We start from the raw sequence: 51631 nt of genomic DNA, 5'->3' as shown, positions 1-51631 counted from the left end.
CGATAAAGCCAATATAGTGGAAGGCCGGCTAAGGCCTATATCGGTCATTGCAGTGCTCTACCTTTATCATATCTACCGTCGGTAACGGTAAACATCGACCGTCGGTAATTGCAGTTTTCTACTTTTACAACATCGACCGTCGGTAATAGTAGACTTAAAATTTTTTTACTCTACGTCGATAATATTTTGTATTTAGGTTCCTGACGGTCAATATTATTAAAGTACAAACTCTCATTAAAAACGCTCGAGGTTTTAAAAATAGAACCCTACTATTACCGACCGTCGATGTTTACCGTTACCGACGGTAGATATGATAAAGGTAGAGCACTGCAATTACCGATATAGGCCTTAGCCGGCCTGCCACTATATTGGCTTTATCGATTATTTTTTCCAGGTCGATGAGCCACTATAGTGGCTCACTCGAGTAGCTTACTTATTCACTGTTTGAATTAAATAATCGTCTTAATAGTCATTCATATTGAAGTGAAATGTTAAAGTTTAAGTATATATATATATATATATACGTACAATATATTTTTAAGAAAAATTATAATTTAATCATACGCTTTAATAATTGTAGAATTCACTTTTGTGTATTTATTTTGAACAATATTACAATAGCATTTAACAAAAGACTTTCTATACTTATACATTTATTAATTATAAGTGTGTCTCTCTTCACTGTGTACCAAGCAGTAAAATTAAGTAGAATAATTATATTTTAAAAAAATATAATATATTCTTGGCACACCAAATATATATTACAAATTATAAATGTATGTGTCTAATCAATTTTTATTGGATGAAATGAATGTGATATAATTAATGGTATTGAAATGCATCACCTGTCTGTATTGATAAAAAATCTTTTGTTGTGTTCAACTTATCATGATTAAAATATTGCAATTAAATTATTTAGTTAAAATTGAAAAACTACTACCCATGTATAATAAATAGTACAAAACATTTATATATATATATATTATAATTTGCAAAATTTAATATTATAGGCTATTGAATAATTTTTTGATATTTTTCAAATATACAAAATTCTGATCAGTTTCAGCTCTATATTTACAATTTTCGTGCGCTTGCTTTTATTAAAAAACATGCAGTATTTGATAAACTCCGGGATTATTTGAATGTGTCTCTATAACTATGCTTGTATAAGTCAATATGTGTGTACTATAAATAAAATTAATACAATGTACAATAACAATTAGAGAGAGAAAGAGAAATTCTTTTTCTAAATTATATATACTATTTAAATACTATGTATATGTATATATATATGTACATACATATATATATTTTTATCAATCCTGCAATTTATCAGATATTACATACATGTTTAATAAAGTTGTTATTTCTAATGTGAAATGTAATAGGATTTGGATTGTAGTATTTGAAATATTTGCAAATGCTTCTTTCTGATACAGACAAATTCATACGATAGTTGGACAATTAATTGTGTCAGTCAAATACCAAGATAGCTGCAAAATGTAAATGCTGCACAGATGCATAAGATTATCAGAAACATTCCGAACCAGAATGGTATTGTGTCTGAAATGCATAAAATTTATGTAAACAAAAAAAAAATTATTAATTTTATTTCTTATTGAAACTAGAATTAAAAAATGATAAGAATTATTTTTATCTACTTACGTCTAAACGGTATACTGTGTATACAAATTCTGTTATCTATAGAAATGCTAATTACAGAAGTTTCTGTATTACTAGTGATAGGTGGTCCATCTAATTTTGTTGGTAAGAATTCTAAACCAGTTACAAACATATTGTGTGCGCCCGGTACGTGTAATACTCTTCTTAAGCTGAAAGCAATGTATATGTCTACGCTACCGGAGAACATTGTTCCAACGGCTACAAATTTGCCATCGTCTGAGACTGCTAAAGCAGATAAAGTTTCCTTATAAGTAATAGATTTAATAATATTGCTAGACTCCGTATCCCACAATTGAAGAAAACTTGGATCCTTTGCCATAGTTGCATTGGAAAGAAGAAACAATTGATTTAATGATATATCCACTTCTGATATTCTAAATCGACATCTTTTGTACATATATTTAGCATTATTAGGAGAATTCCACGTAAGTTCTTTATTTAATGATCCACTTGCGATGTCCCATAAAATTGCTTTCCCATCTTTAGCTATGGTTATCAATGAGTTACCATCTGGACTGAAGTCTATATCATCTATTTCTTTTTGATGAGCTTTTAAGTCATGCAATTTCTGCAGTTGCGGAAATTTCCATATTCTTATGCAACCATCCGTACCACCGGTAGCCATTAATTTTCCATTAGAACTTATACGAACTATTCTTTGCAGCGATTCATCTTCGCTATTTATTCAATAAAAGAATCGAACATAAGATATTAAAATAATAATATAAAAATATGATAAGATAAACAATAACACAGAAATAAATTACCTAAAATCTGTTTGAACGCTGTCAACTGGTTTGATTACTAACTGTAATCTTTTATTTTTAATATTAGAATTGTCATCTTTAATTTCTTCTATTTTCCCCTTCGTTGACTTTCTTTCTTCTTCCATTTTTTCATTTGCTTTTCTATTTCTAACACTATCCTTGGTTACATTGGTAACTTTCTTAATAATCTCACCATTCTCTAGGTTGACTATTTTAGTGTTAACGTTGTACAACTGACAATGATTTTCTTGACCAGCTAGTATCCAGGATCTTTTTGCATTATTGTAAGTAGCGCAGTTCATTACCACGATAGGACCAGTTTCGTGTCTTGTAACTTCTTCAGCAATAAATTGCACTCCATCATGTAGAAGTTCAAATATTTCCTACCAATAATTTCTAATTAATATTCAATATAATTAATATAAAAATCTAAGAATATAAAAAAGTGTATCTCACAAATCCATTGGCTACTCCAGTTTTTGAAGAACCACCACCACCTCCAACAAGTATATGTCTACTAGTCAACATTTGCAGTGTGTAAAGTGGAAAATTAACCCTAGCTAAGAGGCCACCTTTGTTTCTTCTTGAAGGCATTATGCATTTATTTTGTTTTTTAAGTAGATTGATATTTCCTTGTTTTTCCTTCTTTATACAATTTCACTCATTGATTATATAACTATTTATTAAAAATTTACAATATTACCAATGCTATAAGTTCCACGTTTCATAGATGTGTTCCATTGCAAATTTTATAAGGATCTTAACCTTGTACAAATCACTGTCTTAAATATAACCTTTAAAAGCAATTTTAAATATAAATTAAAACAAAAAATTATGCACAATAAACTATAAATAAATTACGATTAAATATAAATAAAAAGTGTTTATAATGAGTTTTCTATTAGGAAATAATTGACAAAATATTGATATGAACACGTACTCAATCTTTCGCGTGGTAGTTCTATTATTTCACCGCTAGGTCGCGGTACTTAACAATTCTCTTTAATGGAAAAAAAATGATTTAATAATTAATTAATTAACTCTATAATTGTTTATTTTTTTAATTAAAAATTATGGAACACAATGTTACGTTTATAAATATACACATTTTGTATTAAATTATAATTAAGAAAATTCCAATTTTTCGAATGAGTTATTATCGGGTTTAGTAAAAATATTTATTTGTCTGTCACGAGTATTAATTCCTGTAAAATCTGTCAATGTCGTTGCGTTTGTTAAAGAAATATCAGCGTCTGATTCCATTAAAGAATATTTTTGAAATTGCGAAATTTGTGAACATCTAAAAGAAACTATCGGTGACATTACCGACATGGTTTCCATAGACGCGGAATCTTTCTTATCGACAATATTTGGAGGGTCGAATTTGAAAAGTGTTGGTACACTTTTTATAGAAGTATTTAAATCCGTCTGCTTTTTTAACAATTCATCCGAAGTAAAAAATAATTTTGAAGTGGTATTCATCATAGTTGTTATTTGGTTACTAGTTTCATTAATTTTAAATGGACTCGAGTGTGGTGATTGGGTAACAAAGCTCGGATTTTGATTAAGTGTTTTTAAATCGGTATCTTTTATGAACCATGATTGCGCTCCAAATGAATTTTGTTGATTTTCATCGACCAGATCTCTAAATTGTTTATTTAAATTTCGTCTCGAGTTAACTTCTTCTGTTTCATTAGTTTCCATCCTAACAGTTGTATTCATGTCAAAATAAGTTGCTGTAGTATCGTTCAATTGATTTTTAGAAGACATTTCTATATCATGCCAATTTAAATGAGCCGGTTGAGTGGGTTGAGCCGGTTGAGCCAATTGAGTCGATTCGAAACTTTCCAAAGCTTCGCACAAAGCTTTTTCTTCCTGTTGCATTTTTTTAAATTCAGCAGTATATTCAAGCTCGTGTATAAGTCCGACGATATTCCTACGATTGAATTCGTTATTTTCTATGAGTTTATACATTGCCGCGACACGATCGTAACACGTCTTCTCCCATGAATTTGGTTCGGTAAAATAATCGTCTCTCTAAAATTAATACAAATCATTTTATTAATATCGCATTAAAAAATGATTTCGATTTTATTTACTTTCTTACCTTCATCTTAGTAACTTCTTTTTGTGCATATTCTCGAGCTTTGCTAGTGATGGAAACAGGAAGACCTGATACTTCGGCTAATGCAATACCATAATTGTCTATGGGAGTTACACCTACCATTAATTTATGCGTGTATACTAATCGTGCTTCGTTTAAACCTTCCGTAAATTTAGTTTCAGTCTTGAAGCAATGGCTGTAAAAAAATAATAACAATTTGGTTAGTATATATACAAATAAATAAATAATAACTTACTTTGTAACGTTGTAATATATTTCAGCTAATTTGGTGAGATAACGAAAATGTGTAGCGCTGAAAGTAAACGCTGTGGTAATCAAAAGTCGTTCGCATATCGCCCATGTAATAGAAGAACCTTCTTCGACAGTTGTACCTCTGCAAAGTTCGTCTAAGATCACTAATGATTTAGATGTAATTGATTGTAATATGTATTGTGCTTCTTTCATCTGAAAATAAAAAAAAATAATAATAAAATATTTATATATTTTTATATACTTTACACATTTTATATAATTTATATTAATTATAACAAAAATTTCATTAATAATTTACCTCAACAACAAATGTTGAAGCATTGCATTCTATGTCATCACGAAAGCATATTCTACAAAATATACGATCAGTAATTCGAAATTCTGCTTTTCTTGCTGGAACATAGCAACCAATCTAAAAAATAAATTAATTTTATTATTTAATTAATATATAAAGTATTTAATATATATATATAATTCTATTATTTGTATTATATTGATAACAAGTTTTAGTATACCTGTGCCATGATATGTAATAAAACAATTTGTTTTAAGTAAATAGATTTACCACTCATGTTTGGGCCAATTATTGTATGATAATTGTAAGGTATCGATGCATGCTGAAATAGAATTAAATAATTTATCATATCAATCAGGAAATATTTTTAATAACAAATTTATACTACCACATCGTTCGGTACAGGTCGTTCTATCCCAAATACTGCCATTATAGGATGTAACGAATCTATTAGTTCTAATCTTGGTCCAAATATCGGTTTTACGTATTCAGGAGATGAACTTATATGAGCTAAAGAAATAACTAAATCTAATTCTGCAACGTCAGCGCTTAGTTGATAAAGGCAACCAATGTGTTCGCGAATGTTCACGAGTAAATCATTCAAAATCCTGTAAATTTTATTTTCATGTTATATTAATTTAATATTAACTGAATCGATATATCTTCCTAAGTTAAATATACAATTGTTTTATTTATAAATTATTTTTTGTTATACCCCAAAAAAACATTACTTACGCGTTGCTCATTATGTGAAGGTCTTCACAAGCAATTTTACATTGATGACTCAATACCAATAATTTGTTTGTCGTCATAGAATAGGTGTTCTTATTTTTTTGTACCTATTTACAAAAAAAAAGAAAAATGGAAAATAAATAAAAATAGTTAAAAATTATTATTTATAGTTAACTTACTTGAACGAATTCCGATGGTAAATCGGATTGCTTGAAATTCGTTTGTGGAGATATTTCTGCTAATATATAAAATCCTAAGGATGAATTGCATTCCAATGATAAATTCAATTTATATTGTATCGCTAAGTTTTCTACGAGATCTAAAAATTATTACAAAGTTAAACATGTGTTAAATAAAAAAGAAAACGATATAGCAAATGTTTCAAAAAGCAAATCTTAAATTAAATTAAAATTAAATTTAAAAAACTGACTTTTCATATCACTTATGAGTTCACAATATGTTTGTCGAGCAATATCCAATAAATCATTAATTCCTGGCTTAATTGCAAAACATCGTTGCATGTTTGATGACGTATATCCAATTAGGGATCTTGCATCAGGATGTATTATTTGTAGAATTTTATTTTTCATTATTTCAAATTGTGAATTCTCCAAGTTCTAAGAATATATAATCAATCAATTGAAAAATTCATTTATAATAATAATAATCGAATTAATGATTAATAAAATTATTAATAAAAAAATTAATACTTTTCGAATTTTAACAAAAAATGAAGCACGACCACTTTCAAGCGCTTCTCGTAATTCTGGTATTATTTCAAGAGAATTTTTTAATAAAAGAACATAATTTAAATTTCTTTCTGCATTTTGTGCGGTATTGTTTTGTAAAGTCATCATAGAAAGACTCAGAAGACGATCAGCACCATATAATCTTCTTACAAAAGGCTACAAAATAAATTACAATACAATAACAAATAATTACAATTATTATCACGATTATTTTAATAAAAATAAATACCTGAACAATATTGCATAATAAACGATTAGAAACCAACTCAGTAATGCTATTTTGACGTTCTATAATTATTTCTTCATTGCAAAGAGGTTGTAAAATAGATGCTCTTAAAAGTCTTCTACCCATTGGGGTAACGCAATGATCCATTGAACTTAAAAGGCTAGCATTTTGTTGACCACATTGTGACACAACTAATTCTAAACTTTGTGCACTTTCTATGTCTATAATAAAATAGAAAAATAAATTATAATATGTGTATTTATAAATGTTGAATGTACCAATATTTTACTTCTTTATTGCAATCACCTATAACTGTGGTATTGGGTGAACCTTGAAACTCAATTCTGATTGATTTTGGTGCATAAACGATATGCTGAATAAATTCGATATACTTTAACAAAGCTGAGGCTGCTGCTAACGCGTAATATCTATAATATTAATATTAAATATTTGTAATAAATGTGACATTGAATATAAGAAATGAATGAAGAATGAAAGAGAGCATAATGAGGCTTCCTGAGAAATGGAAGAAGGTAATAGAGCAGAACTGTTCATATATAATACAGTAAATTAATTTTAAACAATAAATGTCGCCTATTGATTTCGCATAAAAAAAAAAAGGAAGGAACTTATGGGACAACTTAATACTTCCTATCATTACTTTTGCTTTAAAAATAATTCCACAGTCGAATATTCTTTGGCACAATGTGTTTTTACACGATCCAAACCGACAGATTCATTAAAATGAATTCTTGATACTGCAGTGATACATAAATTAGGAAATTTTTCTCTGATAGACAAATACAATTTATTTCTATTTTTCGTTTCGTTGCACATCGTATCTGGCATCAAAATCTAAAATTTATATTAATCTTATAAATATTCTATTATTTGAAATAAATCATTTTTTTTGTATCCTGCTATTAGATTAATTATTTACCTCAATTGGATTAAATATATAAATCTTTGTCAAAGTATTTATGTATGTTTGATAATCACTCATTTGACAAAGAATTAAATGCGAATGGTGAACATCTATTGCAGCTATTCCTACTTCTCCTCTTGCTTCTCCACGACCAGATGTTACAGCTAAATAAAATTAATTACATTTAATTAAATTTAATTTACATATTTAAAAAAATTCAATTGTAGAATTTATAAATACGCCTGATAATAGGCAACATTTTATACATCTTGAATTTTTTAGTTCAACGATTTGATCGCTAGATGGAGGTAATTATAGATTCTACAGAAATCTGCAATATCGACTTTACCAATTAAAAAAAAATATGAAATATAAAATACGAAATTAAATTAAATATATCATCAATAAATATTATACTTTCGTGTATATTTTATTTATAACAATATTAAAATTACCGAGTATGATGCAAGATTCCGTTGATGTATAGCTTCCTGGTGTTCTTGTAGTATTTGATCTATATATTAAATAATTATTTAAAAAATTTTTTTCTATTAAAAAATAAAAACATAACAACAAAATTATTGATTACCCTACACTTCCTCTACGAGTTGAACTTGGAAGAAATGAAGATGTGGATGCACTTTTTAAATTTCGATGCACATTCGTTCTTACAGTATTTGAATTTGTAGGGCATAGTTCGACCAATGGTTTTCTAATTCCAAAATCAAAGCCTATTGAAATTATTAATAAAAAATAAATTATCATAGAAAAAATCTTATTTCTATTGTTTTATCAGCACAAAAAGAAAATAAATTAATTGCATACGATATTTAGGTAAAACATTGATTATCATTTCTCCTGCTTTTCCTCGTCCTCTTCCTCTAACTTTTCCTCTCACAGGAGCCGCATTATCGTTGCGTATAACATTCATGTTAATTAATTACTCTTTTAACAAAAATTTAAATATTATTTAATTATTTATAGATAATCGGCGTTATTATAATTACAAAATTAGAATTTTCAATGCATTCGTTCGAACGTACGACAATTTTTCGTTCAATCGGTGGCCATATTAGATTGCCACATTTAGCGGGATATTTAAATTTGAAATAAAGTGCAGACAAAATTAAATTTTATTGCACTCCCACACAGATACAAGTATTTTATTAATTTATTTATAGATAATTGGCGTTATTATAATTACAAGATAAGTATTATCAAGGCATTCGTTCGAACGTACGACGATTTTTCGTTTTCGATATGCGGCCAGGTTCGATCGTCATATTTGGCGGGACAATATTTGAATTTGAATTTGAATGAATATAAAAATTAACTTTAAAAAAGATTATCTTAGTCTCATAGGAAGAATTTTTTATTTACAAATTCAATGCCTCCTTTTTTTTCATTTTTTTTTAAATCCGTCCAACGTTACAGAGTTCCGCACAGAACAACAGACTTAAGCGATAATTAATAAATAAACACAATCACAATTACTATTGTTTTGTAATAAATATTATACCGTCGGCCCTCGAAATTTCTTTAAATTACATTCGTATTTACACACGATTCCTAAGTGCTATTTCAACATTAGATATTCCACGTTTATTCAATGGAATTCGATAGGGACAGTTTGAGAAACTCGTATTTTGCTCTTTGATGTGATTTTTTTTTTTAAAATGCAGGGCAAGAATTGTAAGAAGTTTTCGTTTATAAGATCTACTTTTAGTAGAAGATATTTAACGCTTGAACCCACTCAAATGATTTTCGAGTAAATTAGAGTACTCATTCTGGTCCCCAGTTACTCGTCGCTCGCTTTAAATCACATCTGTTAAAACTCATATTTTCGTTTATTTATTTATCAGAGATTTAATAATCGTATTCAATGTGATTGATTAAGAAAATGCATCAAAGACTTTGTTCTCTATTTTCTTTTCTTCCTTGTCTTCGTCGTCGTCTATTTGGAAATACAATTAAGCATCATATTGATTGCCAGATCTGCTCATATATATATATATAATATAATCCCTCTAAGGGAATATTTAAAGTGCAAAAAATGCTGGCAAGATGTAAATATATCTTGACCACTTTTATTACCTCGAAAATATATATATATATATGTACGTATATGTTTATATTACGTGAAAGCTTAACGTGAAAACTAACGTTAAGAAAACGCGATAGTATCTTCTCTTACATTGGTCTTTTAGAATGCAACTGCGATATAAATGTTTTCTTTTTTTTCTATGACGAATGTGATTTAAACATTTAACAGTATATTTCAAAATTCATTGCAAGCTTTCCTATTTCTTTTTTTTTAATTCCAAAGCATATGCGATATAATTTTTTTAAGATTTCCATAAGATTAAATTGCATTTTAACTTAAAATTAGATTATTAACACATTTCTCTTTATTTTCGCATAGCATTTTCGTCGATCAGATTTCTTTCTTTTTTTAATATATATATATGTTTTTTGAACAAACGTTTTTATCATACATGATTCTCTTTCTCGGTATATATATATAAACTTAAGCCTTTACTAGACTATAAAATACCATAACAGCAGTCTCGCACTTATTGTTAGATTTAAAATAATCTTGATTACAAACTATGTAATACGCGTCGAAAATATAGTATAACGATTTTGTATATAATATGTGTATAATAATAGATAGATAGATAGACGCGTAATCATTTTTATTATCACATGGTGTATACTTTATGTATATATATATGTATGTGTGTGTGTGTGTGTGTGAAGAAGATATAGAAAAATTAACTAATTTTTTAATTATTTTTTTTATTTGCTTTGTAAGCAAGCTTAATTATTATTTTTTTTGTTTTAATTTTAAAGGGAAGGGCATATGAGATAGAATCTTCGAAGATTTACGAATTTTCATACTTTCACACTCTATCATTTGAACCCTTATTTATATATATAGATTTAGTGCACGTGTATGTATGTGTGTGTACATATAATAATATGTACAAAAATGATGATTATTATCATTACAATTTTTTTTTTCAACACAGAGACAAATGCATAAAAATTCAGCTAATTAATTATGCTAACTCGTTACAACTTTACAAGGACCTTGTGACACAAAGCCAACGCTATGCGAGAAACTCACAAATATGCAAATTGGTTATTAAAATATAAATTTTAAGGGTTGATTTACGTCACGATATAAAACTATTCTACCGTTCGTGCGGGCCGCTTATTATTTTATTATTATAATTAATATTATTATTATATATATATATTTTCTATATACAAAAATTTACTCAAATCACAATTCACAAATATGATGTGTGTGGATAATTGACATGATATATAAATACCAAAAAGCAAGATTCTTTCTTTGCTTTCTTTAATATATATCTTGGAAACATTATATTAGTTATTCTTTGTATTCTCCTTCTACTAAAAAATCAAATAAATTTCTTCATACCAATGATGCTCATTGCATTAATACTCAATGCAGTTTTAATACAATATACAGCAAAACAAATGGTATTTAATGTACAATGCATCCCTGACACAACCCTGACCGTAACGAGTATGTGTATCAGATATACACAGCATTTAGTGCTATTTGTTTTGCCACATACTGTATAATATAATATAATAATAATAGTGTTTAACACAATATATAATTTATATAACATAATATAATACGATAATAGCATAAAATGATTTGGTCAGCTTATTAGCATTTTTTGTTGCTTCTTTCATTCATTCGCAAAAGCTGATACATATGTAAAACCAAAGTTTAAAAATTCAAATATAAGAATTAATAAAAACATGATTAAAAATGTTCTTTTTGGTTTCGTATCCATGATCCAACGCAATAATTAAAATAATAAAAGAAAAATATTATTTTTTTTGTATAAAGAACTGATTAATAAGAATTCTTTGGCACGGATGTATAATTTTTGTTTCTTTTTTTATAATATATGCATCGCATACCTACGATTCGATGAATTTGATAGCTTTTTTCAAATATATATATATATATATTTTTTTTTTGAAGAAATAGATAACTATTCTGAGTGTGTTTTAATACGAAGATACACAATGTCTGATATCGAATTTGATATGGCTCGTTTAGCAATTCATTGTTACACATGGGGGCGGGCATTATCGTTATCAATCGAAAGCGAAATGTGGCAGGCATTTAATTATAATTTCATTTGAAATACAGGGCATCCTAATAGTCGCTTTACCGAATTGAAAAATTAGAAATCATTTTTTTGGGCAGGTATTTGGAGCAGTAATATATTCTATTAAACAACACCGTAATTGGTCATTCATATTTTCAAATGATAAACAAAATATCCTAATTCTATTAAAAAGAAAACAATATTTGTTTTATATGTTTTCTCGGTTGAAGCGACTCTTAGTGGAACATCATGTGGATTTCGAAAAAGTACCTAAACGTGACTTTCAAGAGGTACTTTGAAAACTTTCGATGCTAAATTGGCGTCTGGCAAGGATTGTGGTCTCGCATTGGTAACATTGAAAACAACGTTACTGGGGCCACGAAAACTAACTTCGATTAAAAAACTAGTATCAGCTGGTACGTTAACACGATTGGTACTCAAATCCGGTGAGCTAGTTCTTAATTGACTTTTCTTTGGCTTGTAATCATTTTTAATAACCCTTTCAGCTTCCGATTGTAATTTATTATCAAGCCAATGAACTTTGTCAAAATCCTTCGTACCACCAACGGTGTGTCTTCTTTTTAATGATCTTTCCGGCATCCCATTTTTTCTCTTCAATTTCGTAGCACTATCCTTTCGAACGGATTGTCGTCTTTTACTTATATTACATTCAGTTTTTTCGGTCTTAGTCAACGATTCAGATCGTTTCAATTTGCTATTAGGTGATTCCGATCTGTCCGAATGTTTGTTCAAACTTTCCGAACGTTTTAATTTACTATTCGTCGGGGATGCCAATCTTTCTGAATGTTTGTTCAAGCTTTCGGATCTTTTTAATTTGGAGAACGTATTTTCCGATCTTTTGTTCAAAGATTCGGATCTTTTTAGTCGTGATCTTTCCTCGTTGTTCGTTAATATCTCGAATTTTTCTAATTTGTTCGAATAATTCGTGTCGAGTTCGTGTACTTTTTTATCATCCGTTTTATTTTCCGATTCGGTTGATTTGCGAATATTCGACGATCCACATCCACCACCTTCCTTCGTAGTTGCATTATCCGATTCTTCTTTCTTTTTATCTTCATCTTTTTTAGTTGAATCTGTTATAGTAGCGTTTGTTTCCTTTACATGATTAAGAACATTTTTCGTTTCCAATTTGATTGCATTTCGATCGTTGTCCGGTTTAGTCATTGCATCTGGATCGTGTACTTCGGTAACCGTCGAATCTGTATCTTTTTCTAATGCCTCCTAAATGTTATAATATAAATTTATTATTAATCAAAATATTACCTTGATCAATCTCGTGCAAGTTAAATAAAATCAAATGAAAATAAAAACCACTAATTATCATAATCCGAACTGGACGTATTTTAAATATTTGAACTGTTAATATTTAAAATATAATCTTACGTCTTTTGCTCGAAGAAAATGATTTTTATCGATCGATGACTTATGAAGACTAGGATCCCGGTAAACTTTTTCCGTTGGTTGATTCTTTTCCGGTTGGTCCTCGACCTTGATCTTTTTTTGATCATCTGAATTATCTACATTGTCGAGTGGTGCAGTTTCTACGGATGTTTGAACGATTTGACTTGATGGATTCACGAGTGACCTCCATTTACGATCGAAGGTTGTCGTAAGGCTGGTCAATAAGTCGCTACCTGAAAAGAAACAAATTCATTTCAATGAATATCAATAAGAACAATTTTTAACAACATTTCTTATTTTTGTATTTTAGTGAAAAAACATTCAAAGCACCGTTTAGTTATTTTAGAAAAGTATGTGTGAAATGTTGATTTTACATCATAAAAAATTCTGCACGAAATATAAATAATTTAAAATAAATAAAAAATTAATTTTACTGCAAATTATTTAATGAAACAAAAAGAAAAACAAAACAGTCTTCCGTTCGTACCTAGAAATGAATTACCTGTGAAAAATAAATTTACCATCTTTCGAATAATACCGAAAAACAACATAAATAATAAAAGATATGATGATGAACGATGACGAAAAGTATAACAAAAATTAACAATACAAAACGAGAACGTGTAGCGTAAGCGAACAGAAAAAATATTGTACAAAATTGGTGACTGATATATATATATATAAATATATATATTCTCGCATAATGATAATTATTATTTGCTAAATATCGATCATATTTAAAAACGCAACAAGGAGCGGCTATTAGTAATGAAAGAAAAATTATTTATAAATCATAATACCTCACGCATTACAGACGCATCCGCAATTTTACCAATTAAAGCTAACGATTTACGATTAAGCTTCACACTTATGCATAATTATTTATAAAAATGTGACGAATGACAATTACATTTTTATACACAAACATTATAATTTTAACACACACACGTGTTTTTCACATAAAACTAATGCATTGAATTTGAATTATTTAATGCATTTGTCACATTTCGATATATGTTTCAATACTTATTACATAATCGATGATATCGATAATAACAATGCATGTAGTAATAATAATAATAATGATAATAATAATAATAATAATAACAATAACAATAATAATAATAATAATAATAATAATAATAATAATGATAATGATAGTAATATACTAATAAGAAATATTGAAACTAATAGCAAATAGAAATGTTTTTTCTTTGCTATTGATCAAACGAAATACATAATGATTTTATAAGTAATAGTAATAATAATAATAACACGATGACATTAATAATAATAATAATAATAATAATAATAATAAAAATAACAACGACAACAATAATGATGATAAGATGATGATGAAGATGATGGTGATAGTGATGATGATGATGATAAGAATAACAATAATAATGATAACAACAACAACAATAATAATAATAATAATAATAATAATAATAGCACTAAAAGTAGCTGTAATAGTAGTAGCTGCAGCTGTAGTAGTGATAAGTGTAATAACATTAGTGAAATGATTAACAAAAAACAATTGTAAGCATTTGGAAAGGATAATAAACCGCAGCGGGATGTAAACGATATAAATAAATAAAAAATAATAATATTAAAAATAAAATAAAAATATATATTACTGTTCATTTAAACTTATACAATTTAAAAGAATTAAAAAAAAAATATATATATATATATATATATGTATATGACAATTTAAGATTTGGAGTACTAAACTTGTAAGAGAAATTTGTACAACTATATCGAATTTCATTAAAATACAAGCATACAACACATGCCCGCGTACTTGTTTGTCATACATGATTTTGTTTTGCAATTTAATTCCCGAATATTTGAGATTCAAATTAATTGTCGACGAATTGTGATAATTCTCTCGTAAAAAACGTAAAATAATTTAACGATTTCTTTGCACAACGATTATTCGTGTTCTTTAATTTTCCACAACATATCCTCTCCATCGCTAATTACTGAGAGACACATAGTGCGAGAAACACACACATACACGCACGCGCACACCCACGTGAAAAAGAAAAAAAATAAAAAGATTGAAAAAAATAAAAAGGATAGAAATATCGAATACTAGAATTTGTGGTCCGAGGAAAAATAATTTGAAGAGAAACTCTATATGTAAAAAAAAAATATAAAAAGAAAGAAAAGGATCAGGTTGGGGATAAAAAAACAAAAGAAAAAGTAAGATAAGGGTGTTTAAGCAGATTAAAGTTAGAAAACAAAAAAAAAAAGAAAAAAAAACCAGGATAGAATTCGCATGTGTATTGTGTTGGCATGGGTAAAAGATAGAATAAATAAAAAAATAATAAATAAATAAAAATAATAAAGTGTGTCATTAGAAGAAGAATATAAATAAAAGAATAAGAAGAAAGAGAAAAAGAAGAAAAGATAAAAGCCATTCGAATGAGGCAACTGTCAGCAGCAGCTCCTTGGACACCGACGATGCTCTGTGGTGGTCCTCTGATGAATTTACCTCGGAGAAATCTGTTTAAAGTCTTGGAGGGCGCACCGGGCCCTGACCCTGATGACCCTGCTGATCTTGACATCTCTGAAAGGTGCCCTGGTATGAAGGACTGGGTTGCTGCCGCTGCTGCTGTTGCTGCTGCTTGGCTCGATGCTCTTGAGTTTGTTGTTGGCACTGTTGTTGCTGCGGCTGCTGCTGATGCTGTTGCTGTTGAGATTGATGATCTGTAGAGTGATCTGGTACTGTTAACACCGGTTGATGCTGGATCAGCCGATGATGAGAGCGATGTCTTCGTGGTGGTGCCACTGGACCCTGTGGTACCGTGTAGGTGGGACGATATGTAGCACCAAAAACCCGGACTTGTTGTATGCCTATGTACGTTCAACGTATTTCGGATTTGTCATAATCGGAACCGAGTGCGAAGAAGAATTGGCTGCGACAGGCGCGATAAATCATCTCTCCCCACGCATCTTCTTTCTATATTTAATTTTAGGTGTGTTTTTTTTCTTTTTTGTTGCAGTTAAACCCTTCCGCCTCGGTCCGAATTAAACCGATACGTTTTTTGTTTTGGTATTTGACTTTTAATAGTCTCCCTTCACGTGGAAAAGATGATCATCGAAATTGGAAATGGATTTTTCTCACAAACTCGTTCTTTGTCTGTTTGTTTGTTTGTTTTTTAATAATTGTTGTGGAGTGAGTTTGGGAGATAAAATCTTTCTGATTTCAATGATCATAGATTATTGTTATTGAAAGTATAATAAATTAATAATCAATCGTAGAGACTGAGGCGGATAGGCAGAAAGGCAGGAACTTGACAAAATATCAGCACAGGCGTGTAAGCAGCCAGGCAAACAAGCAGGCAGGCAGCAAACGACGTACTTCGATGCTCGTTGCTTCCAAAAGCGCAGTAATAAATGTTTCATTTCAATTTTTAAATACCTATATATAAATGTATATCAATATATATTTTTTAAAATTTATATTCTTGACGAACTATCGATTTTAAACATTTCCAAACCTGCATGCACGTTTATTATACGCTAATCGATTAAAACAGATTAATAAATGAATTTTATCTTGCGCAAAATTTGAACAAAATCATCGACTGTGACTCTTCTAACTAGATTTAATTCTAACTAGATTTTTTAATTCGTTAATTAAACTATTAATTGTTACATATTATATAAAAACTTTGTCTATAAATGTTTTTGTTTGATAAAAATATTGCACATAGGATTATTGCAATGGCAAAAGTTAAATTACAAATCAAGTTATTGGTATTAAATTTGTGTTAATTCTTTTTTTTTGTTTTTGTAAAAGAAACTTGTTATCCTCAAATTATTACGTGTAAATATATTCATTATTATCGTTAACGATTAGAATTATTTATCGATGTATATTATGTAAGATTACAGGTAAGAAAAATGTTTGTAATCAAAGAAATAAATCTATAATACCATGCTTCGATGACATGCTACGCATATTTCGTAACATTGCTGATAACAAAGCAATTTCTAACTCGCGTTACTGTAACTGAATAATTGTATAAAGTATATGTAAAATTAATTTAAAAAAAAAAAATATTTAAAAAAAGAAGAAGAAGAAGAAGAAGATAATAATAATTAGATAGATAAAAATAAATGTGTACGAGATCAAAAACTTGGATAGATGTATAGAAATTTCGTTTGTCTGCTTTGTAAAAAGAAAAAGGTTGCTTTATATAAGAACGTGAAGAAGTAGATAAAAGTACCTAGAAAGCTTTTTGTTAATAGTGAGAATCTTCTGAGTCCAATGTAGAAAACATGATCCGGCTACACTCACCGACCATCAGAAGCGAGATTACAAAGAGAAAAATACAGAAAGAGAATAAATTCATAGATAAACGAGAAAGCGCGCGCATTTAATCATTTAGCCATTAATCACGTCACATTTACTTCTAATTCGTAACAATAATTAATTAATTCATTAATTAATAGTCGATTGTTTCAATTTCTTTAGAAATTTGTCATTGTGTGCAACAATAAAAATCAATATACTCGACTTTTTCCATATTTACAAAAAAAAAAAAAATCACACGAAATTATTTTCTGACATCGAATATCCTATCTTAAAAACAATAATTATGTTTAAAAAATACATTCTGACATTTTCGATAATTTTCTTTTCATAAATTATCACATCATTAACATTTTATACTTTACTTTGGTCATCTGTCTAAAAATCTTATCTTAACAAACATTATTCAAATATATATATATATATCATTAATTAAAGTGTCATTTTGTTTTACATAGTTTAAGAAAATCATTGAACTTACAGGTGTGCACATTAGATCTATATAGATTTAGGATACATCCTGATCAGATAATGTAGTGCCAAAAAATCAAACACGCTAAAGATCCCTATGTATTCCCCAGATGTATTCGCAATAAATCGAAAAAAGTTTCAATACATAGAGATAGAGAGAGAGAGAGAGAGAGAGGGAAAAAAAATTAAAAATAAATAAACAAATAAAGTAATATAAAACAGACAATTCAATACTAACCATCGTCCGAGACATCTCCAGAAATTCCTCTCCTTTGTTGGGACGGCGATGGTGATGAATGTGGAAGGTTGTGTACTTCGTGAAGCGAATCCAAGCTGCCGTAACGAATAGGCGGTAGGCAAATAGATTCTAAAGACGGCTAAAAACAAGAAACGAAAAAAAAGAACAAAAAAAACAAAAAAAAAGATAAATAAATTTCAAAGATATATAAAAATTGTATCAAATATTTTACCAATATGTGTACATTTATTTAAATATATTAATGCATAAGGGAATGCATTGGTCTCACCTCTTGATCTGTTTTAAACTTTTTGATAACACCATTATTTATCTTCTCGCCTAATACATTACTAAGTTGATTAGTAGCTTGTGCTTTCTGACGCGTCGTAGGTTGTTGTTGTACAGCTATCGACAAAGGAGTAGAAGCCATTCTTGTGGTAGATCTTGATCTGGCATGTTTCTCGGATAAATCAGCTAATGATTTTTCAGCCAACCTTTGATTCACATTAGTTAGTCGTCCGGATAGAAAATTCGGTATCACCGTACTGTCAACTATACTATCTAAGAGATCGTCATTTTCCATTTCACGTTTCGCCAATTGCCATTCCTTATCTATTCTTCTTCTTTCCTCTTCTCGCTTCTCTGCTTCGCGTCTCTGCCTATGCTGATCTCTCTGCAACATAGCCTTTGTCTCCTGTTCAAACCTTCGTATTCTTTCTTGGGTTGTTGCACTCAGTCCGGCATACGTTCTTATAGCTACCTCATCGTTACTCTGTTTATTCTCATTGGATGCATTAGATGTCATCGAATTTGTATCCAAGCAACTCAAACCAGCCTCGCTCAAAGGCCTCGACGATGATTCCGAACTCGAGGAAACACCACCCACGTGTTGATTCGAATATTTTGATCGACTAGAAGAGGATGAAGCACTTACTGGGCTATTGTTATTCGTTGACGATGAACGTTCTAACGGTTCCGACGAATTATTAGAATGATTGTGTTGACTTTTGTTCTCGTGCATCAATACTATTTCACTGACTGAACATTGACGTTCGTTGAGTGCCATGCTCTGACGAATCGTCGGTGAACTTTCTGAGCTTTCATGCTTTATTTTAACCTATTTAATTAAATTGTTAATGCGATTATATCTGATCAGAAGGTGTATTATTAATTAAATCATCTATACGTATATTTAAATAATATGTACCTTCTCTTCATCGTGTTCTTCATTCTCTGCTTCATCCTGGCCCTTTCTTCTCCTTTGAATTTTCCTGTTAGCTGCAGATATGATTGAAGATACAATGTCCTTTGCTGATACCATTTCGCGCATGCCTGTTTTATCAAAATAAGAAAAAAGCCAGCAAAATAAATAATAGCACATACAAATAAAGAAAAATAAATCGAAGCATTGCAATTAGCAAAATATAATAATCGACTAATAATTTATTTATGATATTCTAATATGGTTTCTTTTTATTTTTTTTAAATAAAATGAATTCAACTAAATAAAATGAGCGATACAAATTCACACGTATCTAATTTATTAAAACTAATGAAATATTTTAATAAAAAATCGTTGATCTATTAATATACCTTCGACTTTTTGTATATTGTTTAGTAGTAAATTATGATTAGTATGGGATGTTGGTTCAAGCTCACAACCGTCAGCTGGAAGACTTATGTTAACACTAAGTCTACTTAAATCATCGAGATCTTCTTCTGAGAAGAACCAATCAACCTGATAATTATCAATAAGTATATTAATTTGTTTGTCACAAATTCAAATTAAACGTTTGTAAAATAATTGAATATTTTTTAAATACTTACATTGTTTAATAAACTTTCGACTATTTTACATTGGTGAGACATATCAGTGACCATTGTAACCATATTATCTCTTGAACCACTTGCGCGTACTAATGTCGGTCCAAAAACGATAGCTATGTTTTTAGCTTCCATTTTATTGACTTCACTATGTTCTACGATTCTCTTCAAGTGAAACATTAAATATTTGAGCGTTTCAAAATGATGTTCTGGAAGATCTCTTAATAATTTCCTTATTGTAGCCATTCTCCTTTGTGGATCTTCAATTTTATCAGCATCAATGAACATGGGATACAATTCAGCAGTTAATAACGAATCTGGTAATTGTCGGAAGAAAGATTTCAATAAAGAAGATATCACATTCACGTCACTCCATCTTGGATCCTATAAAAAACAATTTATTTATCAAGATGCAACGATTTAATTTATCTTAACATTTTTTAACGAAATATAAAGACATCTGTACCTGTAGATTAATATTCTCAAATCCTTTATTTACACTCTCAGTAAGCTGAGAAATGGCAGCAGTATTTCCTGGCACTCTGTAGATTCCAACAACCTCAAGGCCACGTGCCTCGACTATGCTAGTGCACATTTCAACTATAAGAGGTACAAATTCCGAAAAGGAAGACTACAACAAATTATTAAATAGCAATTAAATAGAATGAAATAGATTTTTGTTGATGACTTTACGAAACGTTTATATTTACCGATGGACAAAGTTCAAGGGGTACTTTAAACGTGGCACCTTCCGGTGGTAATTGTGCAGTAGGCGATGATGGTGAACCAGCTTGTTGACCATGCATTTTTCTAAATTGTTTAGCTACCCTACCCTTCCAAGTTTTAGTTTTTGGAGATGAAAGAGGTTCCATAGTTTGACTTGGTTTCCTTGTTTTATTAACTGGTGATTGTCCAGTCGGTGATCTATTTCTAAATGATGTTAACTTCTTAATACCTTTGTGGCTGGGTAAGGGACTCAGTCTTTGATTAGCATTTTGAACAGAGGCAACACTGGGTGTTGTTGGTCCGGGAGTTTGTGGTACTGCTTGTTGTTTTGAAGTACTAGATGTTACATCCTAAAAATTAAATATTAATAATTATAAATACCATAGAATATTTTTTTTCAAAATATAAAGAAATAAATTTACCAATGGCTTTTCAGTAGCAGCGTATTTATGAAGTGCTCTTAACCAAAGAGCCATAGAAGCTGCATCTTCTGTTTGTAAAAGCACTTCTGCTGTAGGATTAACCACACGTAAAACATGTTTTCGTTTGGTGTAATCCTCAGCAATATCCACCAATGAACACCTTACATCAATATTTTGTACAGTACCTTCAGTATCGTTAACCGATGAAGGGCTCTGTATAATAATACAATAAATTATATTATTGAATAATTATTTGTCACGAGATTATTGGTAAAAGTAATTGAATTGTTTTTAATTTACCTGACTGTGACGATCCTTATAAAAGAATAAAATTGGACCTCGAAGAACACCCCAAATTTGCTTCCAGGAACGATCAGAAGATCGCTGCAATATATACATATATAAATAATATTATTAATAATTTGTTAAACTTATTTTTTGTTAAATAAAAAAATATAAGAACATTTCATTTACCTTGCCATCGAGCACTGTAAATTTAATGTGAAGTGTGCCTTCCCGTTCAACTGGTTCAACCTCCTTCGGAATTTCATTGCCACTATCCGTGGTACTTACAATACTATTACTGAAATAATTAAAAAAAAAAAATAAATACATCATATTTCAATATTAATTTTGTACTTTTACGAACCACAGACAATCAACAGATAAAGTGTTATGTTGTGTAGTCACTGAAAATTTATATACATTGATGAGAAACATTTTTATTAACAGTTATGAATTCGATTTCATGAAAAGATCATTCAATGAAATATGTTATTAAATATTCCATAGAAATTAAAAATTAGATACAGTATCAGTTGTGCATATATATATACAGGATGTAATGAAACTTATCTTTTAAATTATAAAATATGTTGTTAAAACTTTGAGGAAAAAGCTTGGACATCCTGTATATAGAAAATATATACAGCACTTGTTATTAATCACATACGATAAAACACTTGCAAATATATTTATGCGCATTCAAAAAAATGTCGATAATACAAAAAAGCCTTGTCCACATATATAGAGATGCGTTGTCTATTATATAACAAATGACATCACTGAAAACAATCACCTTATATTAATGAACAGTTTTTTAATTACTGCAATAACCCAACATCTGTCTGTATATTTCCCCCTACATTAAGAATATTCAAGCTATATATATTATATCGCTAAGGTTTTATCACTCGCATACGTACATGTATATATATACGATAACTCAAACATAAAAAGTTATTACATGGAAAAAGTAAAAACTAAGCCATCTGATCTGGATAGAATAATGTTAGTCATCCTCTTGAGTCATTTTGAAGTGTAGATATCCTACATAAAGCAAATATTCTAGACACTGATTTACAAAACACATTATACACACATAATGTATCTGTAACAAAACAATAATCCGCAAATAGATATGACCCAAACTATTCAGAGAAGGAGAATGAAGTATGGTAATGCTGTGCTCATTTTTTACTAAATAAAGAAGAAGAACCCACGAGTACAACAAAATTAAGAAAAAGAAATTAGAAAATAATAGTATTATTACAACCTAATCGCTGTTCTCCCTGAGTATGAGAAAAGAAGAAATGTAAAAAGAGTTAAAAGCAATCATAATTAATAAAAAGAAGAAAAGAAGAAATAGAACAAAGAATCATATCGCTTGCATACAAAAAAAATACTATTCTGTAACAATAGATTTGTCTATTACTAAAGGAAAAAAATAATGTCGAACGTATTTACAAAAGCAACAAAATTCTAATGAAATTGTTTCAACGAGTGGATCAACGAAATTAAATCATAAATAGCTTTGGAAATAAATAAATAAATGAATAAATAAATAAGAGAACAAAATTGAAAAAAAAAACAAATAAATACGAGGCTTTCTCTTTTTTCGTTTTTGGGGGTTTTTTTTCAAGGCCTTCTACAAACGATTACACCCTCACCGAAGAGAATGTCGATGAAGATTTGTAGACTGCGTCATATCCTCAAAGATTCGTCTTAATGGTGTTATGTCGCTTGTAAATAACGGTGGTCTCCATCGTCTATGTGCACTGGAAATACATACACATGAACATAACTGAAAACTTAAAACTGTATTTACGCGCGTGGAGGGGATTTAATAAATCAAATAAAAATACAATAAATAATAACTTGCGTTACACAGCATCACCAAAAGGAAAAACAATGATATCTTTTTCTTTAATTATGTCGGTGAATTATTCCAAGCACCCAATACGTGTTTCTCGGCTGTGAATTATACAGTGATTCGAAAAGGGGAAAGGGGGGAAGACAAAAATATGATTTGTTAAGAAACACGCGCGTATATCACAAATATACATTAAAAATGAATAAACGAGAATGATAAAAATGGTGACGAAATAAGCCAGATTTGTTCAGTCCATCTTGTGTTTTTCCAAACATCAACTTCACCTATACTGATTCATTAGCGCTTATCTATTAATTATTAATTATTTTTTCTACTTTAAATTCCTTACATATTGAAATGTCTAAAAATGTGATAATAAAAGAAACAATTTACCTTCTAAGAACGTGAACAGGTTCAGTGTCACTAAGATCTAAATCACTATCAACGTGCATTCGTTCACCCCACGTAGCTTTCAGGTAGGAAACTCTTCTCGTAGCGCGCTCTTCGTCACCTACAACATCAAATTATTGTTTAATACTTCGTATTATTATTTTTAATCATTTATTTTATTAATATAAACCATAAAAAATACTTACTCAACTGTGCGTTTTTCTGTCGTCTTAGGATTACTCCATTGTTTGATGTTTCATCGCAAGGAGCTGTGAAAAAAAAATAATATTGTGAACAACCTACCCATGCGATATTTAGTTGTAATTTTTATATAAAAATCATATGAAAAAATATAGAAAAAGATATTATTTTAATTAACTGACCAAGTTGACTTCTAGGAGACTGTCCATAACTTTGGTTTTTACTATCACCATTATTATTATCATTTCGGTTGTCTTTTTCATCTTCTTCTTGCTCTGTTTGCCACGTGTGTCTTGTATTTCCACGCGATCCGTTTACAGCTTCCCAAGATTCCGCACTATTACTGCGTGCCCTAAGATGAACTGCTTCTATTTCCATCGTCGGTATTTCTGTAAATTATAATCAAATTGTTGTAATGAAATTTGTTTTTGCATTGATTTTTTCGCAGCATTAATTGCATGTACTGCTTGTTAAATCTTTCAGCGAGAGATTAAGTTACATTAAATGTTTTTTTTCGAACAATGCATACAAACTGTTCAGTTTTTTTCATGCTAAAATATTCTAAGCATTGATCATGTCATCCTAAAGTAAAATTGTTTAATTGACATTGCTAGACGATAAACATTTCTTCTTTTTTTCTTCACAATTTACACGTTGAATAAAAATTACAACAAAAAAAGCGACGTATACATATAATAATAATAATTATTTGTTACACAAATAAAAGCTGATCGATTTTTGTACTCAATTTCCTTAAAGCTTATTATTATTTTATCTTTAATCATGCATCCACACATACTAACAATGGCACACTTCGTTTATTGTGACGAGTATAAATTTACTGAAATAAATTTTGCAACGACAACAAAATAAAACATAAAGCAAAGAACAAATATCTTTGTTTTTTTTTTTTTACTTCTTTTCTCTCTAATTTAATCGACCATTTAATTTTACTTTAGGGATACAAATGAATGATCAATTGTCGCGTTCACTTAGTTATACATTTAACATTGAAACAATATGGACGACGTTCAAACAAAATGCACGGTGATCACTATAATAAATCATAAAATGACGACAACAAAAAAAAAGAACACATGAACCGCTTTTCTTATTCTACCTTGAACTTCTTTATAGTTGGCAGGGGGTTCACAATGGATGTACTTGCTGCCTATAGGAAATATTCTGTTTCCGGATAATCCCCTCCCTAAGCCACAATATTTAAATATACTATACTTATATAGTAATGAATAATAATAACCAACGTCAAATAAAATTCACGTATGAATAGATAAATAAATGAATAAATGAATTGATAATTCAATGCTGTCATTGATTAAGGAATTCATTTTAAATGAAAAAAAAAAAAAAAATAATATTCAAACAATACTCACCGGAATCTAACGATTTGCTTTCCCTGTTAGCAGGTATTCTTCTTGGTTCTTGCGATTCTGCTTTGGATTCGAATTCTCTCTTCATGACGGCAACGTTTGGTACACTTCTCTTATTCGACAACCTAGACAGTTCGCTTTTGTATAAATTAGTTCGATCGCTAGTTGGTTCCTCGTCGTCGCTAAGAAGTCTACCGGATTCAAATTGTTTCGCGCGTCTGGAAACAATTTGTAATCCTTGAGGTGGTACCACGAATTTGTCATTATTTTTTTTATCCAGCCCTGGAGAAGATGGTACGGAAAGTGATTCATTCCTAGAATCTTGAGGATGTTGTTGGAGCTGCTGCTGTTGATTTGTTGCAATAGAATTCGATGCGTTCTCATGGATTTTCGACAACGTACTGACAAACACAGATTTATTGTTAGCCTTATACCTATCCTGATCGTTAGTTTTAATCGGCGGATAAACAAAATGATTTTCCTTTCCCAATTGACTCTCATAAAGACTCGAATAAAATCTATCTCTGATACTAATCTGACTGTCAACTAGATTCGAACGATCATCGTTCTGTTCACTTCGCGAATTATTATAATCCGATTCCGAATCAAGATCAATTTTCACCCTTTGAACATTTTGATTAGACGGTTTGGTTAATGACAATTTGCCATTGCTTTTGTTATCCATTCTTCTCGTAGGCGATTGTTGCCTTTGTTGTTGTTCATTGGGTGGCCAAATTTGCCTTTGAAGTTTCTGCGGTCTTGCGTAAAATTCTCTTTGAATAACAGCCGAGTTTGTACCACTACCACCACTACCACCACCACCACCACCACCACTACCACCACCACTACTCTGTTGCAATCTAGATGCATCCTCGGCGACACTCCATCCAATTGGATGACTCGGTCTGCGTAAAAATTCTTCCTTTTGTTCGAAACTCTTACGTAATCTGTTCATGATGACAGAATCGTCGGAACATTCGTTTCCAGTAACAGTCGAATTGGAGTCGAACGAGGACAAACTACCCTTACTGATTGGGGATGAGTCTCTTCTAGAATCCATACTCAATCTCGAACTTGGATCGTTGGATCTAAGTGCGTCTATACTTCCATAACTGGGAACTTCGGATTCGTTAGTTTGACCAGTAGCCCCACTACCTTCACTCGCTCGTCTTGCTATCACACGTCTGCCAGGACGGTATATAGGAACTTGTGGTTCCGCACGGGATATTGGATAACGTAACATCGTTAATTGTTGTTGTTCTTTTTCATACTGTCCACCAGATTCACCCGATCTAACTCTCTCGTAAATAGGATCTTTGATTCTATCGTAAATTTGTTCGCTACTCGGTCTGAAATAACAAAAACCAAAATTTAACGTTATGAATTAATTGAAATAGTTTTACGTACATAGTTAACAAAAGAATTCCACACAAAGCACTAACCTAGAATAAATCGATTCGGGACGCGTTCTATCGTACAAATCGAACCTCTGATCCGGTGATGGCCGGGTATACGATTGGGGAGGCGATTCCATGGCTTCGCGAACTTGTTGTTGGTGCTGTAATTTTCTCGATTGCATTCTATCTTCGACGGGTTCGCAAGGGATATTAGTTTCCTGTAAAAATCTTCTTTGTTGTCCTGCGATAACTGGTATAGACGGTGACATCTTGTTGCCTTGTGATTCCTTGTAAAGAACCTCTTCGCTATCTCTACTTGTAGCAGTTGTACTCAAATTTTCGGAATCCGGAAGCGAGCATATCCATGATTGCCTGGTTGTTCTTGGCGACGGTCCTGGGATCATACTGATAGACCTTCGTTGCTTTTGAGAAACCCTTTCTGGAGAACGTAATCGTGGACGTTGATTCGTCTCAGGATTATGCGCCGTTTCACCAAAATACTATCATCAAACGTTTATACATTACAAATTATTTTATATATAATAGTAAAGAAATATTGTCATTGTTCTTTTGCAAATTGAAAAATATAATTTGCATACCCGTTGCAAAATATCGTCTTCCTTCGAAACAACAAGTAAACGCAACCAAGGACCCGCTTGTTGAATACGTTGCACTACACTGGCGTATTGTTCACCTCGTGTTGCTATTCCATCAACGGAAACAACCCGGTCACCCGTACGAAGCCCTGCTTCTGATGCTGGCGAATTAACTCGCACCTGTTTTACGAAGATCGTGTCCATAGGTTCATCGATCTTTGTCCGCTCGTGTCCTGGCAACATCTGAACAACAATTTCATTTAACCAATCGTAATATCAATTTCAATTTCATTTAAATGTACACGTATCTTTTCCTACAATTTGTTCATTTATTTCTACTTACGCAACAGGACTCGGGCGGATAAACGATAAAATGTCGAAGGGTGAATCCGAACCCATTTTCGCTACGTCTAAGCAGGAGAGTTCTTGGACCACGAAGTGGTAAACTCTCCTTCCGAGTTGCTGCCGATGTTGGTGCTGGTGCTGGTGGGGGTGGTGATGTATGTCGCACCTACAAAATCATTCGTCATATTTTTTTTGAAGTTTTTTTATTAATACAAAGAGAAAATTTCAACAGATATTTTTTGATGCTATCTATTTTCCATATTGTTTTACACTTCTTGGTATATTTATTTTTATGCATATGCGTCTAAGTAAGTAGACGAATTCGATTGAATAGTAGATTCGTAACTACGTCAATCGGTAGGTTTCAAAGACGAAATTAAATACACCAGATGTGTTCTTTATCATTGATATCCCATGTAACTGCGTATTATCGCATGTAAACTATATATATACAGTCTGGCATAATGTATGTCTGTGTGAAGTACGAGGTCGTTAGGTAATCGCAGTAGTAAGTGCATGTTACTCGCACAGGAATGACCTTAATTGTCTGCTTCATTGCCTAGGTTAACTCTCGTTATGTGATTTATCAATATATTATTATGAATAGCCGTTCTAAAGATGAGAAAGAAACCTCACGTTCTTTCTTTCTTTCTCTCTGTCTCTCCACTTGGAAAAAAAGAAAATGTATTTATGGTACAAACGATAAGGTGAAAAAAGAAGGGTGATAAGCATCGTAAATGAATTTTTGTTTCCCTTCTCTAAGAAATCATTTTAAATTAGGATCATTAATTCGAATAGAGAAAATTATTTTGGTTTTTAGCAAGAAGGTATGATAACTTCCTGTGTGCCAAAAATATATGGAGGTTTACGTTGAAAGATGTTAAATGATATTCCAAGTTATATGTTTTTTTATTAAATAATTGCAATGGACTGTTGCTAGAATTTATGTGGCATTTTTTTAAGATATTTTATTTGACAAAAGGCTTAAAATTACATTTTTTTAAACCTTTCTATTCTAATATCATTTAACTCTTTAATGCTATTTAAATTGAACTTTATTGAATAGATTATGTGAACAGAGATTCAACATGGGATTATTCTAATACGGGATATACTGAAGTTTCATGTACCATAAACGTTAATTACAGGATTTTTGAACCGCAAAGATTGGGGGACAAGAGATAGGATTAAGAAAACTTGCCAAGAATTTCGAGTCACATAAAATATCGAGATAAAAGAGGGAGAAGGGAAGAGAGGTTGTTCTCTTCTTTTTTTTTTTCTATCTTTTTCTCTTTGTCTCTCTCTCTCTCTCTCTGCTGACGGAGTTCGAATAAAAGGTGGCAACTTTCCAGGAAACAAAATAGCACCACCCGATTCGAAATAGTTGAACCAATGAGAATTTCCATGGAACTACCTTATTCCTACCATTAGTAATAAACTAAAAAGACAATTTTTCATTTTTAGAAAAAAGAGGGAAAATCCCCGAGTCTAATTGCAAAGAAAAAAAGAAAAGAAGAAAAGCTCATTAATCAATTTTCATCGAATTTCGCAACGCCAAGAAAGATTTCATTCCAAGAATCTCTTTCATTTTATAACTCGAACAAATACTTCGAGAAAGAAACGTTACTTTCACTTAAAATAAAAAAAAATCTTATAAAACTGAGATATTAAATTTTGATCCTAACAATAATTACAACTGTCTTTCTTTTTACTACTTTCATAATTTTTGTCCTAAGAGTACTTACTTTTACTTAGTTACTTACTTACTTACTTGTCTCAACGATGAACTATTACGTCATCGTCGTAGATCGCTAGTTCCACTAAACGCCCACCTTCATTTTGGCAAAGCAGCAGACAGAAGATCATAAATTACTTTTAAAAATCGTCTAAGAAAAATTTGCATTCATCAAAACCTAGAACTAACTTAACGTACCACTCTAATCAATTATTCGAGCTGAGTATTATTTAAATATAAAATTTAGATCGGCTTGTTGTAATCCCAAGAAAGAGAGAGAGAGAGATAGAGAGTTTATTAAAACGGTATAAATAAGGTGCCGTTTTATTTGAATAAACTGTGAACATGTAACGGCACTTAACGATGAATCAACCTGTAATACAACAGATCTCATCCAAGAATTATATTTGTCCCAGTCAAATATTTTTTTATTTATTTTATTGTCGTACTCTGATAACCCAATTGCCCGTTTAGAAAAGAAAATAAATCGAACAGTAACAGCATCAGCATCAGCATCAGCAACAGCAGATCCTGAGCCTACTCAAGTTGAACCACAAACGTCTGCCGTGGTTCACCAACGTGTACCCGTGGTTTTCCGTGTTATCTAATACGTATCACTTTGACAACACAGCTAGCCCCTAATGCACTGAAGTACACCAACAGATGTATCATTGGATATTAAAGAGAACGATGGCTTTCGCCTGATTTCGTTAGACCGCATACCAAAAATAATCCCCAACTAACTTACGTACGAACTTTACCTACGTATTTTACTTTACTTACGTACGTATGCAGACGCGTTTGTAACTCACAATGGCCGGTGTGAGCAGCATACGCTAACTCATTTAGAACAAAACCTGAGTAGCATAAATAACGAACGGTATTTGTCAATTAAAAGAAAGAAAGAAAAGAAAGAAAAGAAAAGAAAAGAAAACAAAAGGTAGAAACAACAAATAGACGTGTGGTGTCTATGAAACTAGGGGTTAGTTTCCGTTAGAATTTTTCATCTACGTCACTAAAAAATCGATATATTAGTATAACACGTCATACCCATATATCTCACCGTGTTACCTTTTCATCGTCATCTCTCTATAGAATAATTCTCAGGAATAAGTAACCGGAGAGATAGAAAAAGAGGACAACCATGAAAAGGAGACACCAGGCGATCAACGGTGTGTCCCGTTTGCACAATTTGCAATCCCCCCATTGGATATATATAAGCGTTAGCATACGGTCACCGTGACACCATTAGCATTGTACCGGTGGTAACGTGCTGGTGCTGGGTGCTGGTACTGCTGTTGGTTCGTCTGTTTCATTGTGACTTTGCTGCTGCTGCTGTTGCTGCTTCTACTCTACGTTGCAGCCGAGCGAAGCCGTCACGCGTCAGATACCACATGCGGGAAACAAAATAGGCACCGGTTTTACTGGAATACGGTAAACACACTCTCGGTATGGTACCTACCTACATAATGCGAAACTTTTGACTTCCTGATTAGAAAAAAGAAGAAGAAGAAGAAACAACAGAAGGGAAATAATGAAAGAAAGAAGGATGGTTAAGTAGGTAACCACTTCCCTAAAAGCGTGACGATAGTTCTAGCAGGAAGCTGCTGTTTCTTAGAAACTAAAATAAAAGTAACAGTTTGCTAACAGTGCTGCCTATTATATTTCCACCATCGAAGTAGTAGTAGTAATCGTGTACCACCAGACTTTCCCAAGAACTACATTTTTCTTCTTTAACATCAAAATATACCACGTTTAATAGAGATAAATGTATTTTATTCGAACGTTTCGTTATAAGCCGCCGCCGCCGCCGCTACTACTTGGTTTGCTTTTATGATCATCCTTGTCCTTCGTATTTTCAGATCGTCTAAGTTAGCTTTCTGTTAACTATCAACGCCTATCGTCGTGTAAACTAAACCTCTTAGTAAGTAAGTACCATACTTTGTTCATTCTCAACGTTAGCGAATTTCTAAATAATATTTTTCATTCCTGTAATACACGGAACGAGTGGAAAATAAAATGATCTGATGATCAAATGATGAAATCAGATGAAAAATGATCACGATGATGATCGGATGATGAAAATCTGAACTTCGAACTCTTGCTTTCTCTTTTTCTTCTTACGAGACGTTTCTTTTTCTTTTTTCTTTTTTTAATCGGGTTATATTTAAGAAGAGATTTTGCTATTAAAAAGTTATTTTTGCGTCTCCTTAACGACGCTCTCTGTATACAATCTAAACGCGTTCTTGGATACTTTCAAAGCAAATCGAATATGTTTATATGGAAAACAGATCCTATGAGCGGGAGTGTCAATAAACACATTTGTGTCTGACAAACGGCAAGGAGGTCGGAATTGGAGGGATATAGTTAACGCGTTGAGGAAAGTGGGTCGTGTCGAGGAAAGAGAGAAAGAGAAAAGGAGAAGGGGGCATAGGGGTACAGGGGGAGGGCTTGGGGAGAGAGAGAATCGATCGACCATATTACAGTCTCGAACAATTCACACCAAAATCATCGACAAACGCGATGGATGTTTTCTAAAAGACGATTTTATTGTATATAAAATTGAAACCATTGAGAAGAGCCTAAGATAAACGAAAATGATGAGGAGCCCCATTTAAAGTGCACCGTTATAACCCTCCCAACACATTTTTAAATTTCCCCCACCATTACCACCACTCCTCTCTCTCTTTCTCTTTATTTCTTTCTTACTTTGCCAGAATAAAAGTGGAAATGGCGTCTGACGGTCTACAAAGATAAATATTTATCGGGGGTTATTATTTTTCTGTAGATATTATATATTAATCCGATAGAAGATTATTCTAAGATAAAATAATATTAAGATATTGTTATCGTTAAAATATCGTGCTCGGAATGAGTAAAAAATAATCGTCGAAATGCTGATTAAATACCGTTACGATTCGAACCGGTGTCCTCCTCCTCCTCCTCCTCCTTTCTTGCTCACGAATTAAAGAGGAATAATAATACTTTCGAAAGTTTAGCGAATATTTCGCGAGGTGATTTGAATCGAAGTAAGAAATGAAGGAAGGGTGTGCAGTACGAATAAGTTGAACCTGGATTTTTGTGCATTAGAAAATATAATAATATAAAAAGGATCTAATGTGTGTACTAAAAAAACTGTGTTGGAAATTTAGAAAAATAAACAAACAAAAAACCTAATTAAAAACTCACAACGATCGAACGATTCTTCTTCTTCGAATTGGGTATAGGAACGATTTCAGAAAGTTTCGAAAAGATTGGGAAGAGGTGGGGGGTTGGGCGAAGAAAAAAAAATAAAAAGGTAAGGAAAAAGGACACCCTTTCAGATGGAATGAGTTGGCTGTTGGTTTCCGCCTTCCTGGCTGCAGACCTCGTCTATTAAAGACTAATCGGCCGTTAACCGATTGCGAACCGGTTCGCGTCGACGATCTACAGAAATTCCAATCTTTCGTTTAAAATTATTACCATCGAGTAGTTTGCAGTACGTCCTCAGTCGTTCCGATACGGTCCTGGATATAAACTGTGCTCTCATAGAAAGAAGATAGTCTTTAAAAATTCAACTGAACAAGATCTCGACCGTTTAATATCCCCATGTCTGATGTTAAACGTAAGATCATCGCGATATGTTAGCAATGACTATACTACTACCCATTACTAATACTACTACTCATCGTTCAATTGTAAATAACACGAAAGGTGAATTAGCTGAACAGTCATCAACACCATTTTTAAATTTAATCTCATCATATACGTGCGTGCGAGAAATAGAAAAAGAAAGAATGAGAAAGAGAGAGAGAAGGTGATTGAATAACAGTATAATAAAAAAAAAAAAAAAAGTAGACAGAATCTACATGTGATTGTGTGATTACGTAAAAAGGTTTAGATTAAAATTTGAGAAAAAAAAAAAAGAAAAAAAATTGCAAAAACAAGATTTACGAGAGAGTGTTATCTTTTATTATCGATTATGAATTGTTACTATCGTTCTCACGTATGGATGTAAAGTTGTGATCGATGATGATATCGATCGATGTCTCGTTTGGTAAATGTCGACAATTTGTTTTTTTTTCTTCGTATTCCTTTTACGAAGATATTCCTTGGTGGTCATAAACGACGACGACCATTTTTATTGACCCATTTTTTCGTCTCACATCAGACGCAATTGAGTTAGGTTACAAATCATCGGTAGATAATTTTTCTCCCCTCCCTTCCTTCTTTCTTTCTTTTTTATTTTTTTAATTAATTCTTTCTGTCTGCGTTTTTTTTCTTCTCTCTTTCTCTCTCTCTCTTCATTCACCCTAAGTTGTTTTATGAGAATCAGGCTTGAGAGGAAACGAGAGGAAGAGAGAAAAGTTACGTAATTTCGCATTACAGACACGTTCTTGCGTAAGTAGCTACGACGCTGATCGACGATCGCGATGGAGGATGACCGAAGACCGGTAGAAACGATTCGCGGTTTCCGTTTTGACATAGAAAAATTATTTGACCAATACGTCTTTTTTTTTTTTCTTTTTTTATCATTTTATAATTATAAGCCTTGATATTTTGCCAATATTCTTTTTTTCCCAAGCGACTATTGGCAGACGACGTTGTTCATTCAACAACACGAGAAGAAATAAATAAATTTGGAAAGATTAGCGTTGCGCATAGCTAAGAACGAATAAAACACAAATATTTTCGTACATTTATTTGATTTTATTTTTTCTATCTATTTATTTATCTATCGATATCACATCTCGACGATTAATACTCGATATTTATTTATAATAATTTTTCGATTACCTTTGACACTTTAATCGTTAAACGTTAAACGATAACTCGAGTGTGTTACGCTAGTAAACAACAGATTATAGATCGTTTTCTCATTCATAAAAAGATTTTCTCAATACACTTTCGAGTTAAATAACGTAAGCGTCGTGTGTATATATTAGCTTGGATAATATAAAAAGAATATTCTTCTTTTAAAAATAATAAATCTTGAAAAAAAGATATATCATTGTGTTCGAACTCACCTAAGAAATTAATCGAGCGTGAAACGCACCGCTGCAATAAACCCTCGGATGATGCCGCAGTACTTTTCCCGAATGAACACACACAACACTCTTCTCCGATAATCAACCCTCGGTTGGTAGATTTTGTAAACTTCGAATAAATAATTCCGACGATCCACCAACAATATTATTAACGAACATTTACATTCCCCTTACTCAACAAACACATATATACACATATATACACATACACACACAGAGATAAAATTCCTTGTCACTATTTTAAAATAAACGTTTCTATTTTTATTTTCCCCTTTTTATTCCAAACAGGTAAAATAATTCCTGCGTTAATAAATACTTGCAATATCATCAACGATTTGATACGATCAAAGTTCGATATTTTTGAGAGAGTACAGGTAGAGTGAAACAAACTCCATAACGAGGATTTCCTTCTCTGGTCACGTTTTTTTCTCTTCTTCTTCTTTCTTATTTACTTACTTACTTGCTTACTCGAGAAAGAGAAAGCGACGGGGAAATAAGTCCGAAATCAAATTTAAGGACACGAGTGACCAACTGTTGTTTGCTTCTGTTTCCTTTTCTTTTTACTTCTTCCTTTCTTTCTTTCGAAGGAAGGAAGGAAACGAACAAACAACGAGAATGGGAAGAGGACAACAACAACAGTATGGTTCGTACGATACCAACGACGATACTGGTGAATCAAAACGGTGTTGTAGGTTCGTTCGTTCTGCTACGTGGTTGCTGCTGGTGCTCTGTTCACTGGTGGTGGGGTTCAAGAAGATGGAAGCAAAGAGGTGGGAGACTGCGTGTACCTAGTGTAGTTGTACCTCTAGCTACCGCCTCCAACTACCTCCACCTTTTCCGCCTCCTCAACCCCCAGCAGTCCAACACCCCACCACAGGTTTGCTTACCGGAAGATGCCGCACCGTACCGTGACGATCTTTATTGAATTATGACTGCCGCCTTATTCGCTAAATACATTTTTATACGTATGCTATTTAATATCAATATTTGGTTTTTTCTTCTTCATCTTCTCTTCTTACTTTTCTTTATATAAATCAACCCCCTTACTTAACACTAGATTTACGGATATTTTGTTCATTATTTTTCTAATGACTTACAAACATTGTTAAATGGAGGATTGAGTAAAGGGGAGGAATTAATATTTACGTATATTTAATTAAGTAATTAAAAACCAACATATGTTTTTAAAAAATAATATTTAAGTTATATATATATATGGTAAACGAATTTTTGTAATGAGTCAAATTAAAAATAAGCTAATCACATATCGTTGTATAGTAGAACAATTTCATTTATCATTGCATTTTTTTAATTGGAACAGTTTCATATTCGAATATCAACCCCCTCTCCTATTCTAATTTATTTTCTATAATATCAAAAATAAAAATTATATTAAATTAATTAAATATTTTTCTCATAGAAAACACAAATATTTCCTATTTGCTATTGATTAATATACAAATATAAACCCTACAAAAAATTAAACTAATCAATTTTAACAGATAGAATAATTCGAAGAATATTCTGTAATATTGTTTGATTATTAAAATTATACATCGGTAGTATAATAATGTTGTTTATTCATTCAAAGCAATTAAAATAAAATCAAGTTATTTGGCTAATAATCAACATAAACAAGCATATAATTATCTTTCAGTCATAGGATGATTGAAAAGAGTATTGCCTAGGCTAGGCTAGATCGAAGATGCGCAGGCGTATCGAATATATGCAGAGACACACATTTAATATATATGTGTGTGTGTGTATAGCATAAATATCGCTTATAAACACTGCTCTCTATTGTAACTCGGGTTCGTGCTTGCTATGGCATTATCAGCAGTATTAAGTGCATCGTAAACTATAGCTGGTCTATTGATGTGTACACGGATGTGTTCACCTAACGTATCTAAGTAGTATATATTATACTTTTACATGTGCATAGATATATATTCAAACGATTCCATTTAACTCTTCCGAGCAAAATTATTTTTAGATAATTAAACCAAAAAAAAACAAAAAAAAATGAATTCGTTTAAATAGAATGGCGTACAAATTAAAGGAAAATTTGTTAGGCATTGATAGGATAAAATAAAAGAACTCTTAAACTGATAAAATTAATCAACCTTGAGAACGTAATAATAGTATAAGAGTGAAGCCCTTAATCCTTAGGTGAGATTTACCATACACGTGCGCCTTCCACTCTAAAACCGCTATACTTGTGTATATATATAGTGTGTATGTATATGTGACAGCTTTGTTTGAAAGTACTACCAACTCTTGCCTATTCATGAGAGACAATGTAGAAAGAGAAAGAGAGATAAAAAGAGAAAGAGAGACGTTTTATCGACAGCTTTGCAAGCTATGGTGCATAAAAGGCAAAGGACGAGCACGTACTCAGCGTATATATAGAATAATAAATATAGTTGTAAATAAATATGTCGAGGTGTAATACGTGCGCTAGCACGCGTATGTGTGTGTGTACGTGTAAATACAAATCAATAAAATAAATCAACTTTAAAATGTTTAAATCGATTTGAAGAAGATCATCCCGTTTTCTTTTCCATTTTGATGTTTTTACTTTCACCCTTTATCTCTCTCTCTCTCTCTCTCTTTCTAAAAGTTCCCTTCTATTTCTGATCTACTAAACGGGGTCAAGGCTATATCGTGACGAATATAACCAACTTCTTTGTTCGGATTTAAACATTCTTGATCATATATATATTTAACGAATTAATTTAAGTATTAAACGAAATATGAAGATTTGGAATTGAAATTGGTCATCGATTATTATTGAACAATGTTAATTCGCAAAAACACCCCCCCTCGTTTTCCACCCCTTCTTTTTCGTCTCAAATTATCGAAACTTTTTAAACGGAAGATAATGTAAATTCGATAAGAGAGACGAGTATTTGTAGTTACAATGTAATGTTAAAGGAAATTACGATGTTTTTTGATGACATTAAGAAAATATTACAATGTAACTACTTCTAATCGGTAATTTCGATCGATAATATATCGTACGATTAGTATCATCGTTAGAAACAATGGCCGGACGTTATATTCTATTCTGTTCTATACTATTCTATTCTATTCTCTTCTTTTACTATTTTCTTCTCTCGCTCGACTATTAAACGGAAGAGTCAGACGAGTAGGCGTAAAGTCAGAAAGATTCGTTTACGTCGAGTTTACTGGAGGAAGAAGAAAAAAAAAGAAAAAAAGAAAGAAAGAAAAAAAAAGGAGAAGAAAACTGCCTGATTGCTCGCTATCGTAACTTAAATAAAGCGAACTATATTTAAATCGCTTATTTAACCAACGAACCTACCCTCTTGAATCAACTTCAGACACCATGGCGTGGCTTCTACATTTTTATACGGGGTCGATTCAAATGTTACCGAATTTTATTATCATGTTCTTTAATATTTATTATTATATTTAATATTTAATATTATATATTAAATTTTAATATTATTATTATTATATATATATTATTATTATATTTAAATATTATTATTATATTTAATATTTATATATATAGGGTTACCTGAAATAAAACATTTCTATATATATATTTCTGATATACGTAAATTATTCACAAATTCGGCACAAATTTTTTCAACAACCAACTGTAGAAGTTTTCGATTATCTAAATCAGAACGAATTTACCAGGTATTCCGATAATTGAATTATAAAAATGATTAAATTTGTAAATTTCGAATGATCACAAATCAGATCAAGGTTTCCCCCTCCCCCCCCAGTCATTATTTGATTCTACTATAATAATTTATGTTGATTATTTCGACAACGAAAAGGAATTATTTTGATTAAATGTTTAAAAAAACATTTGTTCATATTTTATATCGAAAGATCGAATAAATGAAGCTGAAGAAAGCGGATGAAAGGCATAATTTTGTGGCAACCCAGTATGTAGAAAATACTCCGAGTTCCGTTACTTGTTACTGAATACTCCTCACTACAGTCGGAAGTAAAAATAAGTAAGAAATTTCGAGTCGGGTCTTCTCTTCCTGATGCAGAAAGTGGAATGGAGATGTGGAGATGGAAACGGAGACGACGACTCAAGTGTGTCGGGGTTGTCTGTTAAAGAGAAAAAAAAAGAAAAAGAAAAAGAAAGAGAAAGAGGAGGAAGAGAGAGAGAGGGGTCGTTCACCCATCAAGTGGAGACGCCACAACTTTGTTGCTTCCCCTATTTTTTTTCCTATTTATTTGTCGAACTTATTGTCTCAATTTCCTCTTAACCAAATAAAAAAAAACCCTGACTTTGGACCTAATTAATTTCTTCAAATAATCAAATAATCGTTCGTATATTTCTTAATTTGTTAAAAATAAATTTAACGAATTTTATTAATCCCCCATAACAAAAAAAAAAAAGATAATTTTTGTTAAAACAATCGATCATATTATTATAATTTACCGAAATAAATTTAGGATGCAATTTGAGCGCTGATTTGTTGATTCCTCCTACGAAAAAAAAAAAAGAGAAAAAAAAAAAGAAACATTTAACTTGCATTTGAGGTAATAAATATTAGATAAATAATCGATCATATTTTCTAATCCACTAAAATAATATTAATAATATAAAGATCAAACAGGGACAGATAATCGATCACGTTTAGGGGTTAATATAGGTGGAAAGCTTGGAATTATTAAAGTGCAGAGTAGTTATTGATCCTCGAACGTAACGCGGAAGATCAAAGTACGAAGGCTTTAGAAATCTCGCTTTTCTCTTAGTATACCTATACATACATCATATATATATACATACATACATACATATAGAGATACAACATATATATTCGTACAGGGTGGTTCAAATAAAGTGTTACAAGATATTACAGATAATTAAATTGTACGAAAGGGGCTTATCTTTTAAAGTGCAACACATATATCGAAGTCATTTAAATGAACACACTTTAACCCCCAGACTTTTTTTAAAAATAATTATTAAAATAATTCTCATAAAAAAAAAAAGAAATTAAACAATAATTACTTCAACAAGTAATTTAACTTTAACACACATAACTGTTCATATTTATATAATTATTATCCAAATGAAAGTGAATGAATTGTGATAAATTTTTGAGGAAGACAAATCGTAAGAATTTATTTGAACCATCTTATATATATTTTATACATATAATAAAATATGTGAATATATACAGGAATATATATATATATATATCGGAGAAAGTGCGACGATGAACATAATTTTATTCCTTCAGAGGGTGAATCAGTACGAAGCACGAAGTATGAAATGGTGATACAGTATGAGTCACCAGCTCGTCGTAAAAGGGAGGGTCGCTTGTATAACGAACAAAGGGAGCGAAGGAGTAGGTGGATATTCCAAGTAGAGAAAAAGGGTGGTCGGAAGGTGGGCTTGTTGTTCAGGGGTGAGAGAGAGAGAGAGAGAGAGAAAGGGAAAGAAAGAAAAAGAACAACTAACGAGGAAGAGAGGACTCGTTTCTTTTAACGTGACACAATATTATTTCTTGCCTTGGTAATTGATCTATCGGAAATACTAACAACATATATATATATATATATATATATATATATACTTTATCTCGATATTAAAACTATACCAGTTTATATACGTGTAGTATATATATCTATTTATACCCTAACCGGTCAAGTGACCGGTCTTTAACAAAAGTTACCATTTCTTTTTTATTTTTTATTTTTCTTTTTTACTATTCAATACTGATAATTAGATAATAATAATAATAATAATAATAACTTGGCTTTTCAATATGATACTTTAAACAAATTTGTTTCATTTATAATGCAAATATCTTCCCTATTATGATCCCTATTATGATCCAAATGATCTTCCCTATTTATATACCTGTGTTTAATTTTTTTTTAATTGTTAGTTCATCAAATTAAATTAAAAGTGGATTTTTAACAAACTATCGATTTATTATCAACGTTTTATTTAATATTTAAATGAATTATTTATTAATTAGATTATATGTGTTCCTTTCACGAAGTAGTTGTTAAAAACAGAGTCAGTAAAACGTTACTAAAAGAAATATACTTGTATATACGTGGTTCTTTAAAAAGTTTCTTTACTTTTCTTTTCTTTTCTTTTTTTTTTTCTTTTTTTTTTTTTCCCCATTACGTGGAACCTTCCAACGATAAACTTTATCTATAATGCATGCATTAAAAGACTCGTAGTAGTTAGAATTTCCGATAAGTTTCTATTCGTTGCAATTCGTGGTTTACATTCGAGTAATCGTAACAACGCTCGGTGTTGTTGTAAATAAGAACTTTTTACGCAATGTTTCATAAAAATCGATTAAAATAGACAATGAGAAATTGATTAATCGTTTGAACTCACCGCATGAACCTGACCGATAAGCCTTTGTGCGTTCTTTCGATCGTCGGCCATTGCTTCTTCTTCTCCTAGAAAATTATTAACAATTGTATTAGAATATTTCTCTTGGAAACAGTTCAAAAACTTTTCAACCCACACATATGTACATATATATATATATATATTAATTCTTAAGCCTTGGAACAAGAATGGCCATTAAATAAATAATAATAATAATATAAGTACAGTCTGTGTCTGTGCAAAAGAATTATATGCAGTCCAAATAATTTTGATTTATGCAGAATAATATTTTGATTATACTTTTTTAATGATCTATAAAAATAATAATAAAACAAAATACACGAATAAAATAATTTCCTACGTAAAAAATATATATTGAATAAGTTTTTCTTTTCACATTATGATATTTTTATGATTTTTTATTTATTTATATTTCTTTTTCATTATAAGTAAGTAAAGATCATATAACTTAGCATACTAATTCATACACACGTATCTATTCGCCTATACAGAATGCACTTTCTCCTTGCGGTTATGGTACGTGTATATTAGTCAACGAAATCGAGCACTACTTGCAAATCCAAAAAAGCGATTTCTTTAGAGTTTCTCGATCGCCATAAACCAATGATATCGATCACGCTAATTTCGAAAAGTTCCTCTTATTGTCGGTGTGCTCATGCGCTTATGTATTTATTTTATATCCTACACGTGTATACATTATACTCCTATTCCTAGTCGACTGTTTATTATTTCACTATACCTAATACATATAGACAAGTATATAGAAATGGTTTACAACCAATGATCGAGACCACAAATTTTTTCTTTTTTCTCTCTTTTCTATCTCTTCTTTTCTTTTTGAGTTTCTTTTAACTGCACGAAACGTAGCAGCAACATAGTCCATAGATTATCTATCAAGTTTTTACTTTGAAATACAACGGTAAATATGAAAATAAGATAGTAATGATCAATGCAAACTTAAAAAAAGAGGTAATAATAATAATAAATATAATTTCTATTAAATAAATTAAAATAAAATAAAATGAAATGAAATGAAGAGAGAAACTCAAGTGCGTATTCGTGCTTCTTATTCTCGAGACGAAGTGGATGCTGAAAAGACCGGTAGCCAGCTTGTTGCTTATTTAGAAAGCACGAGTAAGAAGAAAAAGGAAGGATAAATAAAAATAAATAACAACGTAAAAAGAGAAATAAGAAGAAGAAGAAGAAGAAGAATAAACTGAAGGTTTCGCGTGCACGCGACTCATACACGAGCAAAGAGTGACCGACCATGAAGACCTCGAGTGTCAGCAATGCAAGCACCGATCGCGACATTTCTCGACCTCGAAATGCCTTGCGATGTTCGAGATATCGAAGGAGGTGTATCCCTTTTATTGTCAGACGAGGACTCTCCTGTCTGACGTGTCACGAGAACTACCTACTCCAAATGAAATGAGATATTCTTTACCTGTTAAAAAAAAAAAAAAAAAACAACAACAGTGATCTAACTAATCTTTGCGATAAAACTATCGATATTAATTTTTGTATAAATTAATTTATACATATGATAAACTGCAATTGAAATGACCGGTTTCTACACAAAAATGAATACTTTTATATACAATTATAATTTTCGAGAATAATTAAATGATACTAATTTAAATAATAATAATTATTATTATTAAGTATATTAAAACACTAAATAAACAAGATAATTCGTTCGTTATATCGTGCAAAATAATAATAACAATAAATAGGAAATAACAAATAAAGAAAAATAATTGTTAAGGCGCCATTAGAAAAGATATAACTATCGAAAGAGGAAACGTTTAATCGGTAAACCACTCTGCTATTTTCAGTACTTATTTACTTCTACCTCGAGTACGTTACTCGACATTCTCGGCAATAATAATCGGTATCGCAGATATTTCGCAAAATTGTATATAAGTTACGTTCGTAATAAAAGGAGTGACGCGGATTTTGATACGCCATGTTTGCCCGAATGTTTTATCGTTCGATCAAAATATTGATAATAAATGCAATGTTCGCGAAACTTGCAGAAAAAAAAAACAGCCATTACATTTTCACGAATATACAAACACATAAGCGCATAATTATGCATATACGGTAAGGTAAGGCGTCGAAAGTATTTCCAATCATTAAAATAAATTACGATCATTTTCGAAGAGCTCAGCATCCATCTTTAAAAATCCTCGTCCTCAATTTTCTCATCAAACTTTCTTTTATTTTATTTCAAGAAAATACTTTGCAATATAAATCTATAATATCAACTTATAATTAAATAAAACACACTCTAAATTTATACTTTTTTCGCTTAGAAATAAAAGAATTATGCAATTTTCCTAACATCGCGAATAATACTTTTCTAACCATCACACCCATTACACGATATACATCGATTTTAAACTTCACCCAGTATCAGTGGTTCTCAATAGATTCATCATTTGCAGATATCGGAATAGATTTTCCACGTTGATCATCATCTATCCGAAGTTAAACTATCTTTGAGCTACGATCGAAAGTTTGATAATCATTAATTTGTTTAAAAAAAGAAATCTATCTATCATATTAATCACGAATAATTATTTTTCGAACAAAAAAAAAAGAAAAATGACGGATCTTTCACATATATAAAAACGAACATTTGGAGGAAGCGCAAATATTTGTACGTGTTAGTTGAAGAGTATCTTACCCTCCTTCCCTCCTCCCACTCCTTATCCATCCCCTCTCATGTGTACACACTATAAATATATATATACACCTTCAATATTCCTCCTACCAACTAATCTTATCAGTTTCGAGCCCGTATCTTCTTCGAACAACATAAACCGAACGAATTGCTCGTCGAAAAGTGCGAGCCGATGACGTTTACGATATCTATCTTTCTTTAAAACGTGCTCGAAGAACCTGTTTCTTTCTCTTTCCCTTACTTTCCTACTAGTACTCTCTTCTTCTTCTTCTTCATCTTCTTTTTCTTTTTCATTTTTTTTTGTTTTTGATTCTTTTTACTCACTCGTTCTATCCCTTTGAACCACGACGACGATCGAGAAGAGTTCGTTCGTACAAACAACAAGATCGGAGTAAACGATAAGTTAGGCTACTTTAACACTTCTATGGTTCGTCCCATAGTAGTACGTCTCTATCTACTTGTGAAATCTTCTAACACGAATGTAAAATCCATTTCAGATTCTAGATGAGATATTGTATTTATTGCTAAGGGGGTTGGTTCAGTACAATTCTCCTAAGGATTTCTATTTAAAATGTATATATACTTTTTAAAATAGTATCAGATTTTAATTTCCCTTCTACAAAAACATCAGCACGCGAAATTTTCTTGAGTGATTTTATGATATTTCCATTGAGTTGGCTTAACAAATTTCTGCTGGTTAGTAATTATATTTTTAAGCATTCATTGAAATATATAAATGTTTTAAAAAGTATAAAAAGAATCTTGCAAAGTAAGAATATAATATCTGTTAAATTTATAGATCACATATACACAGATATATAATATAAATAATATATAAATACACATTTTATCTTAGTATATGTTTTTCTTTTACTTTTGATTTAATTTATAGGTTATATGATATAGGAATATAAAGAATTTTGTAATTAAAAGAAAACTAATTATAAATCTAGTATTAAAACAGTATTAGAATTACTATAATTTATATAAAGTGATATTTAATCTAATTTGTAAAACCAAATCCATTTATTAAGCCAACAGGATGTAAATTAATAAATATATCTATTTATATAAATAAATAAAAAAATATATAGAAACAATAGGTTAGGAATATAAATGAATAAAATTAATTAGAAATATATAATGTACAGAAATTATAGGTTAAAAATATAAATGAATACTCTAATAAAGGAATCAAAAAAAAAAAATATATAAAAATTATAGAATAAGAATATGAAAGAACAAAAAACAGATAAATTAAAAATATCAACGCCTCCGAAGAATCGATGCTCCGTTATTTGTATATCGAATTAACTTCGAAATGCGTCTAACAATTTCGTTACAACAATATTTCAGCAAAAACACTATGCATCCATCTGTAATAAAGTGTCTTTTAAATCTAAAATCGTAAACGTATGGTTTAAAACTAACCCCATAAGTATAATACGTAACTATTCATTTTATTTCAATATTCCATGTACGATTCAATAAATAATATACATTCGAATGAAATAAATGTTACAAACACATACAAAAATGACTGTCACGTCAATCAAACAAACAAACAAACAAACAAACAAAATGTAAAAAAAGAATGTAAAGTATGCATACCTCGAGCAAATTAACCTCGTTGATAGAAAAGCACCTACAACTTGGCTGCTCCCATAGACGACGATGACGAGGAGGATGAGAAAGATTTTTTCAGTAATTTTCATTGGCGTCCAGTGGGACGAAGATCAGAAGAGTCCGGTATTCGTTGCCTTTTCCAATGTTGAACACGAGAAAAAGTTCTCTCGTATCGAGACACCTTCGTTCTATCTCGACGCATCCCTGCTATTCCTTTATCGTGATAGTTATCAAGAGAAAGATTATTATCTTTCTTATTATCTTTGCACAATCGTCAGATATTTTAAACAAATATTATAGCCTCGGGGGAAAGAACAAAAAATACAAAAAATTGATTTAAAAAATACAAAATATGAAGGATTCACTCGAAAAACATTGAACGGATCAGACACGCGCGAATCTCGGACGATGCGATTTCTCTTTCTGTCTTCTTGAAAGTATCCCCACCATTCTCTTCTTTCTCACTTCCTCTCGCTCTCTCACTCTTTCTCTCTCTCTCTCGCTCTCTCTCTCTCTCTCTAACTCTTTCGTTTCAATTCTTTTTTCTTCTTTTTTTTTTTTTTCTTAATTATGTGGACGGAGGAATACACGCGGCGTTATGACGCGGACGTTGCCCCGGCGTGCGATTAGTTTTAAACGATACTTTTTTATCCTTAATTTGCGGACGGTTATAATGCAAAGGATGGAATCGTCAATACGCGTATTATCGTAATACTTAAACTGTCGTTGCGAAGACGATCTCCAATAACAGTACCACGGAACATGGCGGACGCACTATCGCTCGCTTCTCCTTTGCTCTAGAAAACGTTCACACACCACAATCCGGTTACGTTCGACTCCGAATACGGACTGGTACCGATTACGATTAAGAAAGGTATTTCGATATCACGAAGACCGAGAGCGCCGCCTAGCAGTCATCGCGAGAAATAACATTGGAAAAGCGCGCCATATTCGAATGTTGAATCAAAGAATACAGAAGTACATGGAAGCATACAAGTCCCCTTTTTATCTACCCAGTTTCATTTTTGTTACTACGGGGACCACCAGTAGGCGATAGTATTTACTTACCGCGATGACGGTACAATACTATCAAAGAAAATAGTATTCTTTGATAGTATATGATAGTATATATATATATATATATATTATAATAGAATTTTAAATAATTATTTTTAATTATTAGTATATAAACATGTGTGTGCCTTCAGAAATGCATTTATATATATATTTTAAAAGGGAGCCATTTAAGCTGCTCAAGTTGAAGAAAATTAGAAAGGTTTGTTATTTAATTCAACGATGATCACCTGTAACAAAAAGAAAACTATATTAGTCATACAGTCAAGTTATACAATAGCCTGACATATAAATCGTCCAATTCACAGATGCACTTTTCAATTAAATTTCCTATTTATTTTTATCCAAAATCTCTATTTATCGTTGCTATAAAATTAAATTTAAATACGCGATTTTATATTAAAAAATATAATGAAATAAGAAATAGAAAAAGTACAAATATTATAAGAAGTTACTAATAAAAATAATATCTATTAATTATTATAAAATACTTTTAAACTATATACGTTATATACAAAAGAAAAATTGCAAATTTAATAAAATACGATCACAGTAAAAAAATCTTAACGAACGTGATTATTAAGAATGTAGTTATTAGAAAACATTATAAAGTAATTAGTTTCTTTATATTAAATGGATAAAAGGAATCAAGGCGAAAGGAATAAGGATATGATATTAATTAGGGATTCAAAAGAAACTAATTACAATTATAATGTATATGGTAAGCGGTCTTTGGCTAGATTTTACTTGCAATGGAATGTTTAACATATAAAATATGTTAAACATTATACTGAAAGTAAAATACCATTGCCCAGGTCTAACCACGAGGAGGTAACCGCTTCTGAAGACCCGGGATGTGCATCCTGAAGATGTCCCCATCCGAATTAAATCGAAACCATAAAAAATGAAAGCTCCGAGAACGTTTTTTAATGAGCCCCACTCTTAGGCCCCACCCTAAGAGTTTTATTCGGAAAATCCTTGCAATTATTATTGAGAATAAAGAGAAAAGTGGAATACCAAATATCAAAATGATAAAGGAGGAGTGAAATATGAATAGAAACGAAAAAACATGGAACCTGTGAACGAATAAAATACATTAAAAATAATTATTACATGCCTGCGATGCTAAGGAGAGAAGAATAAGTAGATTAAAATTATACATTTAATTATACCTTACACTATACTTTACTATGACTAAGTCCTCCTGTGGTCCTCGGCTTGTCCTTTTCTAGTCCTCGGCTGGTCCTCTTCTTCTCCTCGGCTGGTCCTCTTCTACTCCTCGGCTGGTCCTCTTCTACTCCTCGGCTGGTCCTCTTCTCGTCCTCGGCTGCTCCTCTTCTGGTCCTCGGCTGGTCCTCTTCTGATGCTCCACCTATTGAAACTGCAAAAAAAAAAAACAAACGGGTATGGAAGAAGAAGAAATGTGGACCCGGAAACGAACCTGAAGAAGAAAAAGAAAAGAATATTTTAGATTTGCAAAGAATCAATGAATGATCCATGGTACCTATAAAAACATGCAAGTGCATTAACAATGATTTTTTTCACGAGTGCGATGCAATAATAAAGTAATAAACATATTAAAATATTACCGTTTACCATAATTCAGTCGACTTCTGGTCCCCCTTTCACATAATTTATCCTGCCAATAAAATATAAAGAAAAGGATCGTTTGGTGTGGGTGGAATTTTAGGTAAGGACATGATTCTATCCTTGGGAGTAAGATAGAATCAAGGCTCGCGTGGACAGGGTCGCATCCCTGAAGTAGACCTTTCTTCGAAAAGAAAGAATCTACCCGCTACCCATTGAAAAAAATACTGGAAACGAACCTGAAACAGAAAACAGAAAATCAATGAATGCATCGAAAGCATATTCCTTTTCTAGATCAAAATCCAATACTTACAAATGCATTGGAATTAATCACATCCTGAAACAAATATAAACGAAAATTAATTAAATATATAATAATAATTGAATAAATCTTGATACCTAAAACAATAAAAGAGACATTAAAAAACATTATAAGATAATTAGTTTCTACGAATGAAATGAAGAATGAAAAGTGGGGAAACTGTGTGTAATAGGAAATTCGAAAATGATATGATATTGGAGCGGGAATTCGGGAATGGTATTGTACTCTATCATGATTTTAAAGTATTTTCTATCTTTTAAATGAAATATCATTTATAAAATCAAATTTTCTTAATACTCGATTTATTTTAAGGAAAAATTATGTTTGGTATTTGGTGGGTGGCATGGCAAATCCAACGATGGTCACCTGTAACAAAAAGAAAACTATTTTAATTATTACCATTCTTAATAACCATTATAAATTATTGACGAGCAAAACAAAAAAATAAAACAATAAAAATATCAAATGACCAACGAGCTATTTTCAAAAGATTCAACCATGCTGTCGAATTTGAAAATAACTCATTAAGTCTGTAGTTGCCCTCTTGAGCCACAATTAAGTGGGGGCCTCTTCGGCTTTTAGCCTCTTCTTTCTTCAAGCCTACTGTCGGACATTCCCTACGTGCGAGCATGAAAAGAATCTTTGACCAAAAACGTCAATCGTTCCAAAAAGTATTCGCATAATTTGGCATATTACAACGATTAATGATATAGAATTAGAATCGTCCCTGATTCTATATAATAAAAAAAAACCTAACCGACCCTAACACAACCCTGAAAAGAAAAATGTGATTAGTAAAACATCCTGAGCTTTTTACATGAAAATAATTATTACCTTTTGGTCGAGAGATATCTCATCGCCGAAAGGAATATTATTAACTATGTAAAGTATCGATTCTATTCTAATACCAAACCGTTATAATATGCCAAATTATGGTCGTACAATTTAGAAACGACTTCAAGACATTTTCACCCAATTACTCTCAACTGCTTATAACACTAATATAAATGAAATACATTTCACATTACAATATATATGAAATAATTCCATTTATTTTTTTCATCATACATCTTATGCAAATAATTCCGATGTTCGTTAAGGGGGTGACTCTATTTATTAATTATTACAAAATGCATTCGCGTTTCCCGTTAGCTATCCTAGCTCGTGGACAATCAACGAACTTAAAAGTTCATCGACTGTGCACATATTACACGAGCACATTTAATCGAATGTCCGAGCAGTTAATTATGCTAATCGATGACCTAATAACACTTCGCACTTTTACTATCGAGTAATATAATCGAATTGAAATAAAAATAATACTAAAAATGCAATGCATTTCTTTGCAATATTTTTATTTAAATTATTCTTTATATTAAATTATATAAACATTTCAAAGATTAAATCGCGATAGTGCGAAGTGCTAGTTATAATACTTAAAACTAAGTATCAATTCATCAAAGGTTTTGCGGATTTGATTTCGACTCTATCTCGTTCGAGATACAATCGAAATAGAAATGAATTTCTTAAATGGTTGCAAATCCCTTTGAATCATGATACATAATGCATATTACAGAATTGTCACAAAAAAGATTTACAAGTCAGCAAGATATAAAAAGATATAATTTTGTGACAATTCCGTATAAAACCCGGAGGTGGGGACTCGCACTGAAAAGTGCAAGTATGCCACGTGCCATTCCGGGGTCCTACCTACTTATAATTAAAGTTTCACATTCGCTCAAAAAAATACACATGCATACCCACCCACACACTCCACGGTTCTCACACATACCACCAGGGTGCAAAAGCCTAAACTAGAGAGCATGCCCCGGGGCACCTCCGACACCCTAGTTCAAACGCGTTTTCTAAATTTATGGGAGTACGTACCAATTGCTGTAATCGTCTGTCAAGGCTAGTGATTATTGCATAAATGACTAATGCAAAAATACAAGTATAAACTAGTATATATTGCATACTAGTTATATACGAGTATATCATAGTTTCCACAAATAAATGCGGTAACTCTACTATGCAAAACGATTGTTAAAAAAGAAAATTTCGTATCGTACGCGTGACTCTACAAGTTATTTTTATTCAATAACTTTAAAAAATAATAAGCGCGGTATTACGTATCGCGAAACGATGTACAATGCACATTCCTAACCGCACACACATGTGCAATGTACACCGTGCAATCACTAGCACAATGACAGACGCCAAATGGGGGGGAAAAACTTAAAACTAAAAACCTATACTAACCGTTTCTCACCCATACGTGTAACACCTGGGCACACGTATAAATGAGAACGCAGAAAGTATAGGGGGGAGAAACGGGGATTAGTATATTAATTGCTGAAAATCCTAATCTAAGATTTGATTATTATATAAAAATGTTCTCTCATTAATCTAAGCGGGCTATGACTCTACAAGTCATTTATAATGACTTTTAAAAAGATTTTAAGAATTTAAAAAAAATAATAAAAATCTCGGACGACTCTTTCGTTAAATGGCTGTTCTAATTAAAGAACTGGGCTTTGAGCCGCCACTTAATAGCCAGAGTCTATCCGTCGCGAATGGGTTTGTCTTCTTGCTCATTTTTTTATTATATCGAAAAATAAAATCGCGATTAAATAAACTAAGTACGAAGCAATGCATGTAAGACATTTATTACATGCTTTTTGGACGAAATCGAGTAAATTAATACTCGATTTCACCACTACTAAACGCGAACGAAACACGTAATAAAAAGAAAAGTGCATTAATTAATTGCACTGTTAATTAAATGAATTTAACCGATGAGACAAGAAGACCTATCCTGAACTAATAATATAACATACAATAAAATATACAATTTTCATGAGCAATTTCAAAAAAGGACTAATCCTTTTTTGGAATCACTCATGTGCTCGTCAATAATTTTTTGGAATAATTACAACCAGTAACTCGTGCCGATTGGGACCTTTCATCCTCGGCATGATTGAGCACCGGAGGGACTTTAAATTTTACTCACGACCTGCTAAATGTTATATTACATATATGTGGCATTTTAAAATAAAATGACGCATGTATGCAATATGAACAATTAGCATTAGAAGTTCTGCGGTGGCTCCAAAACACTCCTACTTCGTAGCAAATGGTCCAGCTGCATCCCTCGTCCATCAGACCCATGGGAGAATTCCTCGATGCACTTTTCCCGCACTCCCGTGACTCTAATATCGCGGTAAACGAATATAAGAAACTATAAAAGAGTTTCTTATCGCGAAACCGAAATTTTTTTATACGGCGAACAACACTGAATCTACATACGCGATACGATTGAATTTAATTTACGCCCGGTCACTGACTCTACTTCGCGATTAAAATGTTACTTTAATTATTC

At 31.3% G+C, this 51631-nt stretch overlaps 3 protein-coding genes across 9 annotated transcripts; all 3 read right to left on the bottom strand.

Moving 5' to 3' along the window:
• Positions 1-1056: 1056 nt before the first annotated feature.
• On the bottom strand, positions 1057-3443 carry LOC122524343 (prolactin regulatory element-binding protein). 3 transcript variants are annotated; one of them, XM_043646532.1, is made up of 5 exons: positions 3391-3443; positions 2907-3244; positions 2451-2833; positions 1666-2360; positions 1057-1563 (listed from the first exon to the last, which is right to left on the bottom strand). In XM_043646532.1, exons 2-5 carry the CDS (start codon positions 3042-3044, stop codon positions 1478-1480), a joined length of 1302 nt encoding a protein of 433 aa, XP_043502467.1. In that variant the 5' UTR covers positions 3045-3244; positions 3391-3443; the 3' UTR covers positions 1057-1477. The 3 variants fall into 3 exon arrangements, with proteins under 3 accessions (XP_043502467.1, XP_043502466.1, XP_043502468.1); XM_043646531.1 differs by having other exon boundaries at positions 2907-3413; XM_043646533.1 differs by lacking the exon at positions 3391-3443 and having other exon boundaries at positions 2451-2846; positions 2907-2997.
• Positions 3444-3563: 120 nt separating this feature from the next.
• On the bottom strand, positions 3564-8685 carry LOC122524219 (mutS protein homolog 4-like). The gene is made up of 17 exons (XM_043646359.1): positions 8580-8685; positions 8349-8394; positions 8210-8268; positions 7770-7918; positions 7491-7684; positions 7136-7257; positions 6833-7050; positions 6565-6759; positions 6285-6471; positions 6034-6173; positions 5858-5961; positions 5511-5730; positions 5343-5444; positions 5126-5239; positions 4811-5019; positions 4558-4750; positions 3564-4487 (listed from the first exon to the last, which is right to left on the bottom strand). Exons 1-17 carry the CDS (start codon positions 8683-8685, stop codon positions 3576-3578), a joined length of 3270 nt encoding a protein of 1089 aa, XP_043502294.1. The 3' UTR covers positions 3564-3575.
• A 2889-nt stretch (positions 8686-11574) lies between these two features.
• Positions 11575-45760, bottom strand: LOC122524342 (rho GTPase-activating protein 21). Of its 5 annotated transcripts, XM_043646528.1 has the most exons (24): positions 45255-45760; positions 40940-41004; positions 27821-27988; positions 27481-27720; positions 26927-27381; positions 25488-26833; positions 24276-24482; positions 24099-24161; positions 23896-24013; positions 21825-21933; positions 21651-21734; positions 21351-21563; positions 20913-21278; positions 20669-20833; positions 20206-20586; positions 19972-20116; positions 19586-19710; positions 19139-19495; positions 18668-19063; positions 18379-18517; positions 17584-17644; positions 15843-16204; positions 13322-13572; positions 11575-13159 (listed from the first exon to the last, which is right to left on the bottom strand). In XM_043646528.1, the coding sequence occupies exons 2-24, from the start codon at positions 40988-40990 to the stop codon at positions 12188-12190; spliced, it is 6774 nt and encodes a 2257-aa protein (XP_043502463.1). In that variant the 5' UTR covers positions 40991-41004; positions 45255-45760; the 3' UTR covers positions 11575-12187. The 5 variants fall into 5 exon arrangements, with proteins under 5 accessions (XP_043502463.1, XP_043502460.1, XP_043502462.1 ...); XM_043646525.1 differs by having other exon boundaries at positions 18668-19495; XM_043646527.1 differs by having other exon boundaries at positions 18668-19495; positions 19586-19656.
• Between the last annotated feature and the right edge of the window lie 5871 nt (positions 45761-51631).

The sequence above is a fragment of the Polistes fuscatus genome, unplaced genomic scaffold (assembly GCF_010416935.1).
Source record: "Polistes fuscatus isolate 324 unplaced genomic scaffold, CU_Pfus_HIC Scaffold7, whole genome shotgun sequence".
Taxonomy (NCBI): domain Eukaryota; kingdom Metazoa; phylum Arthropoda; class Insecta; order Hymenoptera; family Vespidae; genus Polistes; species Polistes fuscatus.
Note: the sequence above shows the minus strand (reverse complement) of the source record. Positions and strands in the feature narration are given on the sequence as shown.

Excerpts from the sequence above, each read along its gene's own strand:
- LOC122524343 (XM_043646532.1), bottom strand. The coding sequence starts at position 3,044 with ATGCCTTCAAGAAGAAACAAAGGTGGCCTCTTAGCTAGGGTTAATTTT. Across the intron at positions 2,361-2,450 it reads AGCGTTCAAACAGATTTTAG|CGAAGATGAATCGCTGCAAA; the intron begins GTAATTTATTTC and ends TTGAATAAATAG. Across the intron at positions 1,564-1,665 it reads ACACAGTATACCGTTTAGAC|ACACAATACCATTCTGGTTC; the intron begins GTAAGTAGATAA and ends TATGCATTTCAG.
- LOC122524219 (XM_043646359.1), bottom strand. The coding sequence starts at position 8,685 with ATGAATGTTATACGCAACGATAATGCGGCTCCTGTGAGAGGAAAAGTT. Across the intron at positions 5,240-5,342 it reads TATTACATATCATGGCACAG|ATTGGTTGCTATGTTCCAGC; the intron begins GTATACTAAAAC and ends TTTATTTTTTAG. Across the intron at positions 5,020-5,125 it reads CTTCAACATTTGTTGTTGAG|ATGAAAGAAGCACAATACAT; the intron begins GTAAATTATTAA and ends TTTTATTTTCAG.
- LOC122524342 (XM_043646525.1), bottom strand. The coding sequence starts at position 40,990 with ATGGCCGACGATCGAAAGAACGCACAAAGGCTTATCGGTCAGGTTCAT. Across the intron at positions 27,721-27,820 it reads ATCCGCCCGAGTCCTGTTGC|ATGTTGCCAGGACACGAGCG; the intron begins GTAAGTAGAAAT and ends ATTGTTGTTCAG. Across the intron at positions 13,160-13,321 it reads ATTTTCTTCGAGCAAAAGAC|GAGGCATTAGAAAAAGATAC; the intron begins GTAAGATTATAT and ends TATAACATTTAG.